The sequence below is a fragment of the Neoarius graeffei genome, chromosome 5 (assembly GCF_027579695.1).
Source record: "Neoarius graeffei isolate fNeoGra1 chromosome 5, fNeoGra1.pri, whole genome shotgun sequence".
Lineage (NCBI taxonomy): Eukaryota > Metazoa > Chordata > Actinopteri > Siluriformes > Ariidae > Neoarius > Neoarius graeffei.
In genome coordinates this window covers 1,910,688-1,982,776 of record NC_083573.1, presented here as the reverse complement: position 1 = coordinate 1,982,776, position 72,089 = coordinate 1,910,688, and the positions used below count along the sequence as shown (strand labels likewise).

General features: G+C 42.8%; 4 protein-coding genes and 1 long non-coding RNA gene across 5 annotated transcripts in view; 4 read left to right on the top strand and 1 right to left on the bottom strand.

Annotated features, from left to right (window-relative positions):
* LOC132885817 (mucin-3B-like) overlaps positions 1-8,133 on the top strand; it is a 24,616-nt gene extending 16,483 nt beyond the window's left edge. The window contains exon 5 of the mRNA XM_060920334.1: positions 7,938-8,133. Within this exon, the coding sequence (XP_060776317.1) occupies positions 7,938-8,133 (196 nt within the window). The remainder of the gene's footprint in view (positions 1-7,937) is intronic.
* Positions 8,134-20,229: 12,096 nt separating this feature from the next.
* Positions 20,230-33,865, top strand: colec10 (collectin sub-family member 10 (C-type lectin)). Its single transcript, XM_060920973.1, has 6 exons — positions 20,230-20,350; positions 21,265-21,336; positions 26,717-26,788; positions 29,116-29,169; positions 29,913-30,008; positions 33,540-33,865. Exons 1-6 carry the CDS (start codon positions 20,230-20,232, stop codon positions 33,863-33,865), a joined length of 741 nt encoding a protein of 246 aa, XP_060776956.1.
* A 3,884-nt stretch (positions 33,866-37,749) lies between these two features.
* On the top strand, positions 37,750-51,073 carry mal2 (mal, T cell differentiation protein 2). The gene is made up of 4 exons (XM_060920976.1): positions 37,750-37,913; positions 39,785-39,955; positions 44,573-44,752; positions 50,321-51,073. The coding sequence occupies exons 1-4, from the start codon at positions 37,800-37,802 to the stop codon at positions 50,390-50,392; spliced, it is 537 nt and encodes a 178-aa protein (XP_060776959.1). The 5' UTR covers positions 37,750-37,799; the 3' UTR covers positions 50,393-51,073.
* On the bottom strand, positions 45,291-52,875 carry LOC132886389 (uncharacterized). Its single transcript, XR_009654688.1, has 3 exons — positions 52,797-52,875; positions 51,241-51,377; positions 45,291-45,541 (listed from the first exon to the last, which is right to left on the bottom strand). It is a non-coding gene; the product is annotated as an uncharacterized LOC132886389 (long non-coding RNA).
* Positions 52,876-65,060: 12,185 nt separating this feature from the next.
* On the top strand, positions 65,061-69,419 carry LOC132885816 (CCN family member 3-like). The gene is made up of 5 exons (XM_060920333.1): positions 65,061-65,114; positions 65,903-66,032; positions 68,095-68,349; positions 68,482-68,687; positions 69,120-69,419. The coding sequence occupies exons 1-5, from the start codon at positions 65,061-65,063 to the stop codon at positions 69,417-69,419; spliced, it is 945 nt and encodes a 314-aa protein (XP_060776316.1).
* Positions 69,420-72,089: the final 2,670 nt, after the last annotated feature.

Genomic DNA, 72,089 nt, shown 5'->3' with positions numbered 1-72,089 from the left:
CAAGACGAGTCAGCAGAAGCAGAAGCAGGAAAGTTCAGGGGAGGAAGAAGCAGAGAAATGCGAGATGAGAGGAAAAAAACCACCCCCGCATTATGCTCCTATCAGGAGCACAGTGTGGAAACATTTAAAAAACCTCAGCGCGGCTTTCCATGAAAGCACGGAGAAGAATTAACACAACAATTACACAAAACATAGAAAGTACGAGAGAGCAAAGTCCCGAGGCAGCTGTCCGCGGCGCCATCTTGGATGGAAAAAAAAATGACTCTAATGTGTCATTAGTGCACATGACATGGGTAGCTTGTCCATCTGGGAAGGCATCATTAATGCTGAATGATATGAACACATTTCAGAGCAATATGCTGCCATCCAGACAAAATCTTTTTCAGGGAAGGCCTTCCTTCTTTCAGCAAGACAACGCCAAACCGCTTTCTGCACATATTAAAACTGCATGGCTCTGTAGTAAAAGAGTCTGGGTGCTCAACTGGCCTGCTGCAGTCCAGACCTATCTCCCATTTAAAACTTTTGGTGCATTATGAAGCGCAAAATATGACAAAGGAGACCCCAAACTGTTGAGCAACATAAATTGTATATCAGGCAAGAATGGGACAACATTTCTCTTTCAAAACTACAGAAATTGGTCTCCTCAGTTCCCAAACGTTTACAGAGTGTTGGTAAAAGTAGACGTGATATAACACAGTGGTAAACACGTCCTGTCCCAACTTTTCTGAAACATGTTACTGTCATCAAATTCAAAATGAGCAGATATTTTTCAAAAAACAATAAAATTTCTCAGTTTCAACATTTGATACGTTGTCTTTGTACAATTTTCAATGAAATATAGGGTTTCCATGATTTGCAAATCTTCACATTGTGTTTTTATTTACAGTTTACACAGCATCCCAATTTTTTTTAGAATAGTGGTTGTACATTTAAAGGGGCACTATGTAGGATTCAGGGGGATCTTTGAAGATAAATGGAATATAGTCTTCATAATTAACCTGTAACTATGAATCATTGTGTTTTCATAGGCTTAGAATGAGCCTGCCATATCGACATGGGGGCAGGTCCACTTTCACTGAGCCACTACAGTATGCCGGAACCACACACTGCACATTTCGTGTTTATTATTGTTATTATTATTATTATTACTAACATTAATATCCCCAACCTGGGTTATGCTTGTACAGAATATCCCCTGTCTGGTGTTGTAATGGTACACTCCATTTCGTGTTCATGGATGTGTTAATAATCACAGAAATAAGAAGGTCAGGTTTGGCGTCACCGAGTTTTCTGACCAAAATTCTAATGAACCGAGTGTAATCTATAATATCTGTCAATACTGGATGAGTCAAAGGTTTTTCTTGCTGAAAGATTTTTGTTCTCTGGGAAGTTTTTCACATCACACTTGTTCCCTGCTCCGTAAGAGGCCAAGAGAAACAGTACAATAGAACAAGAGCCACAAGAAAGAAGACAAAAGAAGAGGTAAATGTTCATGAAGTTGTATTCTTGCTTGTGTCATTGTTTTGCTCGTTCCAGTAAAATAATATTCTGCTCGCAGTTGAAGCTGCTTGAAGAAAAGTTTTATTCCTGCACATGGCATGGAAATGTCGACAAAAAGCCCAGGTGGACACCAAGCCCAATAACAACATATCCGCCTTTCTGCTTTCAGACGAAAACCATCAAAGATTCATAAGTGTTTCTGACACAAGTGTTGGTTTACTTGAGTTTTATATCACAGATTTACCAGAAATCCACCTGAAACTATTGAAATATTGATTAACCTGAGAGCTGCGAAGATAAACAACAACAGCAACAAAAAAGTGACTGCACATGTGCTGCCACGCCTCTGCGGAAAGATTTTATTGCATCTGACAGCCAAAGTAGGAGCTAATACACACTTGGAAAGGCAGGGGTGAAGGAGGGAGGGGGACTCAGTTGGTTGCAATTTGCACCCTCACCACTAGATGCCACTAAATTCTACATAGTGCACCTTTAATGTTGTAAAAACATTCCGAAATGACAGCAGCTATAAACAGTCATTCCTTCACCAGCCTCTCGTTTCTCTCTCTTTTGTCATTAATGAGACCAAAAAGAGAGCAAGAAACTGCAATGAAGTACGAAGGTGGTCATGAAGATAGTGTTGTAGGACTTGAGATGGGTCTCAAGACCACTTTTTGAAGGTCTTGGTGTCGTCTCGGAATCGACCACATTTTTACTCGGTCTTGTCTTGGTCTCGGACATAAAGACTCGGATTTTATTTCAAGACCACAACTGTGGGGATTTCACGAAACTCCCTGTGTATTGTCTGATTTATTTGTTAACATCATTACTCTGATTGGATGTAAAACTTCCTGCTTCAAATGCAACCAATAATGTGACTCATTGCAAATTTGAAATTTTCGTTACTGTTAATGGTGTCACCCCTCCCCCACCCCCTTTCACACACACTGGTCTGGTTCTGGTCTTGACTCAGTCTCGCCCTGCCTTGGTCTTGGTCTTGGCTTGATCTCAGCCCCTCAATGTATTGGTCTTGTCTCGGTCTCAGTACACTCTGGTCTCAGTCATGACTTGGTCTTAGTCTCAGTCCCTCAAAGTCTTGGTCTTGACTTGGTCTTGCCCTGCCTTGGTCTTGATCACAGCCCCTCAATGTATTGGTCTTGTCTTGGTCTCAGTACACTCTGATCTCAGTCATGACTTGGTCTTAGTCTCAGTCCCTCAAAGTCCTGGTCTTGACTTGGTCTCGCCCTGCCTTGGTCTTGATCTCAACCCCTCAAAGTCTTGGTTTTGTCTTGGTCTTGATACATTCTGGTCTTGGTCATGACTTGGCCTCGAGCTCAACCCCTCAATGTCTTGGTCTCAATACACTCTGGTCTCGGTCATGACTTGGTCTCGGTTTAGGTGGTTTTAACTCCAATGCTACGTGAAAATGGTGGAAAACTTATGGCTTTACCTCTGATTCTTACAAAGCGAGCACTGACACTGACACTGGAGACTCCTTCCATAAACATAAAGTGCAGCATAAAGCATCATTATCCAGTCATCATTAACGAGCCATCACCATAGAAACACAGATTAGAATGTGTACCTTGATCTAAAGGTGTGATTTCCAGCTGCATGACTATCAGCAGCACAGCATCAGTGTTGGTCAGCTGCTCCTGCAAATAAATAAATGAATAAATAAAAGACTGTGACATATTTTCTTGGCTGTGTCTGAGGGTTTAAAAGTCTGACGAGTGTTTTGCCATCAGAGGCCAAGCTGCAGAGCTGGCTGTGACTCGGGGAGTTTCCACACCTCTGCTGTTGCTGCATGAATAGATTCTTTGTCCACGCTGTGACTCGACCATCAGCGTTCACATCAGCCCTGCTGCTTTTATCTCTATGATGCAAAATGCTCTTGCTCTGATGTTATCACATGAGTAACCCTCTCAGATAAGCGTGCAGTCAGTCTGCTCACGCTCAGCTCACTCAGCACCACGGTAAACATTCTCCAACTGTGTGCTGTGTAAATAGCTCAAAACGCTGACGTTTATAATGATACGTATCAGTGACCAACAGGACACAAATGGAAGCTGAAAGTTCTGCTGGACGGACATCTCTTCTCTCGCTGTACTCTTTTTTTTAAACATATTGTTCCTTCCTGCTGGGGACATTTTTGTGCTATACGTCATCTCGCCACAAATGTGAGTCAGCGAAACCAACCCCCCTTCCAAAAAACAAAACAAAAAAAATTAACAAAAAATAAAAAAAAGCAACATGGGTCATGATCATAATCTCAAAACTAATATGACAAACATGGCATGGAAAAGTGGAAAAGTGGAAATGTCGCAGGCCTCATGCAGAATGCTGTAATTTTCACAAACACCACATGACCTTTCCTTACCCTACTTCAGAGGGACAGTTTTAAAACCCCGGGCATCTGGGAGTGAGACACGCTTCAGTGGAACAGGGAGAGCTTTTCCTGGTACGGACGCAGGAAAACACTCAAAGTGCTCAGCGACCCTGTGCACGGCAACCGCCGTTTCCCGACAGACGCAGCAGGACCTGGTGCCAGAACCTCGCCTGTTCTTGTCATCAGCAAATGAAAGACGGGAAACACGTCGCTGTTTATTTGTCCCTTTACTTATTAACCCACAGCTGATGACTTCGGCACTTCGTCTGGGGCGTAGCCCTGTGCTCCATTCACGAGTGCTTCCAAAAACCGTGTCACTTTCATAACCAGAGCTTTTAGAACCTGAACCTCAATCTAAACAAACTAACAAAGAATAACGGAGCCGTATTATGAATGAAAAACAAATTATGAAAGCACGGCCATCTGGCAGGCGACGGTGGTGACATCATGAACCATTGCTCTCGCTAATCTGTTTGTTGATACAAGATCCGAATAAAACGAGAAGAGAAGAATTAGTTTTAAATGAGACTATTAAGCCTCAGTAAAGTCGACTAAACTCTGTTTATTCAAGACCGTTCATGGTTTTCTTTACAGACTTTGTTTCCTTCATTCTCTAAATTATGGACCATATGAATTACACCAAACTTTGGCAGCGTTTCTAAAGATTATGAGCGGCCTGTTCTTTCTCATTGCTAATTGGATGCATTTGTTCCAAGTTTCTTTTCTTTTTTTTTTTGCTCACTGAAATGATTCCTCTGCTTGCATTAGTGATTAGTAATAACATCGACAGCACAACCAAAAGCAATCTCACACACACACACACACACACACACACACTGAAAGAAAGAAAGACGAAGGCAGACATTTCAGCATACACTGGATCAGACAGAACGTACAGAACTTTTGAACTGAAACAGACTCGACTGGACTTAAAACATCCCATAATATCGGAGTGGGATAAAATATATTCAGTTTGCAAAAGTATTTACAAATAAAACAAGATAAAATCGTGACCTAAAAGTGTTCACCCCCGTGACTGTGAAAGCCCTCGCTCGAGCTCAGTGAAGCACGGTGGTGGGGGCATCGCGTTTAGAGTTCCTCTTGTCCTCTCGGGTGCTTCTCTGACTAATCCCCTGGATACCTGCTCACTGATTTTTCGGGGGTGATCTCCTCTCCTCTCCTCTCCTCTCCTCTCCTCTCCTCGCCTCTCCTCTCCTCTCCTCTCCTCTCGGCTGCAGTTAGTTGTGTCGTATTCTTTCAATTTTAAAATAAAGAATTTAATGCTCACACTGTGAGGTTTTTTTTTATACCTGTGATATTAATTTTTCAGAACTTTCTTTTTTCACATCTCATGATGATGTTTGATGTTTTTCGGTATGTTTTCTGAACAGGTGTCTTTATACTGAGACTCTGTACATGTGCCACTTTAATGACACCCAGGTAACTCTTGGTAAAGTTGTAAATAACGTCGCAAACTAGTGCATATTAATTTTACAGACAATTCAGTATTATGGGATGCTTTTTGCATGTACAATTGACGTACATCCAGTCCATACAGTAGGAAACTCCTGATTCAGAGTTCTGTGTGACTGAAGCGTTAGGGATCATCACTAAAGTGCAGCACAAATGAAAAGTGTGTAAAGGCTGACGTCAGCAGGAGCAGGAGATTTCAGGAGCCTATTGCAGCTTCGGAGGTGTGAAGTTCAAGCCCCTCCAACTAACTGAACTCCTGCCCTCACAGACATTCTGATTAGCTGAACAGTTCTGTTTGAGGGAGTGAGAACATGTCATCTGAGCAGGAACTCAGAACATCAGCAGCTTCTACAACTATAACATCCAGATATTTGGGCAAATTGAATAGAATTCTCATATTTAAGCTTATATTTGTAATTGATATGGATTTTCACCATGACATTGTTTCATTAAGCTTTTCTATTGCACATGCCTCTCTCTCTCTCTCTGATCTTATTCAGCCGTTCCTGTTCTGTGCTTTAGTTTCTGTCTCATCTCGTATCTGCTCAGAGACTACAGAGAATACATGCTGTTTGTTTGTTATCTTTCTTATAACCGCCCTCACTCTGTTTTCCAGTTGGAGCAGCTGCACATTTGTGTCATGGTGTATGTTCTGTATATCAGTCTTGCTTTTATTTGGACTCGATCTTGACTCGATCTTGGATTTGTCTTGGACTCGACAGCGGTGGTCTTGACTACAGCTCCAGTTCTTACATTTCAGTTCCAAAGTGTAACATTACAGAATGTGGAACGGTTCATGGGGGCTGAATACTTATGCATGGTACTCCATTTAATGTCATGGAAAACACTGGCTAATCAAAGACACTTATGTACAGTTGATTTATTTTATTTTATTTTATTTTATTGCCTGTTATAATTTACCGTCGGGAGACTACAAGGACCAGAATGAAATCCAGTTTTCATTTTTTGTAAACTTGACAAAAACAAATTGATATTTATATTAAAAACCAAAACACACAGCTCTGGTTTGTTACTGTGATTTTATATACGGCTGGATATTAAACTGCATGCATTACTCCGTGTGTTTGTCCCATTTTGTGTCCGTGTGGTCTGACTTTAATGGGCTTATTCCATTATGTAAAGTTCCTGACCCACTTGCTTGAGGAAAACCGCATGCTCTGAAATCCTGGGGTGTAAAAAAAAAAACCTGAGACCCCAGGTCATTTCCGAGTCTGTCTGTGTCACAGGCCCGCCTCGTAACTCACACAGCCCTGTAACCGCACGTAAGGTATGGTTTCACACAGTTTGCTTCTCACTCCTCCGGGCTGGGCCTGCCTAAAGCAACACGGCTCGCTCCAAGTCCAGTGGAAACAGATCCAATCGGCGTCGCTCCACTCATAAATCAAACGCCACAATCTGAGTTTTACCCGTGATTTATTTCATCAGAAGAACGTAGAAAAGTACACCGATAGCCTGGGGCCTCGTATCTCAAAGACAAGTGAAAGTAAGAGAAGAATATCTTTACAATGGACATCAAAACAACACCAAATTATGCATGTAATTATCAGATTATAATACGAGCCATAAATCTGAGGAAGTAGCGAGTCGACATCGAGCAAAAACCAAGAGCAAATTGTTGTGCTAATATTTTCCTTCTGAAATGCTCCGAGGACTTAAAAATGTAGCAATTTTATTCTAGTATTTATAGTTCCTGTCCCATGTCCTGAACTCCACACATTGATGAGCTGCCATGGACGATGGAATGCAGCAAAGCCGATTCATGGCCCATAAAAAAGTCCTGCGCTGCTGAAGACACGAAACAAGCGGGAAACGAGAGTTTCACAATGTTCTATAGTGGGCGGGGAATTTTCATTTTTAATTCATTTGGCCACAATGACTGATCCTCAGGAAAAAAAAGACCTTTCTCTGACAATAGATTCCCGACAAAGTGCTTTTGCTGCTTTCCATGACAATAGAGTCATGACAAAGCAAATCCAGAGACTTAATTAAGTCGTCTCTAATTGTATACGTTTTTAGACATTTTTTTATGATGCACTTGGTTTGACTTCTCAGAGCACCAGAGTTCACTTTCACTGGATTTCCAGATCTTCAGTTCAATGAACTCTGACACAGACTCAGAATTTAGGATTTTGCATTTATTGCAATTGAAGGAAAGATAAAAAAAAATTAATAAAAAAGCTGTGTGAAGGATTCGACAGCTTAAGGGATTTGATTCGTCTGGACAGCGTAAGGGATTCGATTCGTCCGGACAGCGTAAGGGATTTGACTCGTCTGGACAGCTGTGAGGGAAGTGACTTGTCCGGACAGCTGTGAGGGATTTGACTTGTCTGGACAGCATGAGGGATTCGACTCATACAGACAGCATGAGGGATTCGACTTGTCCAGACAGCGTAAGGGAATCGACTCATCCGGACAGCTGTGAGGGATTCGACTCATCCGGACAGCTGTGAGGGATTTGACTCATCCAGACACCTGTGAGGGATTGGACTCATCCGGACAGCATGAGGGATTCAACTCATCCAGACAGCATAAGGGATTTGACTCATCCAAACAGCTGTGAGGGATTTGACTCGTCTGGACAGCATAAGGGATTCGACTCATCTGGACAGCATGAGGGATTCAACTCATCCGGACAGCATAAGGGATTTGATTCATTCGGACAGCGTAAGGGCTTCGACTCGTCTGGACAGCATAAAGGATTCGATTTGTCTGGACAGTGTGAGGGATTCGATTCGTCCGGACAGCTGTGAGGGACTGGACTCTTCTGGACAGCGTAAGGGATTCGACTCGTCCGGACAGCATCAGGGAATTGACTCATCTGGACGGCTGTGAGGGATTCGACTCATCCTGATGGCTGTGAGGGATTTGACTCGTCCAGACAGCGTGAGGGATTTGACTCATTCGGACGGCATAAGGGATTCAACTCGTTCGGACAGCATAAGGGATTCGACTCGTTTGGACAGCATAAGGGATTCGACTCGTTCGGACAGCATAAGGGATTCGACTCGTTCGGACAGCATAAGGGATTCGACTTGTCCGGACAGCTGTGAGGTATTCATCTTGTCCAGACAGTGTAAGGGATTCGACTCGTCTGGACAGCGTAAGGGAATTGACTTGTCAGGACAGCTGTGAGGGATTCGACTCTTCTGGATGGCATGAGGGATTCGACTCCTCTGGACAGCTGTGAGGGATTCAACTCGTCTGGGCAACTGTGAGAGATTCGATTTGTGTGAACACCTGTGAGAGATTCAACTCATCCTGACGGCTGTGAGGGATTTGATTCGTCCAGACAGCATGAGGGATTTGACTTGTCTGGACATCGTAAGGAATTCGACTTGTTCGGACAGCTGTGAGGGATTCGACTTGTCTGGACACCTGGGAGGGATTGGACTCATCCGGACAGCATAAGGGATTCGACTCGTCCAGGCACCTGTGAGGGATTCGACTCGTCCAGACACCTGTGAGGGATTCGACTCGTCCAGACACCTGTGAGAGATTCGACTCGTCCAGACAACATAAGGGATTCGACTCATCTGGACAGCATAAGGGATTCGACTCATCCGGACAGCATAAGGTATTCTACTTGTCTGGACAGTGTAAGGGATTTCATTCGTCTGGACAGCGTAAGGGAATTGACTTGTCAGGACAGCTGTGAGGGATTCGACTCTTCTGGATGGCATGAGGGATTCGACTCCTCTGGACAGCTGTGAGGGATTCAACTCATCTGGGCAACGGTGAGAGATTTGATTTGTCTGAACACCTGTGAGAGATTCGACTCATCCTGACGGCTGTGAGGGATTTGATTCGTCCAGACAGCATGAGGGATTTGACTTGTCTGGACATCGTAAGGAATTCGACTTGTTCGGACAGCTGTGAGGGATTCGACTTGTCTGGACACCTGGGAGGGATTGGACTCATCCGGACAGCATAAGGGATTCGACTCGTCCAGACACCTGTGAGGGATTCGACTCGTCCAGACACCTGTGAGGGATTCGACTCGTCCAGACACCTGTGAGGGATTCGACTCGTCCAGACACCTGTGAGAGATTCGACTCGTCCAGACAACATAAGGGATTTGACTCATCTGGACAGCATAAGGGATTCGACTCATCCGGACAGCATAAGGTATTCTACTTGTCTGGACAGTGTAAGGGATTTCATTCGTCTGGACAGTGTGAGGGATTTGACTTGTCCAGACAGCATAAGGGATTCAAATCGTCTGGACAGCATAAGGGAACTGAATCATCTGGACAGCTGTGAGGGATTGAACTCGTCCAGACAGTGTGAGGGATTTGACTTGTCCGGACAGTGTAAGGGATTCAACTTGTCCGGACAGCAGAAGGGATTAGACTCATCCGGACAGCATAAGGGATTCAACTCGTCCAGACAGCTGTGAGGGATTCAACTTGTCTGGAAACCTGTGAGGGATTGGATTCATCCGGACAGCATGAGGGATTCGACTCATCTGGACAACATAAGGGATTTGACTTGTCTGGACTGCAAAAGGGATTCGACTTGTCCGGACACCTGTGAGAGATGCGATTTGTCAGGAGAGCATGAGGGATTCAGCTCATCTGGACAGTGTAAGGGATTTGACTCGTCTGGACACCTGTGAGAGATTTGACTCATTCGGACAGCATAAGGGATTCGACTCGTCTGAACAGTATAAGGGATTCAACTCATCTGGACAGCATAAGGGATTCGACTTGTCCGGACAGCTGTGATGTATTCATCTTGTCCGGACAGCATAAGGGATTTGACTCGTCCAGACAGTGTAAGGGATTCGACTTGTCCAGACACCTGTGAGGGACTGGACTCATCCAGACAGCATAAGGGATTCAACTCGTCCAGACAGCTGTGAGGGATTTGACTTGTCCAGACAACATAAGGGATTTGAGTAATCCGGACAGCATAAGGGATTCGATTCAGTCGGACAGCAGAAGGGATTTGACTCATCCGGACAGTGTAAGGGATTCGAATTGTCCAGACACTGTGAGGGATTGGACTCATCCGGCCAGTGTAAGGGATTCGACTCGTCTGGACAGCTGTGAGGGATTCTAATTGTCCAGACACCTGCGAGGGATTTGACTCATCTGGACAGCTGTGAGAGATTTGACTTGTCTGGACAGCTGTGAGGGATTCGACTCATCCAGACAGTGTGAGGGATTTGACTTGTCTGGACAGCGTAAGGGATTCGACTCATCTGGACAGCAGAAGGGATTCGACTCATCCGGACAGCATAAGGGATTTGACTCGTCCGGACAGCTATGAGGGATTTGACTTGTCCAGACACCGGTGAGGGATTGGACTCATCCAGACAGCATGAGGGATTTGACTCATCTGGACAACATAAGGGATTTGACTTGTCTGGACTGCAAAAGGGATTCGACTTGTCCGGACACCTGTGGGAGATTTGATTTGTCTGGACAGCATGAGGGATTTGACTCATCCTGATAGCAGAAGGGATTCAGCTCATCTGGACAGTGTAAGGGATTCGACTCGTCTGGACAGTATAAGGGATTCGACTCATCTGGACAGCTGTGAGGCATTCTAATTGTCCAGACACCTTTGAGGGATTTGACTCATCTGGACAGCTGTGAGAGATTTGACTCGTCTGGACAGCTGTGAGGGATTCGACTCATCCGGACAGCTTGAGGGATTCAACTTGTCAGGCCAGCATGAGGGATTCGACTCGTCTGGACAGCTGTGAGAGATTTGACTCGTTCGGACAGCATAAGGGATTTGACTCGTCTGAACAGTATAAGGGATTCGACTCATCTGGAAAGCATAAGGGATTCGACTTGTCTGGACAGCTATGAGGTATTCATCTCGTCCGGACAGCATAAGGGATTCGACTCATCTGGACAGCATAAGGGATTCGACTCATCCAGACTGTGTAAGGGATTCGACTTGTCCAGACACCTGTGAGGGATTCGACTCGTCTGGACAACATAAGTGATTCAACTCATCCAGACAGCTGTGAGAGATTCGACTCGTCCGGACAACATAAGGGATTCGACTCATCCGGACAGCATAAAGGATTTGACTCGTCCGGACAGTGTAAAGGATTCGAATTGTCCAGCCACCTGTGAGGGATTGGACTCATCCAGACAGTGTAAGGGATTCGACTCATCTTGACAGCTGTGAGGGATTCTAATTGTCCAGACACCTGTGAGGGATTTGACTCATCTGGACAGCTGTGAGAGATTTGACTCGTCTGGACAGCTGTGAGGGATTCGACTCATCCGGACAGCTTGAGGAATTCAACTTGTCAGGCCAGCATGAGGGATTCGACTCGTCTGGACAGCTGTGAGACATTCGACTCATCCGGACAGCATAAGGGATTCAACTCATTTGAACAGTATAAGCGATTCGACTCATCCGGACAGCATAAGGGATTCGACTCATCTGGGCAGTTTAAGGGATTTGAATTGTTCAGACACCTGTGAGGGATTGGACTCATCCAGACAGTGTAAGGGATTCGACTCGTCCAGACAGCTGTGAGGTATTCATCTCGTCCAGACAGCGTAAGGGATTTGACTCATCTTGACAGCATAACGGATTCGACTCGTCCAGACAGCTGTGAGGGATTCGACTTGTCCTGACAACATAAGGGATTCGCGTCATCTGGACAGCGTAAGGGATTCGATTCATTCGAACAGCAGAAGGGATTTGACTCATCTGGACAGTGAAAGGGATTCGAATTGCCCAGACACCTGTGAGGGATTGGACTCATCCAGACAGTGTAAGGGATTCGACTTGTCTGGACAGCTGTGAGGGATTTGACTCGTCTGTACAGCTGTGAGGGATTTGACTCATCTAGACAGATGTGAGAGATTTGACTTGTCTGGACAGCTGTTAGGGATTTGACTTATTCAGACAGCTGTGAGGGATTCAACTCCTCCAGACAGCTGTGAGAGATTCGACTCGTCCGGACAGCATAAGGGATTCGACTCGTCTGAACAGCATAATGGATTCGACTCATCCGGACAGCGTAAGGATTCGACTTGTCCGTACAGCTGTGAGGGATTCGACTCATCTGGACAGCTGTGATAGATTCGACTCATCTGGACATTGTCAGGGATTTGGCTCGCCTGGACAGCTATGAGGGATTCGACTCATTCGGACAGCTGTGAGGGATTCGACTCATCTGGACAGCTGTGAGAGATTTGACTCATCCAGACAGCTGTGAGTGATTTGACTTGTCTGGACAGCTGTGAGGGATTCGACTTGTCCGGACAGCTGTGAGGGATTCAACTCATCCGGACAGCTGTGAGTGATTCGACTCAACTTATCTGGACAGCTGTGAGAGATTCGATTCATCCGGACAGCGAAAGGGATTCGAGTCATCCTGACAGCTGTGAGGGATTCGACTCATCCGGACAGGTTAAGGCAGGGGTCACCAAACTTTTTTCTCTGGGGGCCACATTGTCGTTCCTGACTGTGATGGGGGGCCGGGGTCGGGTCAGCTATATAAACTAGAATTGTATGACCCAGACAAATATGACCACCAGCAGGCCTCATTGTGTAGTAGAGATTACTCGCCTGGCACAGCCATCCCCACTACTATATCCCCACTACTATATCCCCCACTACTATAGCCCCACTACTATATCCCCCACTACTATAGCCCCACTACTATATCCCCACTACTATATCCCCACTACTATATCCCCACTACTATATCCACACTACTGTATCCCCACTACTGTATCCACACTACTATATCCCCACTACTGTATCCCCACTACTATATCCCCACTACTGTATCCCCACTACTATATCCCCACTACTGTATCCCCACTACTGTATCCCCACTACTATATCCCCACTACTGTATCCCCACTACTATATCCACACTACTATATCCCCACTACTATATCCCCACTACTATGTCCACACTACTATATCCCCACTACTATATCCCCACTACTGTATCCCCACTACTATATCCCCACTACTATATCCCCACTACTATATCCCCACTACTATATCCACACTACTGTATCCCCACTACTGTATCCACACTACTATATCCCCACTACTGTATCCCCACTACTATATCCCCACTACTGTATCCCCACTACTATATCCCCACTACTGTATCCCCACTACTGTATCCCCACTACTATATCCCCACTACTGTATCCCCACTACTATATCCACACTACTATATCCCCACTACTATATCCCCACTACTATGTCCACACTACTATATCCCCACTACTATATCCCCACTACTGTATCCCCACTACTATATCCCCACTACTATATCCCCACTACTTTATCCACACTACTATATCCACACTACTATATCCACACTACTATATCCCCACTACTATATCAACACTTGATTCCTGGCACATATTTGTTTATCTTTACTAGTGGTTTGCAAAAGTAGTAATCAAGTCTTCACACTTTGTTTTAATTTGAAATACCACAGATATTCTATTTATTTATTTTCTAATAAAAATAACATCAAAGCTGTCAAGGTAAGAAACATCTGCCTAGTTGAGGTGATTGACACTGGCAAAGGTGAGTGGAAAATTGTAAATTGTAGGTAGGCCTGTTGATATCTCATCTCATCTCATTATCTGTAGCCGCTTTATCCTGTTCTACAGGGTCGCAGGTGAGCTGGATCCTATCCCAGCTGACTACGGGCGAAAGGCGGGGTTCACCCTGGACAAGTCGCCAGGTCATCACAGGGCTGACACATAGACACAGACAACCATTCACACTCACATTCACACCTACGCTCAATTTAGTCACCAGTTAACCTAACCTGCATGTCTTTGGACTGTGGGGGAAACCGGAGCACCCGGGGGAAACCCACGCGGACACGGGGAGAACATGCAAACTCCACACAGAAAGGCCCTCGCCGGCCACAGGGCTCGAACCCAGAACCTTCTTGTTGTGAGGCGACAGCGCTAACCACTACACCACCGTGCCGCCTGTTGATATTATTAATAATATTAATAATAATTGTGTACAGCATTTAATAAAGGTCAAATAAATAGGCCTATAAAATAAATACATTTTAAAAAACAGTGAAATTATAATACAGTAATATGAGCAATAGATCAATAGATCACAGCAGTTGTGCTGTGTCCTGCACGTCATTGCTCTCATCCATGGCCAAAGCAAAAAACTCAAATTCTGACGCTTTCTCATTCAGTTGGTCATACACGTTGTCCCCCAAATCTTCGGTTCGCCTGGTTATAGCAGGTGCGGAGAGACTCACCGCGTTGAGCGCATCCTTCTTGTCGGGACACACCTCCTCGGCCACAGCAAGCATGCATACTTTAACAAAGTCCCCATCAGTAAACGGCTTTCCATGGGCAGCTAGTAGGTGAGCTACCTTATAGCTAGCTCGGACGGCAGCCTGGTTGATCTGGGTTTGGTGAAGGAATACATTCTGTTGTGCAGCCAGTCCGCATTTTATCCTCCGAATCCTGTCTTCTCTTGTTTGCCCTCGCAAACTAGCATACTCTTTGTGGTGGGTTTCGTAGTGACGACGCAGATTATATTCTTTGAAAACCGACACACTTTCTTTACATACAAGACAAACTGCACGGTCCTTACACTGAACGAAAAAATAATCGGTGGTCCACTGTTCTTTAAAAACTCTGCACTCTCTGTCAGCTTTTCGCTGACCGCTAGCCATTTTGCTGTCCCGAACACTGACAGTTCTCTGCGCGTGCGCTGCCTGTCACTGCTTGATCGCGAGCATATGACGAAAATTCGGAAAATATGAATAGTTCATTTTATAACTAAATATCAATTTTAATTGATAAAATCAGCAAAATACAAGATACAGACATGTTATTATTTGCCAAAAAGCAATTTAAAAAAAATTGGCCATGACCACTTCTGGGGATTGCCTCATAGGGCCGGTTCAAGTGGTGGGGGGCAGAGGGGCTGGGGGGCCGGTCAAAGGGGGGTGGCGGGCCGGAGTCGGCCCGCGGACCGTAGTTTGATGACCCCTGGGTTAAGGGATTCGACTCATCCTGATGGCTGTGAGAGATTCGACTCATCCAGACAGTGTAAGGGATTTGACTTGTCCAGACACCTGTGAAGGATTGGACTCATCCAGACAGCATAAGGGATTCAACTCGTCCAGACAGCTGTGAGGGATTCGACTTGTCCGGACAACATAAGGGATTCGAGTCATCCGGAAAGTGTAAGGGATTCATTTCATTCGGACAGCAGAAGGGATTTGACTCATCCGGACAGCATAAGGGATTCAACTTGTCCGGACAGTGTAAGGGATTTGAATTGCCCAGACACCTGTGAGGGATTGGACTCATCCAGACAGTGCAAGGGATTCGACTTGTCTGGACAGCTTTGAGGGATTTGACTCGTTCGGACAGCTGTGAGGGATTTGACTCATCTGGACAGCTGTCAGAGATTCGACTCATCTGGACAGCTGTGAGGGATTCAACTCATTCAGACAGCTGTGAGGGATTCAATTCATCCGAACAGCATAAGGGATTCGACTCATCTGGACAGCGTAAGGGATTTGACTCGTCCGGACAGCGTAAGGGATTCAACTCATCTGGACAGCGTAAGGGATTCGACTCGTCCGGACAGCTGTGAGGAATTCGACTCATCTGGACAGCTGCGAGAGATTCGACTAGTCTGGACATTGTCAGGGATTCGACTCGCCTGGAAAGCTGTGAGGGATTCGATTCGTTCAGACAGCTGTGAGGGATTCGACTCATTCGGACAGCTGTGAGGGATTCGACTCATCCGGACAGCTGTGAGAGATTCGACTCATCCAGACAGCTGTGAGTGATTCGACTTGTCTGGACAGCTGTGAGAGATTCGACTCGTCCAGACAGCGAAAGGGATTCGACTCATCCTGACGGCTGTGAGGGATTTGACTCATCTGGACAGTGTAAGGGATTTGACTTGTCCAGACAGCTGTGATAGATTCGACTCATTTGGACAGTGGACTCCAGCAAACCCTCAGTGTGAGTCACGCTGTCTGTTGTGTCACGCCTGTAAACATGCCCATGTTTCTCCAACACCGAGGAAAGCACTGAGCCGCCGTAATGGCCGTCTATCCCGAGGCCTAAATCTGATTAAACACTGATTGAGGGCCTCGAACCTCTGATCTCAGAAGTGTGTGAAACGTGACTCACTGAACAAACACTCACTCTTTCTGCACCCCATTCCTCGATATTATATCAGTCTGTCTGGATTAAATGTGGCTTCTTCAGAGACGATAATAATGGTGTGATTGTGTGTGAAACGGTCTCAGGGTGTTATTCCTTTGTTTCCCAATAAATCACGTGTCGTGACTTAAAATCACGCCAGTGATGAAACTGAAGACTCTCCGGCAGTCTGTCAGTAAAACTCAGCAGTTGATGACAAGTTGTGATTCAGTTTACAGCAGCTTCTTTACAGACTGAAAAGCACACGCCGGGATCTCAGGGAGATTTGTGATGGAATACTAATAAACACACACACACACACACACACCCATGTTCAAATCCTGGACGAAACATTTCACACTCATCCTTCTTCAGTCTGTCACAACATCCTTCACCTTATCCTTTAATATTATGGATATTATTCTGGAAGGGTTGGGCAGATTTAATAATCTCATCTCATCTCATTATCTCTAGCCGCTTTATCCTTCTACAGGGTCGCAGGCAAGCTGGATCCTATCCCAGCTGACTACGGGCGAAAGGCGGGGTACACCCTGGACAAGTCGCCAGGTCATCACAGGGCTGACACATAGACACAGACAACCATTCACACTCACATTCACACCTACGCTCAATTTAGAGTCACCAGTTAACCTAACCTGCATGTCTTTGGACTGTGGGGGAAACCGGAGCACCCGGAGGAAACCCACGCGGACATGGGGAGAACATGCAAACTCCGCACAGAAAGGCCCTCGCCGGCCACGGGGCTCGAACCCAGAACCTTCTTGCTGTGAGGCGACAGCGCTAACCACTACACCACCGTGCCGCCCAGATTTAATAATTCTTTCTCAATAAAAAAAAAAATTACAAACTTCTTTTTCTGAAAAAGAAAAAAAACCCCATAAAATTTAAAGACATGATTCGGTTTCATCCAAAACACAACAAAGTCAGATTTCCGTGATGTCACTTCAACATGGCGGCGTCCACAGAGCGAAGTCAGAATGAGCAATAGCAGTATGTTACTCTGTACATTTTGGTGTGTGTGTGTGTGTGTGTGTGTGTAATGAATTCAGCCAACATTTGACTTTTGCTTCAAATCGAGTTCTCAGTTGCGAAGTCCACTGTGACATCTCGACTTCACGGAGATGCAGGAACGGCGTCCTTCACTGGATGTGAAATGAAATCCAGGACACATCACAAGTCCAGCATCAGAACCGTGAAGATAATACAGTTCTCCTTTGTTCATGTTTCTGCGCTGTGCAGGATACGGTACATCTTGTTCAAAAATCTCAAACCCATGTGGCATCTCTGTCCAGGGAACGTCTCCAGGCTGATTTGTCCCTCAGCTCTCTTGTCGCACATAATGAAACGCAGAGACGATCAATCACGTTTTCGCTAATCCATCGCGCTCCAGCACATCGGAGCCAAAAATCATAAATAGTCGATGGAGCTGTCGGAAGAAAGGGGGAAGCTTTTAGTTGGGTCAAAATTCGACTGTCAAAAAAAAAAAAAAAACTGAACCTCAAAGCACAAAAACAGATTGTGTAAACTGACTATTGTTAAACTGAGTATTGTTAAACTGGCTATCGTTCCCGCACCCGCGTCAGTCATTAGTGTTTATTTACAGATTGACTTTGCCTCCTCCAGGGCGGAAACAACAAAACACGGCTGAGAAAAAGGTCAAGAGGTCAAACTGAGAGCTGGATCACAAAACCAATAAAACGTCGCATTAAAACAACACCCTGGTGAAGCAGTAAAGCGATAATGAGGTGCCGAGTAAACTGGGCGGAGACGATGATTTGATTAACGAAGAACCGACAGATCCGATTTAGTCCGACGGTCATGGAGTCTCGACAGCGTTGTCAACGTGACATAAGGTTTTTTCGTAGAACAACACAAAGACCAAAAAAACCTCTCAGTAATGCCTCGTACTTTCCCACAATAACAATCACGCTGTCTCATTTCTCAAAGTTACAATAAACACACAGTCACAGGCCGACATGAACATTTCACAGACGGTGAAATCATAAAACAAGCGGAGTGGAACTCGGATTCAGACCTCCTCCTGGCCGTCGTCGCATCGTTCTCCTGCACTCACGGCATTTTCAGATCGCTCGTAAAAGCCTCTGGATGTTCTGCAAGCAATTTGCGGCGTGACATTACTTCCAGTCCTATAAATGTCCTCGCCGCTGCAGTGTGAATCACTCCGGAGCGCGCCGGCGAAATGAAAAGACGGCCATTAAACCACATGTAAACAATTAGCCCTTGCTGTAATAGAGTCAGAGTCACGGTGCATGCAGAGACGACCACAAGCGCGAAAGGGTTCCACTCAAAAACGAAAACTCCAGGGAGATGAGCAAGGCCTGTCTCAGCACCGAGAACATTTATAGACCATTTATACACCGTGTGTGTTCCGCACGCCGGCCTCGAGGTCGCACAACCCGACGGTCTCGAACATCGATGAGCAGCAGAGAGGAAACACAAGATCCTGAGGAAGCTTGGCCAAAACCACGTGAGGAAGACTTCCATCACTCCAGAACCTCAAAAACAACCGGAATTCAGCGAGGTCAAAAAGACAGACACAGAGATTCTCATTACTGGAGGACTCTTCTCTTCAGGGTCAACGGTCAGATGACATCACAGCCAGCTGCAGAACCATGATTTCTTCTGATGTCTCCAAAACCTCCACTGGTTTTGGTGTCAAGAACTAAATTAATAATATTCTGAGTAATCACTGGATGGAGAAAAGACTTAAACACACGAAGATGAGGAGCTTCTGTATTTCCATCATCCAGATTCCTCAACTCCTCAACTTCACCACTCATCCTGGAGAAATTATTCACTGAAGAAACGCTGAAGAACATACAACATACAGTTTTCAGTTCTCTCTTCCACTGCACCATGGGAACTCAGAACCTTTTCAAGATGCCATGAACTGTTTTATCTTAAAAAAAAATCAAAGCATTCCCGTTTCTTCAGTTATCCATCTGAGGAAATCATGAAAGTCAGAAAGAGTTCCAAGTAGAAAAATTTTTGGAGGCTCTGAACCTTTATTTATCCTAAGATCCCTTAAAGAACCTTCCATTTGGAAGAACTTCCACCCATGGATGTACTAACAGTGTAATACCTCCAGATAGTTTCACATTATTGTTTTCTTAATACCTCAAACATGTCTAAGATTAGAAAAACAGTTCTTCAAGAGTTCTTTAAGGGTTTGTTGGATTAATTAAAAGTTGTTAAGCTCCTACGTAAAAGGGTTCTAACATTAAAAGACATCAAGAGAGTTTGGCTAAATGTTGAACAGGAACCTACTAGAAAGGGTACTAAGAAGAACTTGGAAGCTAAGAACCCTCAAAGAACCCATGAAGAACCTCGTATCTAAGAGTGAATGTATTAACCGGGTAACTTGGTAAGTGTCAGTGCTCTATCTCCAATAAAGTTCTAACTGTTCCACCACTGGAGCGCTCAGTCAGATGGAACCCGTGCAGAACCTGATTTGATTGAATTTGTTCCAGAAAACATTCACAAGCATTTTCTGTAAATACCGCAGCTCCCATTCTCAGAGGGTGGAGGAGAACGTGTGGGATCTGGACAGTGTTGTTTGACAGCTGGACAATGATGTGATAAGGTTTTTGTAAACACAAGCAGAGCCGAGGTTCTCCTCCGTCCACTCGACTGCAGTGCTGCACAGACATGGCTGCACAGGAGCTCCTCAGGAAAACTCTGGTGCTGCTTTTGTTCCTGGTTCTTTACGGCGTTTCATCAGGGTTCTCCATGGATGTTTGTTCCAACACCATTTTACCCGGATCCAAAGGTACTCACTTGTTCACTTCCTGCAGTTTTGAAAAAAAAAAGAGGTCCAGAAGTGTTGAAATCCTTCGGTTCTGTTGGCTCAGTAAACGTTCAGCTAATTTTTATCACTTTCCTGCATTTTTACACAAACTCAGTGAACGTTCAAAATGTTAATCAAGTGACATCTCGGAAAAATCAGTGCATTCTTTCTCTTTCATTTTAAACAGAAAAAAGTTTGAGCTGAAAAATCTAAAATTCTGATGACAGACTTAACAAATATTTATTTTCACATCATTCTACTGTTTTACAAAGATTATCAAAAGCAAATATTAACTTTCATTAACAATGACCTGGAAGATCTCGTAGTGCTGAATAAATGTGACTGGAATCGGGTTAAATTTTCCCAAATGTTCTTATCAGAGGCCTCATCAGTTCTTGTGGAGAACTCATAAAGCTCCTGCATAAGTGGAGAATGTCCAGTTGAGTTAGAGCTACTGTAGAACCGAGCTCATAAAAAAAAAAAAATCCAACAATTTTTTCCTTATAAAACATCACCATGCTGGATTTAAGAGGCTCAGTAACGTGTTCTTCTGATACTCGGCTACTGAAGCTCATATAACCGGAACCCTGCTGAGAGAACCCGAGTTCCAGCCCCATTCCGTCATTTACAGCCTCGCTCTCACTGAACGCGACCGTGTGAAAGTTTCTGCTCTGAGCCGTTGCACCGTTTCATCATGGCGTTGAGGAACATTTTACTCTTCAGTGTGTCGTTTTTCTGGGAACGTCGAGGTAGAAGGAAAAAGACAAAAATGAAATCACTGTTGTCTGTAAAGTGAATAGAAAGTGTTAATGAAATACAGATGTGTGTGTGTGTGTTCACGTCCTCATGCGCGAGCAACTCCAGATGTAAAACGTTCTCCCCGCTGTTCTCCACAGGAGATCCCGGCGAGGTGGGCGATACAGGAGATGATGGACGAGTCGGGAAAACTGGACCGCCGGGACACACAGGTCTGTATGATATCATCAGTGTGCCGATAAACCCAACGTCTGTTCCTGAGGGATTAAAGAAACAGTTCTCAAACTGTTTTTGCCCCCGACTCCATTTTGAGGACTCCAAATTCTCACGAGCTGCCAGTAATTCCATCTAAACTCTTAGATCTTGGAACAGTGATCTTAACCACTCGTCCTGGAGAACCTGAACTGATGAGATGTTGAAGAACATATAAAAACTGTATGTTACTGCTGTGTTGATCGTTGTACCACAGGCCCAGCGATAAAGTATCACTATGACTACAGCATGGTCCATAGGGAACTTTGAGAAAAGGTTTCTCTGTCACAATGAGTTCAAGGTAGAACTATTTTTGGAAGTTCTGAAGCCTTATTGATCCAAAGAGCCCTGAAAGAACCCTTGGTTTATCATTCATTGCTTTCTAGAACCCATCAGACGCTCTTAGAAACAAGGGTTCTCCAAGGGATTGTTGGATAATCAAGAGTTCTTAATCTCTTAAAAGGGTTTTAACCTTGAAAGACCTTTTTTTCTTGGAGTCTCTCAAGTTACAAGACAGATTAACTCAATGTTAAACACCTGATAGATTCTACTCCCACTGGTGGAATCTTGAAAATTTTTTCCCTATCAGCAGTTTTTTTTTTTTTTTGAAGCTAAGAACCGTTAATCATCCAACATACCTTTAAAGAACCATTGGAAACCCCTTTTTGGACACATTAACTGGGTAAGGGTGTGGCCCAAGCTCCAAATTATTCCTTATCATCATTTTCTTCTTTGTTTCTAGAACCTGTGATTTAACTTCTCCTGACTTGGTAGACTTTTTGAAGGGTGTTCAAGGTTTCTTTGAAGGTTCTTTGGGTTGATGGGACAATGCTACTGGACTTGGAACCTGATCTGGAAACATTGTGCTGTGAGAAACGTCTCTCAGAAGGACAACGAAGAAAATCCTGAGAGTTCTAAATGTTCTAAAATGTACACTTGATCTTGATGATAGGGTTTGGGTTCTACAGAGAACTTTTGGGAGACAAAACCCCAAGCAAAAAAAAAAAAAATCAAACAAATCAGAGTGATTAAAAAAACTATTTATTGTGCATCAGGAGAGGAAATGATCTGAGAAGATCACGATGAAACATTCTGATGAAGAACTCACTGAGTGCCACAGGAACATTTTTCAGGAGCAGAAAAGATGGAGTGAGAGCTGCAAACTGGCATTCTGTGTGTGTGTGTGTGTGTGTGTGTGTGTGTGTGTGTGTGTGTGTGTGTGTGTGTGTGTGTGTGTGTGTGTGTGTGTTTGATGTGTCCTTGGGCAAAGGCGTGAGCTGAATAGCACTCAGGTTCTGCCAAACCACGTCTCCTCCTGAGGGAAGTCACCTCAGACGTGTTAATTACACACACACACACACACACACACACACACACACACACACACACACACACACACACACAGAAAGTGAGAGTGAGATGCCGGGAATGGTGTGAAAATGAAAGAGGAACGCTGTCCTGCTTACTTTTCACTTAGCACCACAATGGAATTAGAGCTGAGTTCAGTTTATTTGTCGTTTTTTCATCTAAACATGAGACGCAAATTCGAATAAATAATGAGCGATGAGTTCTGCTTTGCGTAATTCACCATAACGACACGACCGAGCCGACGTGCTGAAAGAAGGGTTTAGTTTTGGTCAGACTGTGTGAGAACCCACACTAATCCATCTCCCAATCTCAGGAATGTTTATCCCTGATTAAACACCAGCGGTTCTCGCATCAGTGCAGATTCCAAAACCCAAAATTCTTCACAAAGATGTTGGAACACAACCATTAAGAGATCATTCGGCAGTGCTCTGAACGTTCTCTCACTGATGTGCTCTAGCATTGCTTTCAGGAAAAGCAGAAACAAATGTTCAATCTAGAGTCATCAGGGTTCTTCAGGCTGACCTCCGAATGAGTTCCATGAGGAACGTGTGAAAGTTGTTGATTCGTGTTGAATCCTGTGAGCGTTTCCCAATCAGAACCCAAGGAACCCTGGAGAACAACTTTGTGGAAGAGTGTGGTTCTACCTGAAGGCCACTTTATTTGCAGAATAAAAACAGTAAAAGTTCATTAAAAAGTGTGGAAATGTATTCAACATCTGTGGCATCAGAACGGTTCTTCAAAAGGTTCTTTGGATCAGTAAGAGTTCTTACAATCTTAGGGAGGTGTTTGTCCTTTTCAGGAAACGCTTTAAGGTTCCAGATAGAACCTTTGAAATCAGTGCTTCTTGATCAGAGAGGAGGTTCCAATAAAACCCTTTTAAGAAGCTAAGAACCTTTAACTATCCGAAGAACCCTGGAAGAGCTTCGTGCACGATAAAAGGGCCCATGTGGAACACTTAGAACCCTTATCATCCAGTGGACCATTAAAAGTTCAGTGGACGTGTGCAGATGTTTCTTTAATAACAAACATAAAGCAAAATATCAAAATATTTCAATGTCTATGATATTTAGAACTTCAGAAGGTTCTATTAACTATGTAAAGAACCTGAGGAGGAACCAGAGTGTGTCAATATTACTCATACAGTGGTGCTTGAAAGTTTGTGAACCCTTTAGAATTTTCTATATTTCTGCATAAAAATGACCTAAAACATCATCAGATTTTCACACAAGTCCTAAAAGTAGATAAAGAGAACCCAGTTAAACAAATGAGAGAAAAATATTATACTTGGTCATTTATTTATTGAGGAAAATGATCCAATATTACATATCTGTGAGTGGCAAAAGTATGTGAACCTTTGCTTTCAGTATCTGGTGTGACCCCCTTGTGCAGCAATAACTGCAACTAAACGTTTGCGGTAACCGTTGATCAGTCCTGCACACCGGCTTGGAGGAATTTTAGCCCGTTCCTCCGTACAGAACAGCTTCAACTCTGGGATGTTGGTGGGTTTCCTCACATGAACTGCTCGCTTCAGGTCCTTCCACAACATTTCGATTGGATTAAGGTCAGGACTTTGACTTGGCCATTCCAAAACATTAACTGTATTCTTGTTTAATCATTCTTTGGTAGAACGACTTGTGTGCTTAGGGTTGTTGTCTTGCTGCATGACCCACCTTCTCTTGAGATTCAGTTCATGGACAGATGTCCTGACATTTTCCTTTAGAATTCACTGGTATGATTCAGAATTGATTGTTCCATCAATGATGGCAAGCCGTCCTGGCCCAGATGCAACAAAACAGGCCCAAACCATGATACTACCACCACCATGTTTCACAGATGGGATATGGTTGTTATGCTGGAATGCAGTGTTTTCCTTTCTCCAAACATGACGCTTCTCATTTCAACCAAAATGTTCTATTTTGGTCTCTCATCTCATCTCATTATCTCTAGCCGCTTTATCCTTCTACAGGGTCGCAGGCAAGCTGGAGCCTATCCCAGCTGACTACGGGCGAAAGGCGGGGTACACCCTGGACAAGTCGCCAGGTCATCACAGGGCTGACACATAGACACAGACAACCATTCACACTCACATTCACACCTACGCTCAATTTTAGAGTCACCAGTCAACCTAACCTGCATGTCTTTGGACTGTGGGGGAAACCGGAGCACCCGGAGGAAACCCACGCGGACATGGGGAGAACATGCAAACTCCACACAGAAAGGCCCTCGCCGGCCCTGGGGCTCGAACCCAGGACCTTCTTGCTGTGAGGCGACAGCGCTAATCACTACACCACCGTGCCGCCCCTATTTTGGTCTCATCCTTCACAAAACATTTTTCCAATAGCTGTCTGGCTTGTCCATGTGATATTTAGCAAACTGCAGATGAGCAGCAATGTTCTTTTTGGAGAGCAGTGGCTTTCTCCTTGCAACCCTGCCATGCACACCATTGTTGTTCAGTGTTCTCCTGATGGTGGACTCATGAACATTAACCAACGTGAGAGAGGCCTTCAGTTGCTTAGAAGTTACCCTGGGGTCCTTTGTGACCTCGCCGACTATTACACGCCTTGCTCTTGGAGTGATCTTTGTTGATTGACCACTCCTGGGGAGGGTAACAATGGTCTTAAATTTCCTGCATTTGTACACAATCTGTCTGACTGTGGATTGGTGGAGTCCAAACTCTTTAGAGATGGTTTTAGAACCTTTTCCAGCCTGATGAGCATCAACAATGCTGTTTCTGAGGTCCTCAGAAATCTCCTTTGTTCGTACTATTATACACTTCCACAAACATGTGTTGTGAAGATCAGACTTTGATAGATCCCTGTTCTTTAAATAAAACAGGGTGCCCACTCACACCTGATTGTCATCCCATTGATTGAAAACACCTGACTCTAATTTCACCTTCAAATTAACTATTAATCCTAGAGGTTCACATACTTTTGCCACTCACAGATATGTAATATTGGATCATTTTCCTCAATAAATAAATGACCAAGTATAATATTTTTGTCTCATTTGTTTAACTGGGTTCTCTTTATCTACTTTTAGGACTTGTGTGAAAATCTGATGTTGTTTTAGGTCATATTTATGCAGAACTATAGAAAATTCTAAAGGGTTCACAAACTTTCAACCACCACTGTACGTGGTGAGGTTGCATGATTTAATTTATAACCTCTATAAGAAGTGTTTTTTGTTCCTCTGGAAACTTAAATGTTCTCAGTAGAACCCTCGAACTAAGCGTTTCCCTGTCTGAGATGGTTCTCTGGGTTTTCGTGAAGAAGGTAAGAACCCTTAACTGTCCAAATAACCCTTGAGGAAACATCAGTTCAAGCCTCATTAAGCTCAAGGACCAAAATTCTTATTTTCCCAGATTTGAATTCTCATTCATCTCATCATCTCTAGCCGCTTTATCCTTCTACAGGGTCGCAGGCGAGCTGGATCCTATCCCAGCTGACTATGGGTGAAAGGCGGGGTTCACCCTGGACAAGTCGCCAGGTCATCACAGGGCTGACACATAGACACAGACAACCATTCACACCTACGCTCAATTTAGAGTCACCAGTTAACCTAACCTGCATGTCTTTGGACTGTGGGGGAAACCGGAGCACCCGGAGGAAACCCACGCGGACACGGGGAGAACATGCAAACTCCACACAGAAAGGCCCTCGCCGGCCACGGGGCTCGAACCCAGGACCTTCTTGCTGTGAGGCGACAGCGCTAACCACTACACCACCGTGCCGCCCCAGATTTGAATTGTGTTAAACAAATATGTTCTTCAGGAGAACTGCTCAGAACTTCAAAGCAACATGAAAAGCTTTGATGTTTCAGAAAATCTCATTTGCATTTCATCAGACTCATACTCCATCTTCCAGACGTCTGACACAAACTGATGAAGAAACCAGGCTTTAAGATGCTCAGCGCTTTAATATAATATCATGCTCAGTTTTCTGCTCTGTTCCCCATTGTGTGGTGTTGCAGGCACCCCGGGGGAGAATGGAGAGAAAGGAGACGCTGGGAGAACTGGGAAGTCTGGTCCTGCAGGAGAGCGAGGTGAGAAAACTGCAGCCGTGTCGATCATCTGAATCGGTGAGGTTTGTGATGAAAAGAAAAGAATCACAACTCTTGACATGTCCTGTTCCGTGAATGTTCTACTCCGACTCAGTCTTAGAAATGTTTACACCAGATGGAGAAGATCCAGGATGGAACCTTCCCAGTCGCCGAACCTAACACCGGATTATTTCATCGCTGAATGGATGTCCGATTTAATTTCCACCAGTTTTCGCTGATGAACCAATTAATCACGTTATTCTTCATTGCCAGGGTGATTTCAAGGAAGCATTTTCCTAATAGGCCAAACTTCCTGTCCAGAATTAACCACTTCCTGTCTGGCTGTAGGACGATCTGAGATTATTAGGTAGCTGCTCTCGCCGGGTTTTAGAAGATAGCGCGATGGCAGGAAAATCAGTGTAGAAAAACATTTCTGCAAGCAACAAATCTCACAGCAAAGCAGACAGAAACTCAGAACATTAAACATTTGAAACACGGCCGCATTTAGTTTGATTCCCACTCGAGTTTTATTATAAACAGAGCCGGATGTGAAGCACGTCATTAATTGATCTTTTCACTGTTTTCCAACAAAAGTGGTGGGTGTAGAACGTTTGGAATGATCCAAAGCGAAAAACAAAACCCTGATTCATATGTTTCCTGGACATGTTTTTTTTTATTCATGACGAGTCACTCTCCATGTGATGCTACCACCACCGTGTGTGTGTCAGTTGTGAACACGATAAATAATTTCCTTGTTTCACAGCAATGGGGGGTAAAAACTTACACAATCACAGCGTGTACGTTGGGCTTTTCAACATTACATCAGGATTATGGGTTGTTTTCCGGAGATTCATGAGAAAAAACCTAAATTAAGTCCATTTCAGTTCAGCGGAAAAGAGTCAACTGACGCACAGTACGACCATAACGTTTTCAAAACACACACACACACACACACACACACACACACACACACACACACACACACACGACTCTTCCTCATCAGCCTTTAGGCCAAGTGTACAGTAAACACTACGGAAAAAAACAACAACAAAAAAAACCACCATAGCACTTAATTTAGTAAATATTTCTTCTCACTGGATTTTGATAAACATCTGTAAGCTAAACTCGTCTTGGATCAGCAGATCATTTTGCTTCTTTTGAAAAATAATGAAAAAAGGACTATTAAAATGTTTTTCGGCTTGAAATGTGCAAAAACAAGCTTCATGATAATAAAATATTCAATAAAATGAGAAGAGCACATTAAAACCCTGATGTTTTATTGAATACTGAGATGTTCATGAGGGCCTTTCGTGGACTCATCCAGACTCACAGATCAGAACTAAACTGGAAACTTGTAAATAAATTGAGATAAACTTGTTGTGTATTTAAATGAATGCTTGTAATTGTCGGTAATTGAATGTGATTTCAGTGCTGATTGTGAGCTGGATCGGTTTGTTTGTGTGTTAAATGAGAAAAACATGTTTGTGGTGTTTTACACGCAGTTTTCTGTGAAAATCAACAAACTCACTTACAAACCACTTCATTTATGGGTTAAAATGTAATATTTAAAAATACAAAAGGATTGTTTTTGACTGTGAGGAATCTAACGCTGAAGTTTGACGAGCGCGAACCAGTTTATCCGTTCGCCTCCGCATTAGCCTCCACATTAGCCTCGAAGCTAAACTGAAGGAGTGAAATTTGTCTCTGTGATAAAATGAGAGATAAAATTTGAGGAAATGAGGAACTGGATTCTGTAAATATAATTTTCGTTTTAATGTCCATTAAAAGTCCCAGGTGTGCTGTTTTGTTCTCTGAGCCTCAGACTGGCTCCTGTGTTGAAACTCTGCTCTGGTGCTCTGCTGCCACCTGCTGGACATCTCTCACTCTGCAGGAACATGAACGGGCCCTCCTGAGGCTCCTGAACTCCAGCTCACTTTCCTCTCACATCACAGTTAGTGCAAAAGTTTGTGCCCTCTTGTCCCCTGAGTGAGGGAAAAAAAAGTCACTTTCCTAAATAATTCATTTTGCAATTCATCTACAAGTACAGAGAATTCAAATCAAGGATCGAAAAGAAACAAAAGTCAAAATTGTTTCTCAATATCCACAAATAATCACATCCACAAATGAGAGAAAATGATGAACTGATGTCATTCATTTTTTTTCCTTGTTAATCTCTGAACCTCAGCTTTTATAACCATGATGAAAAAAGAAACATTAAAAAAACAAAAAAACTTCCTCATCTTCTGCTCGGGGTGTCCAAACTTTTGCACTTAGGTCTATGTACTGTATGTTGTCGTGAATGATGATGACAGTGAGGATGTGATTTACAGGAGAAACGGGAGAGCGAGGAAGCGCTGGTCCCTCAGGGATGAAGGGGAAAGCAGGTAAAGGCTTCAAACATCTGGAACAATTCTCTGTCTGTCTCTCTCTCTCTCTCTCTCTCTCTCTCTCTCTCTCTCTCATTTTTATTTCCATTTTTATTTTTTATTTTTGATCATCTTTCTATAATTTCAACTATAAACACAGATTAAAGATTATTGTATTCTATAATAATAATAATAATAATAATAATAATAATAATTATTATTATTATTATTATTATTATTATTATGAAACCTAATTTACATGACATGAAACATTTTATAATGATATTTATCGTTTTATCATCAGATGATTGTGTTTTTTACTTCACTGGTGGATAATTACAGAAAACATGATGGAAATGTTGCTAAATAAAAGATAAAATAAATAAAAATTTGTATAAATTAAATAATCTGATAGAAATATTCTCAAACAACTCAGATTAATTTGAATAATAAAATATATTGAAATGAATAAATTTGATTTAAAAAAAACCCTGAGCTCATTTTGAGATATTTTATTTAAAATTTAAAACGTGGTTGGGTTTCGTTCCTTTTTTCTGACGCTTGGCCATTTTTTGTCTAAAAAAAAAAAGAGACTGAATTTGATTTCAGTTGAAGTGAACCGCGTGTGATTTTCGCTGAGTCGGTGTTTGAGTGTTTGGTTTCTGAGGGGTTTTTGGAGGTCGTGCGCTGGATTTAATCAGGAACAGAAACGCTTCTCTGGAACATTGAGTTTCGTCACTTGTTGGATTTTTGGATCTCAGGTTCGACGTGTGACTGTGGAAGGTACCGGAAAGTAGTCGGACAAATGGACATCAACGTCAGCAAACTGAAAAACGCCATCAAGTTCCTGAAAAACGGTACGACTTTTTTATTTCTTCAGACCAAATTTTTTGTGGAATTTTTTGCTGAAAGTGTGTCAGATTTTTTCCTGATTTTTATTTGTATGAAATCGATCACTTCTTAAACACCAGTGAATTTATTCAATATTTCTTCTGAGAATATGATAAAATTACTCAATTTTATTCATTTTCTGTAAAATTGTTGAGTTGAATTTGTTGTGAAATTTGAGTCATTTTTCTTCTTTCTGGAAATAAATCCATGAAACGATCCGCAGCGAAGTGACATTAAACTGCAAATCGGAAAAATGTGGAGAAATTTACAGCCTTTTTATTTTTTAATAATAATCCCATTTACTCAAGTAGCTATTTTAATGTTTTCTTCATTTGAGGGAATTTTGTATTTTGGTTTGTGCGGTTAATAAAAAAAAATGTACGACAAAATTTAATTTATTTTTAAATAAATATTTACTTTTAATATATTTTTGGAAAAATATATTTGAACAAACCAAAGTCAGTTATTGTTACGGTTCAGCTACAAAATAAAAATAAATTCACAAAAAAAAAAAGAAAAAAGTAACAGCATAATGCTAGCTTTTTTGCTCATTTCTGTGAATAAAATTAAACAGATGTTTTTGAAATTAGAGAAGTTGAGATGTTCGGGATGTGTAAATGTGACGCGAATCCTGAGACTTTTAAAGTTTGAATAAATATAAACATCCCAAAAAAACCATGACTTCATTAATATTATAATCGACACAAATGTCTTATTTATTTATTTATTTATTTATTTATTCATAGTGCCATGAAAAAGTATTGGCTCCATCCTGATTTCCTTGACATTTGCATATTCATCATAGACTGGGACCAAAATCCAGAATTGTGACACCCAAAGGCATTTTTGAGACAAAGTCGGCAAACAGTCTTATTTTGTCAATTTGGGTGTGCCGAATTCAAATCTGCAATATGCCGAGCTCTATCTGACCTCTGTTGACTTCTAGAGGTCATTGAACTTTGGGCCTGTAAACGTCTCAGCTGAACCCAGTTTCTCAGCTTTCTAAGGAATGAAATGTACTAAAATGATTAATGAAGTTAGCAAACGGCCTTGTTTGTTAAATGTTTGGGTGCTGAATTCATTTTTCATTTGTAAAACGACATATGACCTCTGATAACCTCAAGGTCATTAAACTTGGCCTATAGGCCTATGCATTTAACGGCATTTTTAAACTGACTTTACTCCCCCAAAAAGAATATGAACAGACAAAAAACAAATAGAAAGGAACAAATACAACATTAAATGCCAGTCCATGTACATGTGACTTACTTTTCACAATGAGAATGCCTAGGCGATCACCTTACATAACATTGCATTACATTTAGCGGTTATTGTTTATACAAAGCTACTGAAAAAGGACAGATTCAGCAGCATACAAAATGTTTTGTTTTTTGTAAAGGCTTTACCCCGTTTAAAACAAAACAAAAAACAAACAACAAAGAAGAAAACTCTCATATATACTAACCCTGATGAACCTGTATACCCTGTATGCCCCCACATTTTGTATGCTGCTGAATCTGTCCTTTTTTCAGTAGCTTTGTATAAACAATAACCGCTAAATGTAATGCAATGTTATGTAAGGTGATCGCCGAGGCATTCTCATTGTGAAAAGTAAGTCACATGTACATGGACTGGCATTTAATGTTGTATTTGTTCCTTTCTATTTGTTTTTTGTCTGTTCATATTCTTTTTGGGGGAGTAAAGTCAGTTTAAAAATGGCATTAAATGCATAGGCCTATAGGCCAAGTTTAATGACCTTGAGGTTATCAGAGGTCATATGTCGTTTTACAAATGAAAAATGAATTCAGCACCCAAACATTTAACAAACAAGGCCATTTGCTAACTTCATTAATCATTTTAGTACATTTCATTCCTTAGAAAGCTGAGAAACTGGGTTCAGCTGAGACGTTTACAGGCCCAAAGTTCAATGACCTCTAGAGGTCAAGAGAGGTCAGATAGAGCTCGGCATATTGCAGATTTGAATTCGGCACACCCAAATTGACAAAATAAGACTGTTTGCCGACTTTGTCTCAAAAATGCCTTTAACTCCTTAAATAAGCACTTTTTTGAATTCTGGTACCGAGTCTATCATGCAAAATCATTTCAGAGAAAAAAATTCAACACAAAACAGTTTTATTTTTTTAATCAGATCATCAGTTACTGAGGGAGAAATAAAAGTAATTGCTCCCTAATCTGAATAACTTGTGCTGGTTTCTTTATAACACGACAGATATTTTAAATGTGGTTTTAAAAAAATAAAATAAATGTAGAGTAGAGTGGGGTCATATGCCCCCGTGGGGTAAAAGGCCCCCGGCCTGTTTTACCCAAAATAACCACCAGATGGCACAAAGTTACATTTCTATTGTTGATATGGACTGGCTTGACAACGGGGATATACAAATATCCACTGTGGATCGCATATCAGCAACACAGCGGAGAGAAATCAAATTTCATGGTAAGTGATATAATTTTCAGATATCAGTAAAACTGTATTTAGATAGCTGCTATTTTGTCAGATATCACAGCTGTGTATGTGGTATAAGTAGACAAGTCAGTACATTAAAAAAATACATTAGGTATAAAAAGTTGAATCACATTTTGAAAGTAAGACCCTTTTTTGTAAAAGTGTAGTCTGTGGGATAAAACGCCCCCTTAATGGCGGGGTAAATGGCCCCCAGGGGGCATCATTTCCTTTTATCATAATTAGAGTAGAGTGGGGGGAAAAAGCCCCCCTTAAGGAAAATTCAGTTTTTCTCCAAGTTGAAATGAACCATGTGTTTAGTTTTAATCATAGTTTTTGACAACAGTGACATGAACAATAATGCCACCTAAAGTTTGCCTAAAGTTAATACTTCATTTTTTTTTAACAAAAACAAACATTGTGCCAATTACCCCCCCCCCCCCCCCCCAGTGGGGTAAAAGGCCCCCTGAGGTGGGGCAATAGGCCCCCTCACTCATAAAAACAAGAAAATATCCCTGAATTAATGAATAGCTTGTTCTTTGTTAATTCATGTTCAATCCACACAAAATTATATTGAAATTAAAATGCGAAATATAAAAAAATAATGTATCTATTCATTAATTCAGGGATATTTTCTTGTTTCTTTCACATTATAGGCTTAAGTAAACACTTTTGCTATCCAAACAGCTTTTTTTGAGTGAGGGGGCCTATTGCCCCACCTCAGGGGGCCTTTTACCCCACTGGGGGGGTAAAAGGCCCCCTTGGCACAATGTTTGTTTTTGTTAAAAAAAAAAAATTAAGTATTAACTTTAGGCAAACTTTAGGTGGCATTATTGTTCATGTCACTGTTGTCAAAAACTATGATTAAAACTAAACACATGGTTCATTTCAACTTGGAGAAAAACTGAATTTTCCTTAAGGGGGGCTTTTCCCCCCCACTCTACTCTATATTTCCTGTTGCTGTTGCATCAAAAGTATTGGCCCCACTCAGGTGTATTTAGGATGCATTCTTCTTATTCTTTTTTTTTCTCCTCAGTGATTCTGGGTGTTAAAGAGACGGAGCAGAAGTTTTACCTGCTGGTGAAGGAGGAGCGTAAACACAATGACGCTCAGCTGAACTGCAGACTCAGAGGAGGAACCCTGGCTCTGGCTGACAGCCAGAACATCAGCACACTGCTGGGTTCCTATGTCAGTGAGGCAGGTCTTACTCATGTTCTCATTGGAACAGAAGGAGAACCCGAGCATGGGGGGAACTCAACAGTTTCAGCTCGCAGGTGCACGCAGGTGGCGTCTGACGGAGCGCTGAGTCGGGCCGAGTGTGACGCCGAGAAGTTCCACATCTGTGAGTTCTCCAGGAACTAAGTGCAGGACCTTCATTCAGGAACACACCTGAGTTCTTCAAAGGTTCTTCTTGTTCCTGGAACTCTTTTGGAGATGGAAACACTCTTCAGCTTCTTCAATATGTTCATATTTACACAATTCTAAAATCATTTCATTTTAAAATGAGTGTATTCCACTGGTCAGTAATTTCTCATTTATCTCAAAAAGACTTAAATTTATGACGAGCCAATCAGAAATGTCAAGAAATTGCCTTAAATTCTCAAATAATTATTTTATAATGATCTCTTAATGAGCAATGAGATATAATTATGCATATAATTTACATATTAAATGAAATAATAAGCTATTTTGCTGTTTATTTGCTGTTTCTGATGTAATTTTGTACATTTTCACTGATCTACGTCAGACTTTATGATCTTTGTCTCAAATTTTTGTCACATTTTTATGTGGATTAAATTCAATTTGAACTTCTGCACTGGAGAAAGAAACCAGTTTATTAAAACAGTGTTCACTTCATCCTGGAGCTCTGCGGGCATGACGCTGATTCGGGGGCGGAGCTACTCTCAGGTTGTGATGTCACTAAGCAGTGCCAGTTTGAAAAAGTAGCTCATGATGAGATGGTTGTCATGGAAACCAAACACTATATTCTGACAGGTTTGATGATTGTGAAATGAAGCAGTGAGGAAATGGCAGGAGGGTGTGTGTGTGTGTGTGTGTGTGGATTCCCTAATTTGCATAATTGTGCATATTCATAGTTCCTGCATGTTTTAATGAGTCTCTGTTTTGAGAGATGTGTTATGAATTAAAAACAAATTCAACCTGTCAATATTCCATCTAGATTTATAACGACATGTTTGTGGGAAACTTTAGCGCATTAATCCAGAAATAACACACTTTAATAAACAAATAAACAAACAAATAAAATCCTTTGGCTATGACCCAGCCTGTCACTGCGCTGTGATTACATCGAGGTAATTATCACGAAAGGTCATGATGACATCATCAAATCACACAGTAGATCAGAGAGAAACTGTTAGAACTTTGATAGACCTGTGTGCAAAAGTAAGTGCACCCTTTTTATTTATATTGTGAGATCACATTATTATTATTATTATTATTATTATTATTATTATTATTATTATGAAATAGAGCCACGTGGTTCATGACAGGAAGTTGACCATAATGACCTCATCCTGACCACACTTTCATAACCTGAAGATAATATTTATTTATTTTAACTATTTTACATAAAATCAGACTTTCCACTTCATCTATTATTTTTTAATCCGGTCATGCAGTAACATAGGTCTGATGAAGCAGGTCAGAGTAAGATGACTGTCAATGATTGACAGATTCAGTGCATTTATTTTACAGCTTCGCTCATTTGTTTGCTCATGAATATTCATGAATGAGTTTAAATGTAAGTGTTGAGAAGATCAACACTGAGGTTGAGAAGTCTGACTCAACCTCAGGGCTTTTTTTTGTACAACCCCGATTCCAAAAAAGTTGGGACAAAGTACAAATTGTAAATAAAAACAGAATGCAATAATTTACAAATCTCAAAAACTGATATTGTATTCACAATAGAACATAGACAACATATCAAATGTCGAAAGTGAGATATTTGAAATTTCATGCCAAATATTGGCTCATTTGAAATTTCATGACAGCAACACATCTCAAAAAAGTTGGGACAGGGGCAATAAGAGGCTGGAAAAGTTAAAGGGACAAAAAAGGAACAGCTGGAGGACCAAATTGCAACTCATTAGGTCAATTGGCAATAGGTCATTAACATGACTGGGTATAAAAAGAGCATCTTGGAGTGGCAGCGGCTCTCAGAAGTAAAGATGGGAAGAGGATCACCAATCCCCCTAATTCTGCGCCGACAAATAGTGGAGCAATATCAGAAAGGAGTTCGACAGTGTAAAACTGCAAAGAGTTTGAACATATCATCATCTACAGTGCATAATATCATCAAAAGATTCAGAGAATCTGGAAGAATCTCTGTGCGTAAGGGTCAAGGCCGGAAAACCATACTGGGTGCCCGTGATCTTCGGGCCCTTAGACGGCACTGCATCACATACAGGCATGCTTCTGTATTGGAAATCACAAAATGGGCTCAGGAATATTTCCAGAGAACATTATCTGTGAACACAATTCACCGTGCCATCCGCCGTTGCCAGCTAAAACTCTATAGTTCAAAGAAGAAGCCGTATCTAAACATGATCCAGAAGCGCAGACGTCTTCTCTGGGCCAAGGCTCATTTAAAATGGACTGTGGCAAAGTGGAAAACTGTTCTGTGGTCAGACGAATCAAAATTTGAAGTTCTTTATGGAAATCAGGGACGCCGTGTCATTCGGACTAAAGAGGAGAAGGACGACCCGAGTTGTTATCAGCGCTCAGTTCAGAAGCCTGCATCTCTGATGGTATGGGGTTGCATTAGTGCGTGTGGCATGGGCAGCTTACACATCTGGAAAGACACCATCAATGCTGAAAGGTATATCCAGGTTCTAAAGCAACATATGCTCCCATCCAGACGACGTCTCTTTCAGGGAAGACCTTGCATTTTCCAACATGACAATGCCAAACCACATACTGCATCAATTACAGCATCATGGCTGCGTAGAAGAAGGGTCCGGGTACTGAACTGGCCAGCCTGCAGTCCAGATCTTTCACCCATAGAAAACATTTGGCGCATCATAAAACGGAAGATACGACAAAAAAGACCTAAGACAGTTGAGCAACTAGAATCCTACATTAGACAAGAATGGGTTAACATTCCTATCCCTAAACTTGAGCAACTTGTCTCCTCAGTCCCCAGACGTTTACAGACTGTTGTAAAGAGAAAAGGGGATGTCTCACAGTGGGAAACATGGCCTTGTCCCAACTTTTTTGAGATGTGTTGTTGTCATGAAATTTAAAATCACCTAATTTTTCTCTTTAAATGATACATTTTCTCAGTTTAAACATTTGATATGCCATCTATGTTCTATTCTGAATAAAATATGGAATTTTGAAACTTCCACATCATTGCATTCCGTTTTTATTTACAATTTGTACTTTGTCCCAACTTTTTTGGAATCGGGGTTGTATATATTTAGAAAATTGTGTATCTTGTCCTATAGTATGGGGGATGTGTATCTCTCTTAGTCTTGTGTGTGTGTGTGTGTGTGTGTGTGTGTGTGTGTGTGTGTGTGTGTGTGTGTGTGTGTGCACGTGTGTGTGGTTAAAGGTTCAGTGACACATTGAGTGAGTTCATTCTGGATAATAATTAATAACAACTTCTGACTGACTTACAAATCTAATGATGAACACACACACACACACACACACACACACACACACACACACACACACACGCTCTTCTGTGAATGTGTACACACTGTATAATCACTGTAATCAATAACACACACAGTTTAAAGGGCTCTTTCTCCCTCATACAGACTCAGAGTGGAGTTTAGTCCAGGTGATTAACTCCAGCTTTTTCATCCAGAGAGCCGACGTTCATGTCCTTCAGCATCACCTCCTCACGTCAGCACCTTCTGAACACTCGTTATCTCCAACGAACGTCTTAACACAATATTGACCTGAGAGCCATTCCAGTCTGAGGCTCCATGTTAATCATTAACACGCTGTGAGATGAGGAACATGAACAACATGGAGCACAGAGAGAGAGAGACAATGAGATTCTGCTGAATAATTAAACACGGGCCGAGCTGCGAAAGAAAAGAGAGACAGATGGCAGAGCAGGTGTCTGATCTCACCTGAGACGCCTATTTGTCCTCGCCTGCATTCCAGACTGAGGACAGAGGACAGGAGTGTCTCTACACACACACACACACACACACACACACACACACCTGGTAGAACTGGTTTTACAAATCACGTGACACTTGTGGAATTTTCTCCACCTCTCTGTGTCTCTTTCACTCGCTCTCTTTTCCACAACAGAACGATGGCAGAAGCGACGAATCCGGCGGCCACCTCGTTCCCTGCGCCCACCATTACCCTGCCGCTGGGGCCGGACATCATCCGGACCTACTCTGGAGCTCTGATCTGCATGGAGATTGTAAGTGTGTGTTCTCCTGTAGGGGGGTTGGACAGGGAACCTTACTGAGGTCCGCAAGCTCACACAGGGTTTCTCACTCACACTCGCTGTTCTTTCCTGAGGAACGTCACCTGAGTCTAAACCTCAGCAGTGCACTTGATGGTACACAACTAGAAAAATGTGAGACCTGGAAGCTAAAGATCCTTAAAGATCAAAGAACCTCTTGAAGAACATGATTTTCTAAGAAGGACCAAGAGTGAAATTTTAAACAGTTCTTGATACAAAGAAAAAAATACTGATGAATAATTTGGAGCTGGTTCTGCTTGTACACTGAACCAGTTGATTAAAGAAATGGTTCTTCCAGGGTTCCTAAAGAAGACCTTGGCAGGGTTATTTTATGATGAAACTCCTGATTTCACAAGAGCAAATGAAGCTTAAATAATAACAAATAAAACAATGGCAATGCTTTAAAAGCGTCATTGCTCAATAGGGTTTTATTTACAGATCAATAATACATTGTCATGAACCAGAATTTAAACTATGGAATTTTCCTGAAAGTCCGAAAATATTTTTGCTATTATACAGATATTTTAAGAAATGAATAAGTATCTCATAAAATAAATAAAAGAAAAATGGCTCAATAAATTTACAAAACACATTCAGATATTAAAAGTCAGTATTTTATTGAATGTGTATTAACTCCAGCTCACATATCTGATCTTTTCTGATCCTCCAGTTCTTCTGTTCGAACCACAGCCTTCAGACAGCTGTCATTGTTTAAATCAAAAACAAACCTCCATCTCGTCTGTTTAACCTCCTCACCCTGACAGAACACATCTGTCATCAGCAAATATACACAATACATCTGTCCAACAACAGACAGACAAAAACATCAACCCTGAGACAAATAGTAAGGGGAAAACCGGAAACAGACCCGTCACAGACTCATCACAGATTCATCACGGACCCAACACAGACCCATCACAGATTAATCACATACCCATTACAGACTCATCACAGATTCATCACAGACCCATTACAGACTCATCACAGATTCATCACAGACCCAACACAGACCCATCACAGATTCATCACAGACCCATTACAGACTCATCACAGATTCATCACAGACCCATTACAGACTCATCACAGATTCATCACGGACCCAACACAGACCCATCACAGATTAATCACATACCCATTACAGACTCATCACAGATTCATCACAGACCCAACACAGACCCATCACAGATTCATCACAGACCCATTACAGACTCATCACAGATTCATCACAGACCTGTCACAGATTCATCACAGATCCAACACAGATCAATCACAGATCCCACACAGACCCATCACAGATCCCACACAGACCCATCACAGATCCCACACAGACTCATCACAGATCCAACACAGACCCATTACAGACTCATCACAGACCCATCACAGACTCATCACAGACCCGTCACAGACTCATCACAGACCCATCACAGACTCGTCACAGACCCATCACAGACTCATCACAGACCCGTCACAGACTCATCACAGACCCGTCACAGACTCATCACAGATCCAACACAGACCCATTACAGACTCATCACAGATTCATCACAGAGCCATCACAGATTCATTGCAGACCCAACACAGACCCATCACAGACCCAACACAGACCCAACACAGATTGAACACAGACTTATCAGAGACCCATCACAAACTCAAAACAGAGCTGACACCACAGACCCGACACACACCTGGCACAGAACCATCACAGATCTGACAGCATACCTTTTCAGAGTTAAAGCTCCAAATATGAACATTCCATCTCCCACAAGAACATAGTTTACAGCTATTCATTAAAAACACAGCTGGTTCTGTTCTGTTCCATTTCACAGCTCTTCGGGGGTTTGGTTTGGATTCTTGTGGCCTCCTCGAACATCCCTGTGCCTCTGCTCCAGGGTTGGGTCATGTTTGTGTCTGTTACTGCGTTCTGTTGCTCCACAGCCTACCTCACCCTCTTCCTGTCCGGCCTAGCAGACCGAATCAACACCAACTGGAACTTCATGGTGAGTGTTTAGAACCTTAATGCTCACCTTCATGTGTTGTTCACAACTTCCCATCAGCCCAAAGCATTTCATTAGGCAGCTGGGCCATAGAAGGTTCACGCTGCACGCTGCACACTACACGCTACACGCGTGTAAAGAAAAGCGGTCACCGCCGCGCCAGCCAATCAGAACGGGTCTAGGGAGATAACTCTATGCTTTCAGGGGAAAACTTCAGAAAAAATATAATTGAATGGTATAATTGAAAAATAGTTCTTCATCGGGATTGTCAAGCAGATTATAGAATGTTCGGTGAAATTCACCACGGGTTTCTCTCAGAAGGAAGTGTTCTCGGCTCCAAATTCTGTTCCTTTTTCTCTTCCTCTGTCTCAGTAAAAGCAGAATGAGGCAATCGTCGTCATCCGAAGAGTCCATATTGTTGGTTACTCGGTCAAAGTAGAACAGACGCAACACGTGAACATCCAAGCATGAAGTTTAATGGCCCAGGGTCCGGTTCTTCACGTGAACGTGTAGCGTGCAGCATGCAGCGTGCAGCGTGAACCTTCTATGGCCCAGCTGCCTTACACTGTATATTGTAACATTTTTATGACCTGAATAAATCTGACACGAGTATTTCTTTAAATGGCTCGCTATGTTAGCTCATATTCTTCATTTGCATATTCATGCATATCCACAGTTCCAGGTATTTTTAATAGAGCTAATAATGTAAGGATGCATTTATATCATTATAGTCATTATGTGGGTGTTAAAAGGATCATGAAAAATTTTTTCTTCTCAAGAAATCATGTAATGAACCCAGCTACTGGGGTTGCACAAGCCAGTGCATTCTTAGTGCCAGTCCCAAGCGTGGGTAGATTTGGAAGGGTTGAATCAGGAAGGGCATCCGGTGTAAAACCTATACCAAATCAAATACACAGATCAGAAATCGGATTTCCAGACTGGATCAGTCAAGGCCGAGGTTACCAACGACTGCCACCAGTACTGTGGGCCAGCAGGGTGCCGGCGGAAACTATGCTACTGCTGCATGAAGAAGAAGGAGAAGGGGAAGACATGTCCAGAGGCAGCAGGAGAGGAGGAAGGGTAGGAGTGTGGAGGTGAGAGTCAGAACTTTGTATGTTGCCACTGTGACTGGTAAAGGGAGAGCTGGTGGACATGATGGAGAGAAGGAAGGTGGGCATACTGTATGTGCAAGAGACCAGGTGGAAGGGGAGCAAGGCAAGGAGCACTGGAGGTGGATTCAAACTGTTCTACCATGGTGGAGATGGGAGGAGAAATGGGCTAGGGGTTATCCTGAAAGAAGAGTAGGTCAAGAATATTTTGGATGTAAAGAGAGTTGGACAGAGTGATGAGTATGAAGCTTGGAATCAAAGGTGTGATGATAAATGTTGTCAGTGCATATGCCCTAAAAGTTGGGTGTGAGATGGAAGAGAAAGAAGATTTCTGGAGTGAGTTGGATGAGGTGGTGGAGAGTGTACCCAGGGAAGAGAGTACGGTGATTGGAGCAGACTTCAGTGAGCATGCTGGTGAAGGGGACAGAGGAGATGAGGAAGCGACAGGGACATATGTTGTCAAGGAGAGGAATGTGGAAAGACAGATGGTGGTGGATCTTGCGAAAGAATGCAAATGTCTGTGGTGAATACATATTTCAAGAAGAGGGAGGAACACAGGGTGGAGGAAGATGCACACAGGTGGATTATATCCTCTGCAGGAGATTCAGTCTGAAAGAGATTGGAGACTGCAAGGTGATGGCAGGGTAGAACAAAGCTAGGCTGCATTGGACAGTGGAATGGAGGGTGAATTTGGTGACAAAAGAGAGGAAGGGAGTGAAGGCTGAGCCGAGGATTAAATGGTAGAAGCTGAAGAATGAAAACAGTAGGGTGGAGTTAAGGGAGTAGTTAAGGCACTGGGGGAGAAGGAAGAGCTGCCGAACAGCTGGGTAACTACTGCAGAATTGGTGACGGAGACAACCAGGAAGGTGTTTAGTGTGTCATCTGGACAGAGGAAAGAAGACGGAGACTTGGTGGTGGAATGAAATAGTACAGGACAACATGTGGAGCAAGAGGTTAGCAAAGAAGTGGACTCGTCAGATAGATAAAGAAAGTAGACAGGAGTACTAAGACATGTGGTGTAAGGCAAAGAGAGAGAGAGGTGGCAAAGGTGAAGGAAAAGGCATACGGTGAGTTGTATGAGAGGTTGGCCTCTGAGGAAGGAGAAAAAGACTGGTACTGAGAAAAGGACTGGAACTAAACTGGGAAGGATGTGCAGCAGGTTAGGGAGATGAAGGATAAAGACAGGAATGTACTGATAAGTGAGGAGAATGTGTTGAGAAGATGGGAAGAGTACTTTGAGGGGTTGATGGATGAAGAAAATGAGAGAGAGAAGGATGGATGGTGTGGGGAAGGATGGTGTGACAGCTATGAAGATGATAAAAAATGGAAAGCCGGTTGGTCTAGATGATATACTTGAGGAGGTGTGGAGATGTTGAGGAGAGATGGCAGTGGAGTTTTTAACTCAAATGTTCAACGCAATCTTAGAAAGTGAGAGGATGCCTGAGGAATGGAGAAGAGGTGAACAAGAATAAGGGTGATGTGCAGAGCTGTAGCAACTACAGAGGTATAAAGCTGATCAGCGTCAGCATGAGGTTATGGGAAAGAGGAAAAGGACCTAGGTTAAGAAGAGAGGTGGTGATTAGTGAGCATCAGTGTGGTTTCATGTCAAGAAAGAACACCACAGGTGCAGTGTTTGTTTTGAGAGTATTGATGGAAGTGTATTGAGAAGATCAGAAGGAGTCGCATTGTGTCTTTGTGGAGTTCGAGAAAATGGATGACAGGGTACTGAGAGAGGGGGTGTGGTATTGTATGAGAAAGTCAGGAGTGGTGGAGAAGCATGTAAGAGTGGTGCAGGATATGTACGAGGGCAGTGTGAGTGTGGTGAGGTGTGCAGTAGGAGTGACAGATGGGTTCAAGGTGGAGATGGGATGACATCATAGATCAGCTCTGAGCCGCTTCTCGTTTGCAAAGGTGATGGACCAGTTGATGGACAAGATCAGGCATGGACTATAAGGTTCGCTCCTGGAGTTGTGATCTGTAGTGAGAGCAAGGGGCAGGTTGGAGAGGTGGAGGTATGCACTGGAGAGAAGAGGAGTGAAGGTGAGTCGGAGCAGGATGGAATTCATGTACAGTATGTGAATGAGACGGATAATAATGGAACGGTGAGGATGTAAGGAGTTCATAACAGTTCCAGTTACTCATGGTGACAGTTATTCAGTTACGCACAGTTACTCACAAGGTGATGTCATCTGTTTTTGATCTCTCATGTTGGCAGCGAGCCTCAGACCTGCCCTGGTTCTTGGATAGGTGGTGTCTGAAGGGTGTGCCAGCTCTGAGTCTTGGCTCTGATCCCTCACTCATGAGGAACGCCTTCTTAATGAACGCATTTTTTGACCTCAGACACTGTCATGGAGAGCAAAGGGCATTTTCATCTTCCTCAATAAATACCACAAGATTAAATAATGACACAGTGGAAGTTTATTACGCCAAAGAAAATTCAATACGTAAATAAAATCAGAGTAATATCAGAATTTTTTCTCTTTCACACTTAACTTGATTTTATCATCTTCTTTGATCCTGTTTGCTGCGTTTCTGTGACTTACCTCTGTTACTTCTTTATTTTTGATATTATTTTATTTTTTTTACTTTGGAAAGCACCATGAGCTGCATTTAACACCTTTGTGGTGTTAAAGATTAACATTATAAAATCTAATATAAATAACATTCATACATGTCAACCTTTGGTCAATCAAACCTGTATAACCAACCTCCAAAATCCGTATTTTGTATATATATATATATATATATATATAATATATATATATATATATATATATATATATATATATATAAGATGCAAATTAAAATAATTTACCTAAAATTTGAATGATAATTAACAATGATATATCCCAGTTACTTTTTATTAAATATTAATAACAATAAACCTTCAGAATGAATACAAAGCTCCAATGTTCGACAAAAACACAAAGTGTCACTCTAATGTTCTGAATTGTACTCCATGACAGCTTTTTTAGCGCTCTGCACCAATACCTCACGAGGCTGCATGTCACAGCAAGTGTCTGTGTTGATCTTGCCGGAGTGCCCATTCAGAATCTTTTCAGTCGCTAGTGAAAGTCGCTCAGGTGGAAATACGCGTTTCAAACAAAATGTTACTTCCCGGTTGGCGGGATTCTCGCAATGCGGTGTGCGCATGATCAAAAGTGGAACGAAGTCTTGCTACCACAAGATAACGTGCGATTTCATAAGACTCTTTACTGGCTGTTTGTGCTTTCTGTGGTGTACAGTATGTTTGTAAATGTTATGCGCTCTTTTATCATCGTGGGAATTGATTATAGCTCTAAATAAATATTGAAGTTTTTTTAAAGAATCCATATAACTTTATTTGTACGCCCGTATACTACGTTTATTGAATCAAATCCGTATAAAATACGGACATTCCGTATAGGTTGACATGTATGAACATTAATCATTAAATTAATCATTGAATCAACCGTTTAATTAATTAATTGTATTCATTTACCCCATATGTTCTCTGCTCTGTTTATTCCAGGATATGATGTACCACCTGGTTGCTCTGATCTTCTATTTCTCTGCCTTTGTGCTGGAAGCTGCGACAACATCTGGAGTGTATAAGCAGAATGTGAACAACACAGTGTGTGTCCTCAGACCCAGCACGAACATCATCACCTTCATGGATTTCCGACAGTACAGTATTAACGTGGTGGCGACGGTGAGTCACTCTGTCACACTTGACTCATCTGTAATGCTGCTAAAATACAACAGCTGTATTGTTAATCACGAACTGTACTAATGAACTGAAAACTCACACCTTTCATTGTTTAAAAACCATCAGTGTGTTCACATTATTTAGTGTTTGTTTCAATATTTATGAATTATTAACAAATGCTTATATTAACTAAGGCATCTGCCATCCATGGTGAAAATAAATCCAGAGAAATTAGCAGAGATTGAATTATATTTTTAATCCAGTATATCCTTGTGTTTACATTTTAAAATGATTTTACGCTATGGTTTTTCTGAACTTTTATTTAAGGGGTCCATGCAAAAATGTCAATATTTACATAGAAACTACTTAATTCAAAAATCAGATAGAGTTTTTTTTTTTTTTGGGGGGGGGGTTAATTAGTTTTTGAGTTGTTTATGTGCAACTATTTAATATTTGGCTTATTTATTTCATTACTTTAAAGCTAGTCGGCCTTTCGATTTCATAAAATCGGTGAAATTTAGTTCTGTCTGAAATGTGGTGATTCTGTAATATCTCACAAAATATCAGGCCATTCTGTGGCTGGGAAGTTATTTAATTTGAGGGGATTAAAGCAAATAATGTGCATGAAATCACTCACTTGGCGCAGTCAAGCAGACAGAGGAAGTCCGTATGCGCATGCGCAGGTTTACCTTCTTCTTCTTCTTTTGGGTTTTACGGCAGCTGGCATCCACAGTGTTGCATTACTGCCGTCTACAGGTTTCCCTTTGAGCATGCACTGACAGTTCCATCATTCTGTTGCGAAATAGATAGATAGATAGATAGATAGATAGATAGATAGATAGATAGATAGATAGATAGATAGATAGATACTTTATTTATCCCCAAGAGGAAATTCAAATAGGCGGCACAGTGGTGTAGTGGTTAGCGCTGTCGCCTCACAGCAAGAAGGTCCTGGGTTCTAGCCCCGGGGCCGGCGAGGGCCTTTCTGTGCGGAGTTTGCATGTTCTCCCCGTGTCCGCGTGGGTTTCCTCCGGGTGCTCCGGTTTCCCCCACAGTCCAAAGACATGCAGGTTAGGTTAACTGGTGACTCTAAATTGAGCGTAGGTGTGAATGTGAGTGTGAATGGTTGTCTGTGTCTATGTGTCAGCCCTGTGATGACCTGGCGACTTGTCCAGGGTGTACCCCGCCTTTCGCCCGTAGTCAGCTGGGATAGGCTCCAGCTTGCCTGCGACCCTGTAGAAGGATAAAGCGGCTAGAGATAATGAGATGAGATGAATGAGGAAATTCAAATATCCAGCACCTCATTTAGGAAACAATCATTCCACCAGTCATAACCATGAAACTAAATAAATAGAACAATTAAATAATGATTAAAAAGGAATAAAAAATAAAATAAAAAAACATAATAAATAAATAAAAATTGCAAGATGGGGGAGGGGGTCCTCGGGCATTAAAAAGTCTTTTTGCAGTGGGGACAAAGGAGCTCCTGAACCGCTCAGATCTGCAGCGCAGTGACAGGAGCCGCCTGCTGCTGCTGCTCCTCTGCCCAACAAGGAGTCTGTGGAGAGAGTGTCTGCTGTTATCCATTATAGCTTTCAGTTTGTTCAGTGAACCCCTCTCCACCACAGTTCTGAGTGAGTCCAGCCTCCTGCCAAGCACCGAGATGGCTTTTTTCACCAACTTTTCCAGCCGCTTGGTGTTTTTGTCCTTCAGGCTGGAACCCCAACACACAGCAGCATAAAAGAGGGCACCAGCCACCACAGTGTGATAAAATATGTGCAGCATCTCATCAAACACATCAAAGGACCTCAGACTCTGCAGTAAGAAGAGGCGGCTCTGCCCCTTCTTGTAGAGAGCATCAGTGTTTAGGGACTGGTCCAGCTTGTCATCCAATAGGATCCCCAGGTATTTGTAGGAGTGCACCACCTCAATTTCCTGTCCTTGTATGGAGACTGGCAGATGGGGTGGCCTACTTCTTCTGAAATCTACCACCATCTCCTTTTTTTTTTTTAGATGTGTTAAGGTGGAGACAGCTCCAACTACACCAATCCCTAAAGTCCTCCACAAGGTCCCTGTCTTCTTGTTCCTGTCCACTCCTGATAAATCCCACAATAGCTGTATCATCAGAGTATTTCTGCATGTGGCAGGATTTTGAGCTGTATTTAAAGTCCGCTGTGTAGAGTGTGAACAGGAATGGTGCTAAGACAGTCTCTTGTGGGGCCCCTGTGCTGCACTTCACTGTGCCAGAGACACAGTTCTCCAACCTGACAAACTGAGGTCATTCTGTCAAGTAGTCTGTTACCCAGGATGTTGGGGGGGGGGGGGGGGGGGATCCACACCCATATCCTCCAACTCATCTCTCAATACGAGGGGCTGGATTTTGAGAAATCAAAAAATAAAATTCGCACATAGCATCCTGGCTCCTCCAGGTATGTGTACTGTAGGTCCTGTGCAGCATATAAAGGACTGCATCCTCCACTCCAACATACTCCTGGTAGGCAAACTGGAGGGGGTCCAGTGCAAGAGTGACTTCTGTCCTCATGAGGTGGAAAACCAGATGCTCCAGGGTCTTCATAATGTGAGATGTTAAGGCCATGGGGTGGTAATCGTTTATCTCAACCGGTCGCCCTACTTTGGGCACCGGTATGAGACAGGATCTTTTCCACTGCACCAGAACCTTGTCTTGTCATAAACTCATGTTGAAGAGCCAACAGAGGGCCCCAGCTAGCTGAGCTGCACAGTCCTTCAGGAGTCTTGAACACACACCATCTGGGCCTGCTGCTTTCCCTGGACGCAGTCTCCCAAGCTCCGCCCTCACCTCATTGACTGTGAAGGATGGGGGCAGGTGACCAGATGTAGTGGATACTGCAGCTGCAGTGGTAGGGGAGCTGTTGCATGCATGAGACGGTAGAGTGGACAGTGGAGCAGGAACAGCATCTGAAGTGATGGTGGGGAAACTGTTGTGTACAAGAGTCCGTGAAGTAGGAGCAGCAGCTGAAGTGGTGGAAGGGATGACATACGGTATGATAAAGCAGAGCGGGCATTGACCATTCCATCAAACCTGTTATAAAACAGGTTGAATTCATTGGCCTTGCTCTCATCACCGTTCAAAACCTGGTTGCTCTTCTTTGAGTAGCCAGTAATATTCCTCATTCCTCTCCACACCTCTCCGCTGCAGCTTCCTCTCCACTTTCCTTCTATAATCCACCTTTGGCTGCTTCAAGCTCCTTTTCAGTTCCCGCTGCACACACCTGAGCTTCTCCTTAGCCCCCTCCCGGAATGCCTGCTTTTTCTGGTTAAGGAGCTCCTTGATGTTACTGTTGAGCCAAGGTTTATTATTGGGAAAGCAGCAAACAGTCCTTACTGGAACCACAGTGTCCCTACAGAGGTTAATGTGGTCTGTTATGATGTCCACCCTGCTGTCAATGTCCGCATCTGTGTTATTATCCTATGACTCCAGCAGCACACTCAGGTCGGTACATTCGAAACAGTCCCAGAGAGACTTGCTGGTCTCCGGAGACCATTTCCTGAATGAGCGGGTGGGAACAGGCAGCCTCATTACACAGGGTTTGTATGTGGGCTGAAGAAAGACCAGATTGTGATCTGATCTTCCAAATGGTGGTAAAGCGGAGGCACTGTAAGCATTCTTCATAGAAGCATAAAACAAATCCAATGTCTTATTTTCCCTCGTGGAACAGTCCACATACTGTACAAACCCAGTCAGATGGGAGGTGAGAGTGGTGTTATTAAAATCCCATTATTGCAGTGAAAGCATTCAGATAGTGGGTCTGAACTCTTGGGACAGTTTCGTGTATGACGTCACATGCTACTGCCGCTGCGGCCCGTGGTGGACTGTAAACAGCAATGGCGACGATGTGTGAAAACTGACTCGGTACAAAATACGGTCTAAGACCAACTGCCAACAGTTCAGTGTCCTGACAGCAAATCACATCCTTCACCGTAACATGTCCAGGGTGACACCATCTATTGTTTACAAGCAGAATCAGACCCCCACCTTTGCTCTTGCCGCTCATTTTCAGGTCTCTGTCAGCTCACACAATAGTGAAGCCGGCTAAGTCCACACAGGAGTCAGGTATGTTGTCACTCAGCCATAAACGAACAGCTGATCACACCGAGGTGCTCACTGAGCGCCGATATTTATTAGTTTGCTCCTGCGTTTCCTTTCCTTCGTATATAACATAACGTCTTTTCTTCTCGCTTTCTTTCTGTTACTGTAGTCGCTCTTTCACGTTTCATTCGCACACTCATGCCCTCCATTTTTCTCTCCTGTTTCAAATTTGTATCCCACAATGCCTTGCGTGAACAGGGAAAGCCCACCACGGGATGCATGATGTAATATCTTGCATTGGGTCATGGTGAAGCAGGAAAAAATAGCAGAGAATTTAGGGCCACGTGGAGATAAATTAATTAACTGTTCCATTTAAAAAATAAAATTGGAAGTCTGTGATTCAAATTCAGTAGCTTTCAGTCACTAAACAAAAATAATTGGGTGTCAGGAAAAATCTTTTTATGACCCACACTTGAAAAATCTGAAAGACACTCTACCTTTAAAACATCAATGAATACAAGATTAATTTCTTCGACATTAATGAGTTTATTCATGATGAAGTTCATGGTTTGTGAAGATGGTGTTAAACGTTGACTGTAATTTGATTGAAAATAATTAAATATTTTATTCTCGCAAAGCAAAAATCTCCAACAATTCAATCACCATATTTTGAAATAAACAGGCCCAGTTTTATAAAGAAGCGAGGACATGAATGTGTGCTTTCACAATCAGAGAGCGTCCTTGCTGGAGGTGTTTCATCGCCATGGCGACCATATTTACACTCCTGCGAACTAAAGATAAAGCAGCATGCAATTAGCAGAACCGGTTTCTTTTTTTTCTGTGATCAAGGTCATGACTGTGTGTGTGTGAATTCGACAACAGTGCAATTTATATAAATTAAACAATTTAATGCCCAAGAAACAAACTCAAACATCTCGAAACCTCTCTTCACTTTCATCTTCATGCAAGGATATTTCAATATTCATAGATATGCAAATTAGGAACCTCCCCACATATCCTCCTGCTGTCCCTAACAGCCGAACATCACTAATATTCGAAAGCTTAGCTAGCCAGTTTGCGAACTGACAGAATATGTCAGAATGTAGTATTACCATGACAACCACCATGCGTCACATGTCGAACATTCGCGTGATAACCAGATTAGTGCAGAGGTTACACATGGAAGCATGTTCAGATACCACACTGTTATTCTGTAGACAAGAATTTGCATATCGGTTGATACCTGCTTCGTGATGTCACAAACTGAGCTCATATGTAGCTCCGCCCCAAATATGACAGAATTATACTTCACGCTGTTGAGGTACGTTCCTGTGAATGAGCTGTTACCATGGAAACGATAACGTATCTAAACAAGAACAAGCATGTTAACATAAACCTGTGATTTGCAGCTGTGCTACTGTGAGACCTGCTGCTACAGAGAATTAATCAACACCTTCTGGCCAATCAGAGCGCAGAACGTGACACGTGTTTGTGTGTTCCAGATCTTTGCATTCGTCGTGACCGTGTGCTACGGCTTCAGCATGTTCATGGGCTTTAAGCGATGGAGGAAGTGACGATGAGACTCACTACGCCATCACAGCGATGCTCCCTGATCAACACGTTTACTCCAAGTGTGTTATTATTATCCACAACACACACGCAGACACACACACGAGGATTCATTTCATATGGACATGTGTTTTTAGTCAAGAAGGTCTTTTCGTTCTGTAGAGCTGAGATTTGAAGTGTGCAGTTAATAAACAGATGTGTGCAAAACTTTGCACCCCCATGGCCCATGATTTCTGGACCACAAAATGTAAACTGTACATCTTGTTTATATTTTATCAACAAAATAAAAAGAACAGCATTTAAACATGAAATTTGGGTGCATCCTGAAACAAGCCAAGAATGTAAATTATTATTATTATTATTATTTTATTTTTTTAAAGGGTGTGCAAACTTCTGAAGTGATATTCTTTTTTTTTACAATGATAATCTAAACATATTCCACTTGCATTTTTGTTCCTTGTGATAATGAAGGAACTGAATGTTATTTTGTGATAAATTGCATTTCTTTGTCCTCTTCATTTTGTCCAGAAGGTGTGCAAACTTTTGCACTCACACCCTAGAGAATATTTCAATTCAAATTTTTTTTAGATTATTTAACTCTACATTTCTAATCTAATCTAATCTGTTTGTTCAGTAATAACTCATTATTTTATTGTTCTCTGAATAAAGAAGCATTTTTAAATGAATGCATTTTTTTCTTTGTCTTTTTATTTCTTCAATTTGAAAAAAAAGACTGAAGACTAGAATTGCATGCTGGGAAATGATGATGTGCTCAGATTTACTGTATTATATTTAACTCACACTGGAAGGTGAAGAAGTCTGTAAAAGAAGAGGGCATCAAAAGTAAACACACCCTTATATATGCAGATGAGGCAAGCTGTGATGATGATGATGATGATGATGATGATGATGATGATGATGATGATGATTGAACTCCTGGCATCACAGTCTTGAGGAAACCCGATGAGATTCTATTCATAATAACAGAATCTGAAATACATTTAAGAGAACGTTTAAAAGTTATAGATTTAACTGTTTTCTCCAAGAAACAGTGATTTTAAAGCCATAATATGATTAAACCTTGCTTCCAGTGCATCCAAGATTTTACACAAGTCTTAGTGTCAATATTTAATCCCACCAGATTTATTTTGGAGTTGAACAGAGCAACCGGTTTTCCCAGACAGAGTGAAAAGTCATGGTCCTGATACGAAATTTCAGATTTATCTGTCTGTGAGATGTTCTCAAAGCAGAACCATGATGATATGACAATATTTCTAGTCTGAGTTCATTACAAATCGCTGCTATACAATAAAAAGGAAGTGGTCCAAAGATGCGCACCTGAGGTACACCACAGAGAAGACTTTTCTTAAATTAGGTTAATTCTTAAATCCTGACTGATGCAACTTCACTTCCTTTATTCTCAGTTGAGTTGTTCACAAACTGTCCATCACAGCAAGATGTTTCAGATATCACACAAGACTTGATCTTTGCAAAGATCCTAGGAACTTGTTGATGTGATGAAACATTTGCAAGTTCTGTTCTGTTCTATTTTAGGACTAGTTGGTACAATCCGTTGCAGAGTGTGTCTACCTGAGCTAACACTGGTGGGGACGGGCGTGCAAACTGAGGGTCTCCAGGTGGGTGCCCTAATGGTATTTGGGTGGAGTGTGGAGGAATAAAGCTTCATTGGGGTCATCAGGTGGGCACCCTCCTTTTTAGGTGTCTCACTGTTCACTCTAATGGAGCAGCTCTTATCTGGGGGCCCAGGTGATGTCTCTCCTCTTAATCCAGAGCCACTGACTGGCCTGTTCGGCGGCACTGGAAAGGGCTTAGAAGGCTTGCCGTTGGGCTTGACCTCTGACTCCCATGCCCTTAAGCAGCCTGGTGGTTGACTTACCAACAAAACCTCTGCAGCTGACCTCAACTGGGCAGACCCTAGCCTTCCAGCCATGTCGCTCAGCATCGTCTGCCAGCTCGGCATACTTCAAGCTTTTGCGCTCACATGCCTCCTCCACAGCATCCTCCCAGGGCACGGTCAGCTCTGTTATGTAAATGGAGCGAAGTGAGGAGGATCAAAGCATGAGGTCTGGTTTGAAATTTGTTGCGGTGATCTCAGCTGGGAAGCAGAGCTGCTGGAAAGATCATTCTGAATTTATATCAAATTTAAACAGAGTTATTGTACAATCTGGATACAGCTCTGCATCCGGCTCCACACACATCACTGCTGTTTGAATTCCTCACGAACTCGTCAGTGCATCGATATCAACCACGTAGCACAAGAAAGAGCAGAACCAGAGCTTTGTGACGATGATGCGAGTCACATTTATACAGTATTCAGACAAACTGAAGTCATCATGTTATGAAGACAGATCAAACTTTAGCAAAGTAACATCTTTACAAACTTCTCACCCATTTTCACTCTCCTGCATCAGAGCTGAAGTTCTGAGGGAAAGAAACAGTAGAGCTTCCACTTTCCGATGATGTTTGTTATTTCTCTGTGGGGCGGAGCATTGATGAGTCATCTGGCTTTGAATTTACAGCAAATTAAACAATGACTTTTATTTCCATTAGAAATAAAAACTCAGCACATCCTGTTGCACTTTGCTCAGTCGCAGAGCTTCCTGGTTCTGATATCAACAGATTCCAGATAATCTCCTCGACGTAAGTATGAATAAAGGAGATATCTCTGTTGTAAAAGTTGTGAAATTACCCTGAAATTAGCCGAGAGCTCATAAGGTTAAATAATATCACTAAACTGATTGAGCAATTGAGGGTGGAATGGTTTTAGAGAACAGAAATCTTTCAACATGAAGAAACCAATATTCGAATCGAATGAACTGCAGAAATGTGAAATAGAACAATTTAAATTTCTCCCTCATGTCTCCAAACACAGAAACCCGACCCGCTCTGCTCCCTCAGGCGAAGGAAGAACTCTGTCTTATGAAGACTGAAGCGTTTTTTTTCTCCGCAGGAAGACATTGCCTTTTCTGCAGAACGACTTTTGGCAGAAGGAGGAGACGTTTTTGTTGCTCAAAATGAGTTGGATCTAAAATAAGTCTCATTTCACATTCTCCAGTCCTTTCTCATTATTCAACTTGAAAACAACAGAAACTGTCTGAGACACGGGGACAGGAGGATGAGGGAACGGAGAAGGAACTTGATCTGCAGCTGAACACAAACCAGAGAAACCAGAAAAGGCAAATGAGAATGTGCAGTGACTTTGGATTTAGTTGTTCGTCTGAAACGCATACAGGACTCATTTGTCATTTTTTAGTGATTTGGTGAGACTGAAAATCTGACAGCAGAAGCAGAACAGGAAATAGAATTGAACTGTTGAAAATCTTTTTTTGAAATTTTCCACAGTGGACCAAATTCAGTCATTTCCATGTTAAAGTTAGACGGACTTTCAATTTCATAAAACCGGTGAAATGTAGTTCCGTCTGAAATGTGGTGATTGTGATATCTGTTTATTTCTGTAATATCTCACAAAATATCAGGCCATTCTGTGGCTGGGAAGTTATTTAATTTGAGGGGATTAAAGCAAATAATGTGCATGAAATCGCTCGCTTGGCGCAGTCAAGCAGACAGAGGAAGTCCGTGTGCGCATGCGCAGGTTTACCTTCTTCTTCTTTTGGGTTTTACGGCAGCTGGCATCCACAGTGTTGCATTACTGCCATCTACAGGTTTCCCTTTGAGCGTGCACTGACAGTTCCATCATTCTGTCGCTAAACGAACAGCTGATCACACCGAGGTGCTCGCTGAGCGCCCATATTTATTAGTTTGGTCCTGCGTTTCCTTTCCTTCGTATATAACATAACGTCTTTTCTTCTTGCTTTCTTTCCGTTACTGTAGTCGCTCTTTCACGTTTCATTCGCACATTCACGTCCTCCATTTTTCTCTCCTGTTTCAAATTTGTATCCCACAATGCCTTGCGTGAACGGGGAAAGCCCACCACATGATGCATGACATAGTATCTTGTATTGGGTCATGGTGAAGCAGGAAAAAATAGCGGAGAATTTCGGGCCACGTGGAGATAAATTCATTAATTGTTCTATTTAAAACAACTAATAAAATTGGAAATCTATGATTTGAATTCAGTAGCTTTCAGTCACTAAACAAAAATAATTGGGTGTCGGGAAAATTCTTTTTATGACCTACACTTGAAAATGTGAAAGGCAGTACAGCTTTAATATCATGTCGGTGTTGAATGGCGCATTCGAGCGAAACCTTCGGCTTCTGTTTCTGGACTGTGTCTCTCACTGCAGCGTGTGGACACGGACGCCGCAAGAGTTCATGCTGGTGATTTGTCGATCCTGCCCTGAGTCAGTTTAACTGATGTTTGTGTGGAAAGTGACGTGGTTGGTAATGTTTGTTTTCTCACTTTAATTCAATGCCTGTGTTGTGCAGCTCACAATCATGTTTCTTGTTTTGCTCTTAATGGTGCAGTTTGTTTGTTCATGTGTGACTTCGGTCTGAGTTTGCATCCATCTCCATCACCTGCTTCCTGTCATGACAGTTAAGAATTGCTTCCAGTCTATAATCAGTAAAATCATTCATTTTTTTCATCATCAAGAAAAAATCAGGAGTTTTTGTCATTTTTATGAATAAACTTCACAGAGGTGAAACAGACGATGCACAGGTGAGAGTACAGATCAGTGGGTGTGGCTAGGACACTATCAGAAAAGGAGTTAAACTGTAAAGTTTACAAGCGGCAAGCTAATCCCAGAGCTTACACAGTGATAATTCACCAGGGACATGTAGCTGACTACATTCACCACTCGAGATGTTCCACAGGAGCCAAACAAGAAGCTTCTGTTTCAGCTTTTATTAGTGTTGAGCTCTTCTGGAAACCACTGTGGCTTTGGCAGTTCTGATAATTCTCCAAAACACAAACCTGATTGCTGTCTGAAGTGCGACTTTCCAGATGTGAAATTGAAAAAAACAAGAATGTCCCCGAACACTGCCAAGTGTCACGGGTTAAGACTGTATACCATGTCCTGCTCAGACCACATTTCTATTTTACATCCATTGGTTTTGGCCTGGAGCTCTCCTTTCAAACAGAGAGCCTCCACCAAAATAAAGACTGGACCACCATTCTGTATTTCTTTGCAAATCACTTGGAACAGCCAAGAACATCAGAGGCTTTTTGGGCCAGCGCTGATTTATGTAGCACATTGGCACCAGAGCGCTGTCAGGACACCCGCCATAAATCTGAACACCAATGCTCCCAGTTTTCATCACAGCAGCAAACTGAGCAAAGACCAAACAGGAGAAGAGCTGTAAATCTTAACCTCACTTCCAAACCACACTTTCTCAGAGTGCCTGGAACATTTCAGAACTTCTCCTTGGAGAGTAGCACATTCCAGCATCATCCATACAGAGGAGAATGACGAGAACGAACACAAACACTGATGTAGTTCAGGTGCAACATTCCATGTGCTGGTGTTATTGTGCTCCACAGTCCAGGGCCATCAGAGAGTCCACGATCAGAAGCTTCTCAGATCACACCTCCATTTACAAGCAGCAGCATCAATCAGGAAGATAATTCCAATTAAAATAATGGTCATCAATTAAATTGAGAAATTTTGGAAAGAGCAAGAAGGGATTTTTGCGCCAAGAGATGACTGGTGGAGAGATTTCAAAATTGAGACACGGAACAAATTCAGCCAGAGTACTCATGCTCACAACAAAGAGTCAAGCAGCCAAGGAGCCACTGTCCTCCTAAGAGAGTGACAGAACTCTGTTGCAGGTGAAGCTCAAAGTTTCATATCTGGACCAGAGTACAGACCAAGGTAGAGATCACTGAGCAGATCAGAGTACGGACAAGAGTATGGACCAAAGTACAGATCAGAGGACAAAACGGGGTCCATACCAGAGAACGGACCAACGTATGGATCAGAGTACAGACGACTGATAAAACTATCAGCAGTAAAGTAGGTTTGAACACAAGAGAGAGAATTATAGACTGAGAAAACGTTACGGTTCAAGTCTATGCCACTGCCCAAGTGGAGTGTGTGTGTGTGTGTGTGTGTGTGCTTCTTAAAGAGTCCAGTGTGTACAGTAAAGTGTGTGTGCAGTGGAACAGCTTCACACCATCTGTGAGGGAGGATCCCAGGTGGGAGTGGTAAAAGGTTCTTGAGGAGTCTGATGCCCTGTGGGTGGAGGATGTCCTGGGACCCATACTCCAGTACCTCCTGCAAGAGTCCAGGAGATGGAACAGAGGGCATGTGGGATTTGATCTCACCGCTTGCCAATCTGCAGACCCTCCTGTCATTGATAATCTGCATGAAGGTGGAGGTCAGTCCCTGGAATCTTCTTGGCCAGCTTGATCACCTGCTGCAGAACCTTCCTGTCCTGACCGGAGCAGCTGCTGAACCACATAGTGATGGTCCAGCAGGTCAGGATGCTCTCCACAGCACAATCTCCAAATTTTCAGAGGTTTATCCTGCTGAGGAGCAATCATCACCCTCTATGAACATCTGTCAGTTTCCATGTGAAAGCAGGAGGCAGAGTATATTTGCCTCATAAATTCAGCAGGTTTTGTTTCTGTATGAATGTCAGGAACACCGTGAAGTGAAAACATAAACGTCAGAGTCATGCTGAGATCACCATCAACAGCTACTGAAGACATGGAGCTATTTTGAGATAACAGTGCCAGATGTTGAAGATCTGCCACCTTTAGAACTTGTCTGGAGTTAGGGTTCGGAGTGGTAGTGATGGTTGTGATTCTCGTCAATGGTTAAAGACTGACATTTAACGAATAAATGTGATGTGTTCAGAAGCTTTCATCTGCTACGTTGACTGGACACGTCATCGAACATCAGGGATCTTCTACTGTAGGTTCTCCATCACCATCACCTTCTACACCAACCAGTCATAATCGATCATATCGTCATAAATACCTTTCTCTGATGTAGACCTGTTAAAAAAAGTACCATGTTACGACTCAGTTTGACCAGTAAGTGTGAACAATGTTTTCATCAGTATGTGGCTTAATTTGAAATGTGCTCAACGCCGGACCCACAGTGGTTTTGTGCTCCATCCCATGTCGTGAGCATCGATAGTGAATCTGTTTGAGATGTTCAAGTCTTCTGAAAACTGGTAATGTTCACTCGGTTATGTTTTAAGTTTGAATTTGGACGTAAAAAATTTTTTTAAAGAATGTTGATCTGTAAATGCATGTCCTGCATCGTTACCATAGTAACCAGTGTGGATGTGAAGGTGAATGTGATTGCAGTGTGAATAAACTCTTTGGATCTGATCATTATGAGTTTTCAGTGTTGACATTCGGTCTAAAGTACGTCCCAAGATAGCATAAAGGTTAACACACACACCATCACAGATCCGTCTGTCATCCATTTAATCCAAATCCGGTTTGAAAAACAAACAAACAAACAAACAAACAAACAGCAGCGAAGCTTTTAACGAGTATTTTCCTCAACAAGCTGAAACCAGCTTTCGAATCCTGAACTCTCAGTGTTTTCTTATTTTCTGTTCTTCACAGTAACATGGGAAAAACAAAGAAAGTCGACGTGACCTGATAAATAAAATCTCATAGCTGACAGTAATTCAGAATGAGGGAATAAAAACCCAGATCCGGACTTGATTTCAGAACAGAACTCTCTAATAAGCCGTTACAAACATCCTTGTAGCTGAATAATAAATTGCCCTGACGTGACCTCAAAGTAAAGGGCCAAATCTCGCCAAAAGACACGGCCTATTAAACCGTTTTTGTAGCACGGCCCAAAATAAGGACCATTTCTACTCTGATCAGCAGCAAATAAAATTCCTCCCTCGGAACATAATGGAAAGCGAAGTGCGCGTCTCCGGGTTAGCCAGCGGTGACAGGAATCCTCCAAAATCCAGCCTGATTTCCTCTCGGAGAAACGTTCAGCTGAAACCTTTTAATTATTCACTGATTCTGAGCTCGACAAACCCTGGAGCTTTTCTCTGAAAGGAAAAATCCACTCGAAGCAACCGGCATGTCAATATTTATAATGTTTATCATTAACATGACATTCCGAGATTGATTGTAGAAAGAAGTGTTTTTGTTTTAAATGTCTTTCATCACCATGTTTTTGTGACCCACAATGCTGTTTGGCGACCTGCTGATCGTGGTGCAGTGTGGGATACATCAGGAACGTTTACACCACAGTCTTTTCTCACTCACTTTTCATTTAAACTTATTTAATGTGTTCCAGAGCGGAGTGTAACTTCACGGTTTGTTATTGTAATGATTTGTATATTTTACTCTAGTGACACTCTTCCACAATCATAAATCAAATATCAGGATAACATTTCCCTAATGAAATATTGTACAGGACTAAAATAATCCTGGACATCTGAACCCTTCTTTTCTTTTTAACCTTCCCTGCATGCACAAATTCTTCACTTTACCAGCTTAACAACAAGTTGACAAAATTTATAAATGTTTAAATATTCTAAACAATGAAAAGTCAAGTTCGTCATTTTTGAGTATTAGTTTGTTGTAAATAATTTCAAGTTGCTTTTTATTTTTAATCTCCAGTATTTGACCGTCTGTAGAAGTTGTTTTAAAAGCTTTGGTGCTTGTTCAGGTTGTAAGTCTTCAGGTCTTTACACACCGAGCCTGAATATTCAGACAAAATATTCACACGAAATCTCATCTCATTCATTATCTCTAGCCGCTTTATCCTGTTCTACAGGGTCGCAGGCAAGCTGGATCCTATCCCAGCTGACTACGGGCGAAAGGCGGGGTTCACCCTGGACAAGTCACCAGGTCATCACAGGGCTGACACATAGACACAGACAACCATTCACACTCACATTCACACCTACGCTCAATTTAGAGTCACCAGTTAACCTAACCTGCATGTCTTTGGACTGTGGGGGAAACCGGAGCACCCGGAGGAAACCCACGCGGACACGGGGAGAACATGCAAACTCCGCACAGAAAGGCCCTCACCGGCCACGGGGCTCGAACCCAGGACCTTCTTGCTGTGAGGCGACAGCGCTAACCACTACACGACCGTGCCACCCTCACACGAAATCACGCAGGTAAAAACTGAAAAGTAAATATGGATCCGTTTTGTTTGTTGTGAAATTTCAGATGTGAAAATGACCTGAAGTTCATTTCTGCTGCTGCAAAGAACAGAGGGACATTTTATCAGAAAACAGTGAATGTTTCTGTCCATCAGGCGTTGTTCAGGATCAGCGGGTTCTCTGTAGTTTGTATGTAGTTTCCTGAGATCCTCACACTCCACCACGGAAGAAGAAGAAGCAGCCTTTATTTGTCACACGTACACTCAAGCACGGACTTAATCACCCATCTGAAGCAGTGAACACACACAAGTGAGCAATGAGCACCACACATACCTCAAGCAGTGGAAAGCGATGCTACAGCGCCCGGGGGGCAGTTGTGGGTTCGGTCCCTAGTTGCTCAAGGGCACTTCAGCCCAACCTCAGGCCCTGGCTGCCCCATGTTAGCCTAACCTGCATGTCTTTGGACTGTGGGGGAAACCAGAGCACCCGGAGGAAACCCACACAGACACGGGGAGAACATGCAAACTCCGCACAGAAAGGCCCCTGTCGGCTGCTGGGCTCAAACCCAGAACCTTCTTGCTGTGAGGCGACAGTGCAAACCCCTACACCACCGCGCCACCCCGATGTCATCCTGAAATATCATCTGAACCTGCCGTGGCACAGCTTCATCTCCTGAACTCTCCCTGTTGTCACCTCTGTTCCAGCTCCAGGTCAACCCCAAACTTTCTCTTTCTTGAGAGCACGCAGTCTCAACGCGAAACAAACACTAAATATAAAATCGGCAAAGGTGGACAAAGAACCCGACTTCATTACTTCAGTCAAAGTCCAGATCCCACTGGTCAAATGTGACTCTGATACAAGTGAAAGTTGTCCAGTCAAATTTTTACTTAAGTTAAAGTACCGAAGTACTTGATTTTAAAAATACTTGAGTACGAAAAGTAAATTTTCTGTCAACGCATCGTTGTATTATTGCCACAACGCTTACAAAACCTAATGCTTCTGAAGCAACCTACTGGATTTACTGACTAACTTGTAGAACCTGTAGAATAAACACCTTTACACACAGATTTCTACATTTTGTTTATTTGGCAATATGATGCTAAAACATTTCTGAAAGGACTTCAGATAAGTTAATGTTATTCATGTTAGCGTAACTCCATTTTTTTCATGCTTACGAACAGTGTCCAATTTAACTAGCTATGTGTTAACGTCCAGGATGAACCCCGCCTTTCGCCCGTAGTCAGCTGGGATAGGCTCCAGTTCGCCTGCGACCCTGTAGAACAGGATAAAGCAGCTACAGATAATGAGATGAGATGAGATGAGATGAGATGAGATGAGATGAGATGAGATGAGATGTGTTAACGTTAGCTGTGGATAAGGCGATGGCAGCTTGGTGGGAAAATCCATAGAAAGTCATGTGACAAACCAGACTGCACAGCTATTGCAATGTTATCGGTAGCTCTAAAAGCACAGACAACTTTGTTGCAAGCTTTCTCTTGGAATTAAACGTTTACATACATCAATGTGCTTCTGCAGGTCGGACGGCGAGTTTTTGGAGGCCGTGATGTGGTTCGTTTTCGGCAAACAAAGCAAACATTTAAAATGAAATGAATCTTTAATCCTTTCAGAAGACTGAAGCATGGATTCAAGGTACGGCCATGAGTGTGTGCGTTCCCCAGAAGAACCATTTCCTTCTGTTCCGTCATCAACTGATCGTATTCAAATAATGCTGCTGAGAAATCACTAAACTTGATTTTATACAGTTTATGGATGTGACGTGACCCTCGTGATTACCGATCGACTCTCAGTGTCACCTGCAAAAACAAAAAAAAAACCCAAAAAACCCAATCACGTTTTATCAAAGAAAAACATCCACTTTCAAAGCCACTTCATGGTAATGAGTAACGAGGACCTTGATAGAAATGGAGTGGAGTGAAAGCTACAACATTTGCCGTTCAAATGTAAGGAAGTTTAAGTCATAAGTTTCCAAAAAAAATGATACTCAAGTAAAGTACAGATACTCAAAAAGTGTACTTCAGTAAATGTACTTCGTGACTGTCCACCTCTGCTCATCCGTCTCGGTTTGCATTTCACACTCTCATTTTTCACTCATTTTCTTCATCGCAGTTTCTTGTTGTATACGGTGCATAAAGAGTCTGTTTCCACTCTTTAACACTTTTAATGATTTTTTTATGGCTGTATTAATGATTTAAATAATACTCCAAACTAGATCGTATTTGTATGAAATGTCGATCCAAACCAGTCAAAAACATCAAGCTGAAATGTCATGATAATTAAAAATCACTCTTTGTTCCTTGAATTATTCATTGAAAATGTCTTTTACTGCTCAAACAAAATGACTGAAACTGTGCGAGAAACATCTTTGCACCATCCACCTCAATAAAATGAAAGTTTTGATGAATATCCATGAGTATGCAAATTAAACACACCCCCATGTCTTCATGCTCTCACTAAAAGCCCAAACATTACTAATGCTTGCTGACTTTGGGACTGCGGTTGACTTGCTGACTTTGGGACTGCGGTTGACTTGCTGACTTTAGGACTGCGGTTGTCGTGAACGGTTTTGCGCTCGGGTTCCCGTCGGTGGGGGTTTATAGCATCAACGCAGCTATGTTAGGACTGTTAATGTTATAGTCATGCTGTCTGTTGTTGCCCAAATGAGGATGGGTTCCCTTTTGAGTCTGGTTCCTCTCGAGGTTTCTTCCTCATGTCGTCTGAGGGAGTTTTTCCTTGCCACCGTCGCCACAGGCTTCATCAGCGGGGATAGATTAGGGATAAAATTAGCTCATGTTTTAAGTCGTTCAAATTCTGTAAAGCTGCTTTGCGACAATGTTTATTGTTAAAAGAGCTATACAAATAAACTCGACTTGACGAATGCAGTGAAACCAAAGCTATGGAGTCATGTTGCGACATCACAAGACAAGCTCATACATAGCTCCACCCATAAATCAGTTTTGCAGAAAGAGTTATGGAATCTGTTTTAAATTTGCGTGAATTAATGAAAAAAAAGAACAAAATTTATATCATCAGAATCCGCAACAGGGTGGCACGGTGGTGTAGTGGTTAGTGCCGTCGCCTCACAGCAAGAAGGTCCGGGTTCGAGCCCCGTGGCCGGCGAGGGCCTTTCTGTGTGGAGTTTGCATGTTCTCCCTGTGTCCGCGTGGGTTTCCTCCGGGTGCTCCGGTTTCCCCCACAGTCCAAAGACATGCAGGTTAGGTTAACTGGTGACTCTAAATTGAGCGTAGGTGTGAATGGTTGTCTGTGTCTATGTGTCAGCCCTGTGATGACCTGGCGACTTGTCCAGGGTGAACCCCGCCTTTCGCCCGTAGTCAGCTGGGATAGGATCCAGCTCGCCTGCGACCCTGTAGAACAGGATAAAGCGGCTACAGATAATGAGATGAATCCGCAACAAAGTGGAGTTAATTATTTATACATTTTTATAGCATATCTGTAGCATATTAGATTTTACTGGTTAGTGTGTGTGTGTGTGTGTGTGTGTGTGTGTGTGTGTGTTGAGTCTTCTGCTGCCAGGAGATGTGTGTGTAGGGATTAGAGCAGCTTTAGTGCTGTTTAAATTACAGCCCTGGACGTGATCCACAACTTGTCAAATCGTTTCACACTAAAACCTGAGAAATGTTCAACAGCACATCTGTGTGTGTGTGTGTGTGTGTGTGTGTTCTGCTAACAGCTCTGTTGACTCTTTGCTCTTTCTTTGCCCCTGCTGATGTGTAACAGGCCTTTAGTGAGCCATCAGTCATGTGGAATCGTGTCAGACTTGGAGCGAGCAATCAGGTCTGCGAAAGACGAACGTAATTTCTCCATTCAGCTTCTGAAAACAGATTTCAGCGCTCTTCATGAAGCCGTGTCAGATATTTAACAGTTATTCCACAAAATCAACTCGTACATGAGCTGATAGGTGACGAGGCGCGTAGCACCGAGTTGTCTATAATCCGTGTACGACGAGATTGAGTGGAATAACTATTTTATTCTATCCATATTCACTGGATTTTGAGAAACAGAGCATTTTTATTTTTATTTCTTGCAAATTCGAGAAATAAAAACTTCATACAAAACGTCCGACAAAATCATTTCCACTTAGAATGTAAACAAACCGGTGAAATGACAGGAGCAATTTGCGAAAAATGCAAGAATAATAATTCTTGAAAAATAAAAACATATGTTCCCATCAAATACTTTTATTCCATATTTTGTTGCTTTTTTTGTATTTTGGGGGTTTTCTTCTTCTTCTTGAAGGTTTTTTATTGGCAGTTGGCAAACCAACTTAAAGGTGCATTACTGCCACCGACTGGGCTGGAGTGTGGAACAGGAGATAATGGGGAGAGAAAAAAAACTATATTCTTTTAGCTATTTCTGTTTCTTTTAAATACTTAAAAATGATTTTTGGGGTTTTATTTTCGAGTAGAGTTTTTATTCATTTGGTTCAGCAACACACTCCGCCATTTTGTTTTTCTCTACTCACGGTATATGAGCTGATATCCTAGTAGTAGAGTAGCCAATCAGAGCATGCAACTGCTCATATCCAGTGAACGTGGAGAGAATAACAGGTGTTAATTATTGAGAAACTGATAAAGACTCTGTGTGTGTGAGAGAGAGAGAGAGAGAGAGAGACAGAGGGAGGGAGGGAGGGATGGAGGGGTGGTGGTTGTATTATCACCCTGATTATCACGTCCCCAAGTGTTTTATTCCTCTGGCACCACAGCAATTTACTGATCATTCAATTTTTTTAACCCATTTAAAGAACATCATCCATTTTTATCTACTGATTGTTACATGTAATGCTGTGGAACTTTGGTGAAACAAGTGAGTTCCTGTTCTCACTGACGGTATCACAGCTATAAACACTCGTTCCCTCACCAGAGTCTCTTTATTCTCTCTTCAAGTTAATGAGACAAAAAACAAAATCGCAGCTTTTTCCATCATGTGACTGAGAAACTGCAACGAAGAGGAAGAAGAAGAAGATAATCGTTTCCATCGCTGACACTGGAGACTCCTTCCAGAAACATTTTACACACACACACACACACACACACACACTTCTCCTCACAGAAAACTTTCACCATGTCAACGATTTTATTCATCTGTTTACGTGGAGCGTTCACTGGACCCGTCCCTGTGAATGAGCCGTTACTATAGAAACGATAACGTATTCGAAAAAGTGCATTAATCGAGAAAATTTATCGTCACCTTCTGACCAATCAGAGTCCAGAATGCACCAGCGCTGTGTTGTCAGAGACAATAATCAGTTGGTTGAAATGTTACCTTCTGAAAGATCGTTCGAAGCCTTGGCTCTGTCCGTTCGTCGTTCATCTCAATTCGAGCGCCTTGTTAAAGTTCTCCTGGGCTTTAGTGTGCACACATTCCTGCAGACAAACCCTCCGTGTGTGTGTGTGTGTGGGGGGGGGTCAAGAGGTTTTGCATTTTCTTTGGCAGTAAAATGTGACCTGCGAATGCATTGCTGTCCAATCAGCTGGTTGGGAACCCTGGCAAACCACACCCACTTTCCACTCTTTCTTTACTCATCTTTTTTGTGAGTCGGTGTATAACTGTGTCGGAGGAGAGGCGGAGCTCAGCAGAACGGCAGCTTCAACAAGGCCAGGACACACACTGAAGATGTTCAGCAGTAAGTTCATGAAGAAGGACGTTTCTCTGTCCATCTGTGCACAGGTGAGTGTTTTGTGGGTTTTTTTTTAAACATGAAGGTTGATGCATGAATTATTGACTTTATACCACTGAGTGCAAAATTTGTCGACCCTTTCCGTTTATGGTATGCTTGGTCTTCCAGATGTTCCTTCACTGGTGAACATTATGTCATGAAACAAACACAATGATAAAATGTTGGCCTCTTTTGAACTTTTTGATGTTATTTTTCTTCCACATATTTTCTTGTTTTGGGCAGATGAGCGCACTTTGAACTTTTCTTCACTTCCATAAGACTTAAAGTAATTAGAAACATACTGTAATTTGGCAAATTCAAATGAATTCACTCCAGCAGGTGAAAAGGGGTGTAAACTTTTGAGCATTTTGATTAAAAGAACTCCTGACTGAGGGTTCAGTCAGAAAGTACCGCTAAAGTAACCGATAAATAATGCTTTTGTTAGCATTTGCATTAGCGCCACATCCAGCACACTCCTCTACAGTTAGCGTACAAGCAACAGAGAACTCGCCATGATCACAGCAGCATTGTTCAGTTTGTCGTTTATTCAGTCATAAATGGATTTAATTTGAAATGGTTGCTAATTTTTTAGTTTTGCGGTGACATTTTGGTTGGCCCTCATTCGCTTGCTAACACCTTCCGAATGAATAAACTCTAGCTGTAATCAGTCTCTGCTCACGAGCGTCTGCTTCACACACTGACTTCACTTTGAAATCTTTGGCACTTCGGGCCGTGGTGGCGACGCAGCATTTGTAAAGGTGTTGGATTTCCTTTGCTGAGCTCTGTGTTCTCCGCACAGGTTCTGTTCTTCTGTGCAGTGATGTGTGTGAGACACAGAGGGGAACCGTGTTCACACACAGAACCGTGCAGGAAGGGGCTCCGGTGTCGCTACGTGGGAGGAACACAGAACAGGACGGGAGTGTGTGCTGGTGAGTGTGAGGTTTGAGGCCCACCTGAGGTCTGGTGTGGGGTGTGGTTTAGAGTTTGGGGTGTGCTTTAGGGTTTGATGTGGGTGTGCGATTGGATGTTGTTTTGGTTTGGGAGTTGAAACTGCTGTTCGATTAGTGCAGCGATTTAGAGTTAGTTTTTGAGGTTTGGATAAAGACCTGTTCTCAGGTTTGATTTACATTTTGTTGGAAGTAAGGTCTAAAGGCCCGGTCCCACTGGCCGATGGACACAAAACGTATGCAAAAAGGACACAGCGGACGAGCAAAATTTCGGGGGTGGCTCTATCCATTTTCATCCGCTCCAGAAATGGACAAAATTGGCGAAAACAGAACGGAAAAGAACGGACGTGGGTAGTATATAGCGGGGATGTTAAACGCATGTTCATAGGAAGCCTAGCGGATGAAAGCGGATGGAAGTGGATGACAGCTCCGAAGGGGTTACCGGTGATAACTGAGAAGCAGACGCATAGCAGAAAGAGCGGATGCATAGCGGATGAAGGGGATGCATCACGTACGCCTAACGGAAACAAAGGGGATGTTGCGCGGATGTATATCGGATGCAGACCGTTCACTGCGCTAGGTGTCCTTCTACATACTCTAGACATACTCCAGACATCCTAAATATACAAGATACATCCCAGATATAAACGCTTCGTCCGTTTTGAATACTTTATATACGAGATGCATACGCTTACATCCTTTCTATTTCCGTGCTACTAACGATGAATAGACGTTTCATGTACCTTATCTTTCCTCCCTCTTTCCGTTTTCAGCTGCAGCGGATGTGAGTTGCGAGGATGCCCAGAGGATGCAGAGAGGATACAGCAGACGTTTAACGGATGATAAAGGACATAGAACGTTTGTTGCTCGTATATGTCGCGGATTTACATCATACATGGTGGAAAGTTCATCCGTTCTAAAAGTTTTGTGCAGCTCAAAACTTTTTGCGCGGATGAAATCACAGTGGACGGATGCTCGATGGATAGAGCGTATGAAGCACGTATGCAATGAGTACACAACGGATGCATAGCGTTTTCCAACGGATGGCAAAGATTTTTTTACGTTTTACATCCTCTTTGCATCCGTAAGTGCAGTGGGACCGGGCCTTAAGGTTTAGTGTCTGGTTTGATTTCGAGTTTGGTTTGTGATTTTTGGTTTCGAGTTTGGCTTTGGATTGGGTTTAGAGTTTGGTTGAGAGTTTGGTTTGGCGTGTTGTTTGGTTTGGGGTTTAATTTAGAGTTTGGTTTAGAGTTTGGGTTGTGGTTTACTTTTGAGTTTGGCTGAGAGTTTGATTTTGGGTTGGGTTTGGGGTTTTGTTTGCGCTTTGGTTTGGTTTTGAGTTTGGTTAAAATTTTGGTTTGTGGTTTGGTTTTAAGTTTGGTTTGGAGTTTGGTTTCTGTTTTGGTTTCAAGTTTGGTTTGGGGTTTGGTTTCTGTTTTGGTTTTGAGCTTGGTTTGGGTTTAGGGTTTGGTTTGTGCTTTGGTTTCTGGTTTGGTTTAGGGTTTAGTTTCAAGTTTGGTTTGGTGTTTGGTTCAGATTTTGGTGTTTGGTTTCGAGTTTAGTTTGGGGTTTTGTTTGAAGTTTGGATTGTGGCTTGACTTGTGGTCTGATTTGGGATTTGGTTTTCAGTCAGTTTTATAGTTTTTGTGGTTTGGTTTGAGGACTTGTTTGGGGTTTGGTTTGTGGTCTGTTTTGGGACTTGGTTAAGTTTGCTTTGTAGTTAGGTTTGGAGTTTAGTGGAAGGAGTGGTTTGGTGTTTGATTTGGTTTGGGGTCTTGCTTGCTGTCTGGTTTAGGTTCATTTTGGGGTTTGGTTCAGGGTTATTTTTTAAATCTGGATGGGGTTTGATTGTGGAATTGATTTAGGGACTGCTTTGGGTTTTGGCTGAAGGTCTGGCTTGTTTGGTTTGGGGTCTGGTTCAGGGACTGGTTTGGGGCTGAATTTGGGGAGGGGTTTGGGTTGAGGGCTGGTTCAGGTTCCAGTTTGTACTGAACATCACAGACAAACCTTGTGAAACTCTGTGCTCTGTTTATCTCCTGAGCAGCACCTAATGCAAACTCCTGTGTCCTGGGAAACTCTGTGTACCCCAATGGAGAGACATTTTTCCCGACCTGCAGTTACAAGTGCGTGTGTCACGATGGGCAGATCAGCTGCGTCCCTCGCTGTAACCTGGACGTGATGCTCCCGGGTCCGGACTGTCCGGTTCCCCGTAAGGTGCAGGTTCCAGGAGAATGCTGTGAAAAGTGGGTGTGTGACGCACAGGCCGAGGTCAGCGTGCTGGGGGGCTTCGCCATGGCAGGTGAGCTCCTGGTATCTTCAATAAGGATGCTGGATAGAGGATCGAGACCATTTTTATTCACCCAGTTAATTCTATATCGATAATTTGTAATGGTTTAAAGTGACTTTTTAAGTGTGTTGTTGTGAATCTCAGCATACAGACAGGAGGAGACACTGGGCTTTGATCCCAGCATGGAATGCATGGAGCAGACAACAGAGTGGAGCGCATGCTCCCGTTCCTGTGGTATGGGCGTGTCCACACGGGTGACCAATCAGAATCGGCACTGTGAGATGGTGAAACAGAGCCGCTTGTGTATGGTGCGTCCCTGCGACGCCCTCAAAGAGCAAGCAGACCCTCAGGTACAAAATATCCAGATGGGTGAGGGGTCGAATGAGCTTTCTGCATGTCCAGATTTTGCACTCAATGAAACTTCAAAAAAATAATAACAAAAAGGTAAAACCATTTTGGATGGTTGAGGGGGAACATTACCCGGTATCCTGAGGGTTCAGTTATGAAAGGGTGGCATCAAGCAAAAGTGATTTCATCGTCTCTTTTGCTGTGTGAAAATTAGGGGGGGAAAACGCTTTTCCATCAAATTAACTTTTTTATGTTTACTTAATCAGAATGCTTGCGTTGAGTGCATCATTTCAAATCCACATGAAACTACTTTCTTTTTTTGTTCCTTTGTTTTTTAACACTTGTTGGTGCATCATGAAAATCTACATGATACTAAATGTAATGTGCTGATGAAGTTATCAGGAGGTTCGTTTCACGTTCCTGTTCCCCCACAGAAAGTCGGGACGTGTCTCAGGACAACGCAGAGCCCCAAACCTGTCCACTTCACCTTCAGGAACTGCTCGAGCGTGCAGGCATTTCGTCCTCGTTTCTGTGGTCGGTGTTCAGACGCTCGCTGCTGTACGCCGCACGCCACCAAGACGGCACCCGTGAGGTTCCGCTGCCCGAACGGAACCACCATCAAGAGACCTGTCATGTTCATCCGTACGTGTGTGTGCCACCATAACTGCCCAGTGGAGGACCGGGTACCCCAACACAGACGCGAGACCAGTGACGCCGCCATCCTCACTGGCTGAACTCGTGTGAAGAGCAAACACTTACAAGAGACACTTTTACAGCTTCGAGTGAGAATCAGTCTGACAGGAGTGGGGTTTGATCCAAAAATCCCAGTGGAAAAAATAAATTAACCCTTTAAATCCTGTGATGGTCACGGCACCATCATCGATCATGACTTACATGTTTATTAAAAATTAAATAATTTTGCTTCAAGCGTCACACTTTCCTGTGTTTATTCTGATTGTAAAACAGAAACTCGACAAAGGTTTTGTGTGTTTTAATTTATTCACTGTTTTTCAGGCAGAGGTGATGAAACATTAAACAGCTTTCAGAAACACTCTGTTGAGCCATCGTACATTTTCGTCAGTCTGATCATTTTATGAAAGGTCCATGTTCTTTCAGGTGTCTGTGCTGAAATGATGTCGGACACCACGACTTCAGAACGAGGAGTTATTTTTATTGTCAGTGAACGCAAACTGTCCACAGAAGAAGTGCAGATCTCATCTCATCTCATTATCTGTAGCCGCTTTATCCTGTTCTACAGGGTCACAGGCGAGCTGGATCCTATCCCAGCTGACTATGGGTGAAAGGCGGGGTTCACCCTGGACAAGTCGCCAGGTCATCACAGGGCTGACACATAGACACAGACAACCATTCACACTCACATTCACACCTACGCTCAATTTAGAGTCACCAGTTAACCTAACCTGCATGTCTTTGGACTGTGGGGGAAACCGGAGCACCCGGAGGAAACCCACGCGGACACGGGGAGAACATGCAAACTCCGCACAGAAAGGCCCTCGCCGGCCGCGGGGCTCGAACCCGGACCTTCTTGCTGTGAGGCGACAGCACTAACCACTACACCACCATGCCGCCCGGAAGTGCAGATCTCTGAGGATTAAAAGGATGCGCTGTTCTTCACGCAGGAAGAAAAACCTTCACTGTTTTTGGAATCAGTGATTTCTGCAAATCTGGAAGTTTCTCTAGAAATGTACAACTACACACAAAAGAGCGTCCTCAAGAGTCGGTTGGCTCACTCCGGCACACTGCGAGCGTCTTCACTTCACACTGTGGGGTTTTTATCAGTTTGATAAACTCTGTGACATCATCAAGCAGGAAATGACGCTTCTCCATTTATATTAATGCACTGGTTCTAATACGTTACCGTTTCTATAGTAACGGCTCATTCACAGGGACGTGTACAGAGAAAGGTTCAGTAAGATAAGATAAACCTTTATTGTCCTTGTAACATATACTAATGAAACTGTAGGTGCACCTCGTGATTAGTGTGTATAAAGAATATTCATAAAACACAAACATCCATGAAAAAAGCCGTACGTTTAAAACCAATCAAGCACAACCAAGACGAAAACAGCAGTAAATCATCGTGTCTGTGGAAGTAGATACTGCACCGTAAGTATATTGCACTGAATTAATTGATGTTCAGAGTCCTGATGGCCCACAGGAGCGACAGGTTTTTCATCTGTAGTGCTTCTGAAGCTCCTGTATCTCCTGCCAGAGGGCAGCAGGCTAATCAGGTGGTGTCCAGGGTGGGAGTGGTCACTGGTTCTGGAGAGGCATTGAGAGCTGGCGACGCCTTCCAGGGAGGGCAGAGGGCAGCCGATGATCTTCTCAGCAGTCTTCACCAGCCTCTGCAAGGCCCTCTTGTCTGCAGCTGGCATCCCACACAGTGATGAAGGAGAAGGAGAAGGACGCCAGCAGCTTCTCTTCCAGTCTCTTCCTTTTGAGCACTCTCAAGAAGTGGAGTCACTGCTGGGATTATTTTCACCACATTCTTCCAGTGTAGGTTCTGAGGAATTTGAAGGCGGTGACCATCTCCACCCTGTTCCCACTGATGTGGAGTGAGGCAGGTTCAGCTGTGTGCCCCCTAAACTCAATGACCATTTCTTTTTTATTTTTATTCCTTTTTTTTGAGCACCAAGTGTTCCTGGTGCACCACTCACTCTGCGAGCTGCAGCACCTCGTCCCTGTAGATCGACTCATCTTCTCCAGAGCCTCACTCTGTACGGTGGTGTTATCTGCAAACTTAAAGCTGGACTGCCTTTCAGATTTTTCAAGTGGAGGTCATAAAAAGAATTTTCCCGACACCCAGTTATTTTTGTTTAGTGACTGAAAGCTACTGAATTCAAATCACAGACTTACAATTTTATTTAATTTTTTATTTTTTAAATAGAACAATTAATTAATTTATCTCCACGTGGCCCGAAATTCTCCGCTATTTTTTCCTGCTTCACCATGACCCAATACAAGATACTACATCATGCATCACATCCCTTGGTGGGCTTTCCCCATTCACGCAAGGCATTGTGGGATACAAATTTGAAACGGGAGAGAAAAATGGAGGACGTGAGTGTGCGAATGAAACGTGAAAGAGCGACTACAGTAACGGAAAGAAAGCGAGAAGAAAAGACGTTATGTTATATATGAAGGAAAGGAAACGCAGGACCAAACTAATAAATATCGGCGCTCAGCGAGCACCTTGGTGTGATCAGCTGTTCGTTTAGCGACAGAATGATGGAACTGTCAGTGCACGCTCAAAGGGAAACCTGTAGATGGCAGTAATGCAACACTGTGGATGCCAGCTGCCGTAAAACCCAAAAGAAGAAGAAGAAGGTAAACCTGCGCATGCGCACACGGACTTCCTCTGTCTGCTTGACTGCGCCAAGCGA

Coding starts and splice junctions, on each gene's coding strand:
- colec10 (XM_060920973.1), top strand. CDS start 20,230: ATGGCTGCACAGGAGCTCCTCAGGAAAACTCTGGTGCTGCTTTTGTTC. Junction 21,337..26,716: donor TGGACCGCCGGGACACACAG/GTCTGTATGATA, acceptor GTGGTGTTGCAG/GCACCCCGGGGGAGAATGGA. Junction 29,170..29,912: donor AGGGATGAAGGGGAAAGCAG/GTAAAGGCTTCA, acceptor TTTGGATCTCAG/GTTCGACGTGTGACTGTGGA.
- mal2 (XM_060920976.1), top strand. CDS start 37,800: ATGGCAGAAGCGACGAATCCGGCGGCCACCTCGTTCCCTGCGCCCACC. Junction 37,914..39,784: donor CTCTGATCTGCATGGAGATT/GTAAGTGTGTGT, acceptor TCCATTTCACAG/CTCTTCGGGGGTTTGGTTTG. Junction 44,753..50,320: donor GTATTAACGTGGTGGCGACG/GTGAGTCACTCT, acceptor TGTGTGTTCCAG/ATCTTTGCATTCGTCGTGAC.
- LOC132885816 (XM_060920333.1), top strand. CDS start 65,061: ATGTTCAGCAGTAAGTTCATGAAGAAGGACGTTTCTCTGTCCATCTGT. Junction 65,115..65,902: donor CTCTGTCCATCTGTGCACAG/GTGAGTGTTTTG, acceptor TTCTCCGCACAG/GTTCTGTTCTTCTGTGCAGT. Junction 68,350..68,481: donor GGGGGGCTTCGCCATGGCAG/GTGAGCTCCTGG, acceptor TGTGAATCTCAG/CATACAGACAGGAGGAGACA.